At 36.3% G+C, this 72,089-nt stretch overlaps 1 protein-coding gene and 1 long non-coding RNA gene across 2 annotated transcripts; both read left to right on the top strand.

Annotated features, from left to right (window-relative positions):
- The first annotated feature begins 21,781 nt into the window (after window positions 1–21,781).
- On the top strand, window positions 21,782–25,935 carry LOC140144035 (uncharacterized). The gene is made up of 3 exons (XR_011857828.1): window positions 21,782–21,899; window positions 22,972–23,106; window positions 25,815–25,935. It is a non-coding gene; the product is annotated as an uncharacterized lncRNA (long non-coding RNA).
- A 527-nt stretch (window positions 25,936–26,462) lies between these two features.
- Window positions 26,463–50,620, top strand: LOC140144018 (uncharacterized). Its single transcript, XM_072165847.1, has 7 exons — window positions 26,463–26,481; window positions 26,904–27,038; window positions 29,926–30,060; window positions 44,144–44,284; window positions 46,184–46,447; window positions 48,481–48,595; window positions 48,863–50,620. Exons 1-7 carry the CDS (start codon window positions 26,463–26,465, stop codon window positions 49,413–49,415), a joined length of 1,362 nt encoding a protein of 453 aa, XP_072021948.1. The 3' UTR covers window positions 49,416–50,620.
- Window positions 50,621–72,089: the final 21,469 nt, after the last annotated feature.

The raw sequence follows: 72,089 nt of genomic DNA, 5'->3' as shown, positions 1-72,089 counted from the left end.
AAGAATTAAGGTAGCAGTTGTGTTCACCCCTGTATATCCTAAATGAAGACAAATATGTCAAAATTAGAACAAGCAGCCAACGTCTGTACTCCTTAGCTCTGATTTAAGACCTTATTTGTTGAAATTGGTTGAGAATTAAAGAAACGGTGATCCAAAACCTAACGAAGATACGAAATAAAAAGTTGCACTTTTGTGTTCTAAATCAATGAAAGCACGACGCTAGTTTTTCGTGCTAATCAATGTAAGCACGGCACTAATTATCTTGTTCGCGAACGCTTTGTGTACAAATCAATAGGGCATGTAATGTGGCAAACTGCAACTTTGAAATTAGCATCTTCCTTGCGTTTTTGGATCGTCGTGTCTTTATTTCTTGAACAATTTCAACGAATGAGATCTTAAATTCGAGCTAAAAGATGCAGCTATTGGCTGTTGGTTCCATTATATGACATATCTGCCGTTGTTTAGGATAAACAGGAGGTGAACATAACTGGTACCTTAATTTTTTTTGGCTTACTGTATATTATAAACAGTATCCTTGAAGTTACGAAATTATCAAAATATGGGTATTTTCATCAGACACATTTTCCTCGATTTTCATTTAAAAAGGGGCCGAAATGAAAAAAAGTGTCCTTGAAATGGCAAAATAAGAGGGTCATTATTATGTAAATTATCTTTAATTTCCAGTGAAATAGGGGGCATACATTCGAAAAATGTCCTTGATTTGCCGTTAAATTGGGGTCATTTTGAATTTATGGAACAGTCATGCGTTTATGCCTTTGAATACGGGGGTGCAAATTAAGTAATTATTAAGGCGAGTGGGATGAAATGAGCATGTTAATTTCTAGTTTTGGTCATTTAGCTAAAAAACTGCAGTGTATTTCTTAATATTAATCACTTCGAGCAAATTACCTGGTACCGAATAGTGATTGATAACTATACCTAATTTAGACTGCAAGTAGTACTATAACAATTGTATTTTCTTGGCAGAAAGGTGTTTCAAGATTAAAGGCTTAATATGCGATTTCGGTCAAATTTTAATTTGGTTATTCTTTGACAAATATTATCATTATTAGTGATAACGCCAAACCAATAAGGCAAAATGACAGAAATCTCACTTATTATCTTAGTCGATAAACTTTGGTAATCTATGGGGGAGTTAAAGTAATAATTATGACTTAATTTCAAAATTGCTCCGTTGTATAAACATTACAAATATGCCAAAAATCAGGTTAGAAGAAAATGACCAAATTCATTTTAAAAGATCGTACATTGTGGTTTTAATTATACAGAATTTTGTGACAAACTAATCAAAGAAAATTAACACATTGACCTCACGCACATCGACATCGCCCGGTTAATAATTACATTATACAAGACAGAGACACTGAAATGAATACACGGGATCGATACACGTAAATGTGCTATGCACGATTGATATTCAGACGATAAATCTTTGGATACCGGGGTGGAAAGTGATGAATATCTCCCGTAAATGATTTCGTATAAAGAAACCAGATGTGGTTCCTTGCACTTGAATATATATTTTGAACAGATATGATAGTCGTTAGTTTGCGTCTTGAGAGAGTAGCTTGCGTCTTGAGCTGAAAACGTGACCAAAATTCAAGATTTTAAATAGCGCATCGTAGACCCTCGTGGAGGTAGTCTCGGGCCAGACTGTATGTGGCTATCACGAACATACAGAATCGACGAGTGTCAGACGTCCCACAAACTGGTTGTGTATGAGACTATCGTAGAGGCAGTCTATAAGCAGATGACAATGGCGAATGTATGCTCGCTGACCGTACAGAGGTCAGTCACAGGCTAATGGCATTAGCCTTAGTCGGATGTCCTTCAGCCAGTATTCATTTAAAAACTATTAAACAGGTGGGAACACAATGGCCATGCGTGGCTGTGGATTCAACCTGCCATGGCATTTTCTGCCATGAAGATATCGGGGCGATGACACTGTGTCACGGTTAAATGTTTAAACATTACGATAAATTTGTGGCAAATTACATGTACATTGTGAAAACAAAAGGAAAATATTTCCGGACCTCAAATAAATTCACCGGAGGGTAAAATTCAAACATTATTATTATATTTGGTAGTGCTGTACAGTTGCAGTATAGTTCCAGGTGTTGCCGTTCTTGAGTGAAGGCCAATAATATATAAATAGGACATTTTTTGACATTTCCCCTCTCGTGAAAAATCTTGCATATGGTGTGGAATTATTATATAATCATTACATGAAGCACTAGGATCTACTTAATAAATCCCATGTCATTCCTCTTGTGTATCAGCTTTATATGTCTTAGTATATTAGTGCATATTTAACACCGGAAGGTCATGTATGCATCCGACCTGCGATACAAGGCAAGAAAACTATAAAAAGACAAACTCCACTTTAACAGTGTACTAGGAAACGCGGAACTTTGTTATTCTATTGTATATTGGGATACAACAATTACAGTTGATATGCATGAATTCAATAGTTAATTGAGCTATATCGTTCAAAAGAACATTCATATAGGCCTAAATCTAATATAGGTCACGAATAGAGACTGGGTTGGCATTTTTGTATCAAGCAGGAAACAACATAACTGCATATTTGTAACTTAATATTTGGCTGACAAAGTCTAAGGAAGGCGGGATCAAGATGGTCATAGAGTTGCAATTTTCAATCTGCCTTTGGGCATTGTTTGGAGGAATTGCCTTTGGACAGGGTAAGATTTGTAAGATTAAATCTAACCCTAAAAGGTGATTTTAGCACAGTGCTGTTTCCTTCTGGTATACATGCTGTGTGTTGGCGTACATGCCTATTTAACAATTTCAAGTAAACTGCATTTAAGCCATATGTATGATAACAGTCAAATTAACAAAACAAAGGGTGAAAAACAGATCATTATCAGAAATAATGAAAACACACCCATTATTTCTGGTAATGGTCTGTTTTGAACCGTCTGTTTTACATTATACGTGGGCAAAATGAAATTGTTTGCACCGAAAGTGTTAATATGTAAATATAATAATTCAAGAAGAAATAACAAACTTTAACTTTTTGAATTAAGAACAATGACACATCTCAATTGAAATCTGTATTTGAACTGGTTTAGTAGTAAATTCACTTGTGTATAATAGCCTCAGGTTATTGAATTTACTCCTCAGTGACCATTGTTATCGAAATTATTAACGAATGACGTAAATTACAAAGCATTGGCATCATAAATGACGGGTGATGGTTATCTGGTTAAGACACAGGTCTCGTAAACCTGATGTCCTGGGTTCGATTCCCAGGCGGGATTACTTTTTCTACTTATCTCCTTTATTATTTGCGACGGCTAACCTGGTGAAAAATGATGTTTATTTAATTTTTGCACAAATTACTTGGAGACCCTACTGTTGGACTATGTAATTATTATCTATGACTCACTATGAGCATTTAATAGGAATTAAATTAAGGGATCTAAAATGAGCGTTTATTGCGTTTCGACAGTATTTTTTGTGGGACATGAGAGCACCTCAGACCTATCGAATTGCATTCTGAATACGAAGCATGTCTTTCTTATATCAAATAATTTTCATTTTTTGAAAATCACAATATTATACAAATTTTGAGTTATGTAAGCTATCCACCAGTGGAGCTTCTGCGACCCCTACGCAGAACTTCCGATAGTGGATTATCTGCGCACGGTGGACGCAAGGAATCCACAGTCGGATTTTCTGCGCACGTGCACTGAAACTCCCCTCCGTATATAGTTCCGGTGGAGTAATTCTGCGCACGGTCGCAGGGAATCCACGGACGGATTTTCGGCGCACGTGCTCAGAAACTCCCCTCCGTATATAGTTCAGGTGGAGTAATTCTGCGCACGGTCGCAGGGAATCCACGGACGGATTTTCGGCGCACGTGCTCAGAAACTCCCCTCCGTATATAGTTCAGGTGGAGTAATTCTGCGCACGGTCGCAGGGTATCCACGGACGGATTTTCGGCGCACGTGCTCAGAAACTCCCATCCGTATTTAGCTCCGGTGGAATAATTCTGCGCACGGTCGCAGGGAATCCACGGACGGACTTTCGGCGCACGTGCGCAGAAACTCCCCTCCGTATATAGCTCCGGTGGAGTAATTCTGCGCACGGTCGCAGGGAATCCACGGACGGATTTTCGGCGCACGTTTTTAATCATCTCATGAATTGTTATGATTTAATATTATTAAATGGTATAAAGTAAGAAATATTATTTTAGGGCCTATATGTTTAGAGTCAGTTCTGCGCATCAAGTTTCATGTTTAAAAACACGTTTAAAAAAATAACTTAGAAAGTAAGAAATATTATATATATTTTTAGAGTCAGAACGGTGGAGTTTTTCTGCGCACGGTCGCAGGGAATCCACAGACGGACTTTCGGCGCACGTGCGCAGAAACTCCCCTCCGTATATAGCTCCGGTGGATTAATTCTGCGCACGGTCGCAGGGAATCCACTGACGGATTTTCGGCGCACGATTTAATCATTTCAGGAATTGTTATGATTTAATACTATTATGGTAGAAAGTAAGTAATATTTCATGAGATGATTAAAAACGTGCGCCGAAAATCCGTCCGTGGATTCCCTGCGACCGTGCGCAGAATTACTCCACCGGAGTTATATACGGAGAGGAGTTTCTGCGCACGTGCGCCGAAAGTCCGTCCGTGGATTCCCTGCGACCGTGCGCAGAATTACTCCACCTGAACTATATACGGAGGGGAGTTTCTGAGCACGTGCGCCGAAAATCCGTCCGTGGATTCCCTGCGACCGTGCGCAGAATTGCACCTGAACTATATACGGAGGGGAGTTTCTGAGCACGTGCGCCGAAAATCCGTCCGTGGATTCCCTGCGACCGTGCGCAGAATTACTCCACCGGAACTATATACGGAGGGGATTTTCAGTGCACGTGCGCAGAAAATCCGACTGTGGATTCCTTGTGTCCACCGTGCGCGGATAATCCACTATCGGAAGTTCTGCGTAGGGGTCGCAGAAGCTCCACTGGTGGATCATGTACATACATGAAATTTTATGACAAATTATAAAAATTTGATATTTTTCAAATTTTTGATATATAACAGTCCTCGAAGTAAATTATATAAATCTAATGATATATTCTTAAAGTGTATGTAGCAGGGAAGAAAAGCCGACGGTCAATTGAAAATTTTGACCTTTCATATTGAAGATATGGATTTTTTTCCCCAAAAGACCTAATTTTGTTGGGTGTTTTGGGAAAAAAATCCATATCTTCAATACGAAAGGTCAAAATTTTCAATTGATCGTCGGCTTTTCATCCCATCTACATACACTTTAAGTATAAATCATCAGATTTATAAAGTTTACTTCAAATACTGTTAAATATCAATTTTTAATGATTTGCCATAAAATGTGTATTAAATTGCGAATTTCAAAAATCAAAATTATTTGATATCAGAATGACATTCTTCGTATTCAGAATGCAATTCGATATGTCTGATGTGCTCTGATGTCCCAAAATAAATACTGTCCAAACGTTCATACCCCAGCCCTTAAATCACAGACAATATATCTATTGAAATTACTTCCGTGATCCGTGGCTCCATATATAAATATATGTATTAACTAGAAATTTTTAGTTCCAAGTTAAATGTCAAAAAGGTTATCTATTGTAATGACAAAAAACCGCAAACTTACATTACGCATTGATGTCGTTATTTGTGTAGATTTGGCATATGTTTATAATCATGATTTTGTAGACTCCTTTTTCTGGGGTTCATGAAGTACAATAACTTTTCTGTGATATTAGTATTTTTATCAATTATTATTATTATTATTATTGTTATTATTATTATTATTATTATTATTATTATTATTATTATTATTATTATTATTATTATTATTATTATTATTATTAATATTGTTATTATTATTATTATTATTATTATTATTATTATTATTATCACCTTCCCTTCCGGAGATATCGTATATTTCCCGGCTCGGAAATCTGAAATTTGAACTAAATATGAATATAGAATTGTTTTGTTTTAATTTTTTTGATGTATACTACTAGCCTGGAGTGTTCTTTATCTATTACCACCAAAAGGAACTGTTTGAAAAAAAAAGAATTTTAATTAACCAAAGGTGTAGCTTCGGAAATACTCGGAAAATGAGATATTGCAATTTTTCTTTTTGATTTTGAAAGCATTAGTCGAGTTACATAAAGTAGTGCAAACAGATGGGTTCAAATTTGATTGCAAAGGTGGTTTCTAGAAAAGGTGTAAATGCATTTTGTTGCAAAACCCCTTACATCCACAAAAGGTGCCATATAAAGTAAATAATAAAATAAATAGGAAGGCTTAAAAATTGTACCAAACCTATCCTTTTAGTTTCTATTCATCAACACTTTATCCAAACATAAATTTAATCAAATCGAACAAGCAATACTTGCACAATTAAAAAAAGCTGTTTTTCTCAAAAAGTCAAAAGTGGATGTAAAGGGTTTTGCAACAAAGCTCTTCATTTTTTGTGTTTGAGAGATTAATGGTTACAAGTCAGCATTAGTTTTAATTGAGAGCAATGTCTATATATTTTGGTAAATCAGTAAAACCGCAGCATATCTGACGATAATTAATAACAATGAACTGAACTTTGACAATAATTGATAACCTATAACACGAATAGAATTTAGAAGAATGTTTTAACTACTACTTAAAATTTGATCGCTTACCAGGAGCGCTTTCATAGTACCAACTGCGTCCTCAGCCGGATGTTATGACTGTTATGATTTCTGGCTTGACAACATTGGATGACGTCACATTTGTAGATGACGTCAAATGTGTTTTCTTCGCCCCGGTGGTTTTGAGTATGACAAGGTTGTCCCAAACTGGATCTGTTCAGGTTCGTTCCTTTTTTCCCTGATTTGTATGGCTTCTAGGACTCTTCTATAAAATTCTTTAGGTTCTTTTTCCAGCACCTTTCCCAGTTTTCCCAGTCTATTTGATGGGCGGTATTACTCCTCAGTCCCCATGGGCTATTTAATTAAAGGCACTAAATTTAATGCCCACGTGACCCATGGGCGCTGCCACACCAAGACCACCAAGTGATCAGTAGATGTGCTACAATGCTACGAGATAGGAATTTTCAGAAAAATACATGTATCATCAAAATTGCTGAAAATGTATAAAGCAACTTAATTACACATTGAGTGATTCTGCTCATTTAGTATGTTTTAAAGAAGTGAATTTTGTAAGTTTTTAACTGACCGGAAAGAAAAGTTATCGACGGAAACTCCTACAATAATACTACAAATTTGCAACAAAAAAAACCCGACAAATTTGGACATGCATCCCGCGTTTCCAATTGAAATACACAGGAAGACCACCCGCTGTGCCAAATGTCACTTTTCCAGTCTGGAAGCTCTAATGTCATCACCCATCTGGTCACGTGGGTTTTAATTCAGCGCCTTTATTTAAATACCCTAAGACGACTGCTCCTGGAGATATGCTCATGGACAGCAGATTATGAACCGACAGCCTTTGATTTTTGTTCAGATAGCCATTTTTCCAACTTTTGACCTGTTTCACCAATGTACATAGCATAACAATCTAGACAGCAGATTTCATAGACGGTCCCTGATTGCTGAAATTTGTCTATTAAATCTTTCGGTGACACGAGTGTGCGGTGTGATTTAAAAGCTGTGGGGACACGATCTGCGAAGCTGCTCAGAAGTTTCTTACAAATAAGTTATTGTAAACCCCTTGGACGTTTCGCTATCCGGTTCGATCTGTGAAGCCGGGTTTCTACGCTTTTCCTGGGCTCTGTAAAAGTCAAGTTGCGATAACCACAGTTATGTGTTCGATTTCCTCAGCTCTATCATCCGGATCCGTAAAAATTTTACTCCTATATAAGAAGGTCTTGATCACTTAATTTGTGTTCTAGTGGGTGATGTGACGCAAAACTTAGATACTGGTGAGTAGGTTTTCTAAATATTTTGCCATCGCTAGCCTGTACGATCACGGTCTAGGAAAGGAAGTTGTTCATCTTCCTCTTCCTCTCTGGGGAACTTAATGTTGTCTTCTTGCTAATTTATGTTATCAGTGAATTCATCCACATACGAAGTTTTTTCATGCGCACTGGATGAGTATTTTCAAAATACTCCATATACGCGTAAGCCTCCAGGAGATTACAAGGGCTGCCCATTGCGCATCCATCTTTCTGTTGGAAGTATTTCCATCTAGAAACGAAATAAGTGGTACCTAAGCAAAAGTTCACTAGGTTAATGTCGTCATCCACCTCGAGATTTTTTGCTGATCCTGCTTTCGTCACTTTCCAACAAACTGCGAACAACAACGTGGGCTTCTTTCACTGGAATAGAAGTGATCAATGCCGACACATCGAAGGACACTATAGACTCGTCAGTATCAACTTTTAAGTCTTCGATCTTATTAACAAAGGCCTGAGTATCAATGACGCGATGTTCAGTCTTTCCTATCAAAGGTGATATAATGTCCTCAACAATTCTCGCAAGTCATAGCACCGATGCTTGAAACAATGGGTCTTATGAGTGCATCAGCTTTATGTATCCTTATAAGACCATACAATAATGGGAACATCAGCTACGGTAGGATAAGTCCCTATATATCTTGCTAGATATCGTTTAGTAACTTGATAAGTCTGTTTTAAAATTTCTGAGTGGGGTCTTTTTTCAGATTCTCATAGACACTTTCATCTTGCAGTAGAGCTAAAGTTTTCTATTCGTACACTGAATTATATATCACAACAGTTGCTCTTCCCTTATCAGCTTGCGAGTTTTGGATGCTTGTGTCTTTCTTTAACGATTCAACCGCCGATCGCTCCGCCTTATATTGCTTACCGAGGGTTTAGTAATTTTTGTAATGTTCACAACTCTAGCACGTAATTTAGCCGCTACAATCCCAGCAAACACAAAAACGTTTTTAAAACGTTTTAAATAAGTTATATTTTGGGTTTTGGTTCAGGTAAAAACGTTTTAATAACATTAAAATGTCGGGTTATATAAAGGTCATGAAATCGTTTTAAAAACGTTTTGTATGAAAACACGCTACAACAATATTTTTTAATTGTTTTCGAAATGTCATTGTAAACTATTTTTGCAAATATTTTGGCCAAATATTTTGTCAACACTTAAATAACATTATGTTAAAATATTTGCACCCAGAAAACAAAAAAATGTTCTTTAAATGTGTTTTATAAAACGTGTTAATAACATTTAAATGTCGGGTTATATAAAGGTCGTGAAAACATTTTAAAAACGTTATTGTAAATATTTTGGGCAAACATTTTTTGTAAAATATTTTTCAACCCCAAAATAACATTCTGTTTAGAATGCTTTGTACCAAGTTTTCAAAAATGTTTTTGGAATGTTATTAAAACGTTTTTATACCCTTTATATAACCCGACATTTAAATTTTTTCTGTAAAACATTTGTGTTTGCTGTGCAGTAAATTACCAACAAATGTTTTTTAATGTTATGAAAACGTTTTATACCATTAATGTACCCTTTATATAACCCGACATTTAAACGTTTTCTGAAAACCATTAACCATTTATAACCTTTTGCGAATGATGTCGAAAACGTTTTGTGTTTGCTGGGATGTCATTGACAGGCAAACTTTCTGGACTTACCGCATTCTAACACATTCCGGCTGCGTGAGCTTCCTAGATGATAAATTCACCACCAATTTGTCTTATACTTATCTTATACGATGTAATACCGTCTTTACACAAATTATTGGCGTTCTCTTTCTTTGTTTGTAAGCGTCCTAACTTCCGAATTTGGCGATTCTTTACCAGGCCATGTTCTCGCTTCTGCGCATGGGCAATAAACTCCGACACTCTCAACTATGCAGGTTCCGATAACAAACCGCGCAATTTGATTTCCAATTCATTTTGCTTTAAAATGTCCAAAGTAAAATTAGTTTGCAGTGTCCGCTCGCTGAGTAAAGATCTGTGTGCTTTTTGGATGATATTTCGCGGATGAAATCCTTTTACTTCTGGGGTCGGCAATCAAAGATATTTAGGTGTCGAGTATTAAAACACGTCAGGTTAAACCATAAAAGGTTCTTGAACCGATCGAGTTTGAGTGATGTTTTTTTAAACTGTCATCCAAGGTTGTCAAGCCATCAATCATCAGAGCCATTAACATCCAGCTGAAGACGAAGTTAGTACTATGAAAGCGCTCCAGGTAAGCGATCAAACTTTATAACAATGTTTCCTTTTGATAGTCTGATTGATGTTTCTATATGTTCAATGGCGAACCTAAAAAATTTCATGTTCTTTCCTGTCATTTTTTTTAATTTGTAATGCTATGGGGTCTTACAATAATTTTCAGCTCTGGTATACAATTTGCATAAATCCAAGTTCCTTGAAAATTCATTTTGAACCACTTGCCCTAGAATGTGGTGTAATACCTTATTTAAGAGAGTTTTTCGGGTAGACCCCTTTTCTGGGGTTATTTTCTCAATTCAAGGACAATTGTTAAAGTTAAATTTTCCAGATGGCGTCCGGCGGATATCTTGGATTATGCAAACTTGCTATTTTAGCATAGTGTTTATTATCATTATTTTGTTTGTATCTCAATTATTGTTCTAGTTACACCTGAACCACATCAAATCCGTCTTGTAGGTGGAAGCACCACGAAAGGTAGAGTTGAAGTATATCACAATGGTATCTGGGGAACAGTGTGTGATGACTTCTGGGATACGAATGACGCAATGGTAATATGTCGCCAACTAGGTCTCCCACACGCTAATGCCCGAATATTATCGGAGGCTTTCTATGGTCAAGGATCTGGTATTATTTGGCTCGATGATGTGGCTTGTTCAGGACTGGAAAACAACATAGATGAGTGTGGGCATAATGATTGGGGAATACATGACTGCGGACACCACGAAGACGCTGGTGTTACATGTATTGATGGTGAGAGTGCACTATTGTACCAATTAGTTTAGCAGGTTCGCCGTCGACAATTTTAGAACTGTCAAGCTTTCGTCGGGAGTAGCTCTGTCTTCTTCAGGACAAAGTACCTAAGAATGAGACATGTAGGCCGCCCCTTGCCTACTGATGGCTCTGCAAAGAGCCGTTCACTGGAGAATGTCCCTTTTCAACAGAGAACAAGCAGACCTCACCTATCTGCTAATGCAAAAGGTTTGGTGGCTTGAAAAAACCGTTTACTGAAGACTGCCCCTTGTTAACAGAAAAAAGCAGATCTGCTGATGCAAATGCACAACAAGGTAAGTTGCCCCGTACCTCTTTGTGTGATTATTAAATAAATAAATAAATAGGCTGCTCCTTGCCTATGAGATCGGTGATCATTAACAACGAGTGGATGCACGATGAGAGTATATCACTTCATTGCGGAGGTCTGCTTGTTCTCTGTTGACATAGGACAGTCTTCAGTGAACGGCTCTTTTCAGAGCCATCAGTAGGCAAGGGGCGGCCTACATGTCTCATTCTTAGATACTTTGTCCTGAAGAAGTCAAAGCTCTTCCTGACGAAATCTTGACAGTTCTAAACGTGTCCGACGGCGAACCCGTTAAATAATTGCTATGAACACCGGTCGTAATAGCCTATCCCACAATTTATAATATTTTAATTCGATTATTCTAACATGTTTAGTTTGGGGGTGATCACAAAATGACCCATGATTTGGGTTTTCTGTGATTGCTCATTTTCACGGATTGTTTGTATGCAATTTACTACCTCCACGAGCCGGCTAGTTCAAGAAAAAACAAATGAAGACCTGAGCGCAAGAAGACTGTAAGTCCACTTTTTACGAAATTAAGTTACAAGTTACTGGATGAAGACAAAAATTTTGATAATTTTTGTTTACATTTGGCCCCTCTCCATAGGGGTCACGTGAGTGGTCAAGAGGGTCAAAAATGATAAATTGTCCAATGTCGTCAAGAGACATGTCAAATTACTTGTCTCATCACAACGATTACGAAAATATATAATTTATCATGCATTTTGCGCGCGGTTAATGAGTTAGAGGGTCACTTCCGGTTAAAGGTCAACTAAGGTCAAATTTTAAAACAACCTTCAAATTCAACAAACAAGGTGTCAACTTGCTCGTCTTTGCACAAAGATTAGCAATATGTGACCCCTCGGCACAACTGAGCCCTGAAGTCGCCAATCATCATTTTTGAGATATTCAACCAAAATATTCTGCTTGAAATTAGCTTTAAAATGATGTATATCGTGTCTATATTACTTGACATTTAAGTAGTGAAAAATCAATAAAACAGTCAATAAATCCTTTGTTTCCTATTGTTTATTGTTAAGTTCGATGGAGCATATCTCAATAGTGGCACTGGCGACATCCGGGCTCAGTTGTGCCGAGGGTCACATATGGTTAAATATTTCAGTTTTGAGTTATAAGCTTGTGTTTCAATCCGAGCGCAAGAAGTCCGTAAGTCCAAAAATGATAAATCGATCAATATCGATCAATATTACAGATATTTACTTGGTAGATATACAAAATGATTCTTCTTGCCTATGCCCATGTACCTAAGAAGTATCAATATTATGGTTTTTTTTGGTTTCCAAATTATCTTATTTAAAAAAGTTTAAACGATCATATCTCAAAATGCCAAATATGGACTTACGGTCTTCTTGAAAAGCATGCCAAGCGTTAAATTGATTATTAGTATGGGTCCAATAGGAATCCCGGTCACCTACAAACTAGAGGGCCAATGTAATTATATTAAAAATGATTAAAATATATTATCTTCTCTGCTGGATAAAGATAAATGTTTTTTCAAACTTGACATGTACATGTACGAAAACGTGTAACCCCTTGGAGAAACCCAGAGGGAAGAAACAGTTCAATAATTACTATTAATAAGAACCACGTTAATGGTTTATTCTAGATTAGATTCCAATAGTTAGTTCAGTTTGAAACTGAATTCCACTATGGCACAAAAATTTATTTAAAATGATGCTTCAGCTACAAATTAAATAACACAGTAATGTCACTTGCACACATGCATTGCCTATAGCCATTGTATATGCTGTAAACAGATTTAATGTCAAATACAATTAACATGGTACAGACAGCAGAATGCGTTCGTGCTATGTGAGCACAGATTTCCATCTAGTTGTGATCATGGTCATGAAGGTTGGTTATTCTTAAGTTACATAATTTCGAAATGCACATAAGATATTAAACTAAGTCAGGCAAAAAATTGGGTTTTTTTAAGTATGTTATTATGTTATTACGCGAAATCTGCACCTTCGCAACGACAATAATATTGTGCCTTTTTGTAAGAAATACATTATGGGAAACCTTGATTTGATATCATTCGAGTATCTTCATGAAAAACATATGTCCATGGTCATTGACCAACTCCAGGTCATCTGCCATTTTGTATTTGTTGGCGGATTCACATGAAACTTTGTTTAGTTTGCTCATTGCTCGACAATTTGCTGTTACCTGTACTTTCACATAAACTCATAAATTAAACTTGATGAACGCCACGGCTGTACTCATGGTTTTATCCACAGGAATAGTATATTTGTTTTGAATTGTTTTTGTTTTTATCTTTTGTTTGTTCAGAACCATGCCAAGTGAATGAGTTCTATTGTCAACTGGACGGCGTTTGTATTTCAATTGAACATAGATGCGACACAATCATTGACTGTCATCAGGGAGATGATGAGTTCAACTGCCCAGGTCAGCACGGCATTACACATAAATTAAGGAAAACAGTTTCACTGTAAACAATAAACACCAACCCTAATTTTTGAAATTGCAGACAACTTTAGTTTTTCTTTCAAAATGTTGATACACCATTCACAAATTTAAAAACATGAATGAGAGTTGATTAGATTTTAATTCTTAAAGATTGTACAGGTTAATGTCATGTCTTGGACTGGTAGTGTAAAAACAGCTTTGTTTATAAACATTAATATCTTACTTAGTGGCATAGCCCACTGAATGATGTAATTATGCTAATCTATGCACAAACATAATGCGAACTTTTCTGATGATGAATATTTCAATTTATGAGAATTTGATCAATTGTACAGATATATACTGTTTATCTTTCCCTATTCATTTGTGGTAATGTATTGAGCGATATGGATATATTTTAATACATTTCTCTCCACAGGTATCATGGTTTACCATAATTTTCTCGTCATATACGTCTAACCCTATTTATTTTTACTTTCTTCTTGTTCAATTTTTAACATTTAGGGATTCAATCATGTTTCACCATTGTTCATTACCGATTAACAACGATGCGTCCGCGTCGTCTGAGTGGTTTACTTCGCGAGGGCAGCTTTAGCTGCCCGAGCGTTCCAGACATGACGAGGGCAGCTTTAGCTGCCCGAGCGAAGTAAACCACGCAGACGCGCCGGACGCAGTTGTTAATCGTGATGAATAACGGTGGCATGATTGAATCCTTTCAACTAACGAAACAAGCTAAAGATGTCTAATTCACATGATTCTTTCACTCGGAATGTCCGTTTGTCATTGCCACTCAACCTTACAAGAAGATCGCAGTATTTCTGTTGATATCAGCAATAAAACCGTACAATAAAGCGGTAATATTTAGCTGCTACCGCCAACATAAGAGAGTTCGTGTTTACGCATACGTTCATTGCGTTCCAGACATGACGAATTTTACGCGCGTTTATGCGTTCGCGTATACGCTCAGGAAAAGTGTGTATTCATCACCGTTTAACAACGCTTGGCTCCTGTTCGAGCGTCCATGCGAATAACCAAGGTTTGAGTGCAGTTGAATGTGCTCAACTAGTCTTAAAGAATTAAACCCATAATGTACAATCTTATAATATGAAATTGGTTGATTTTTTTCAAACCTGATTTTTTGGCATAATGTTTACACATGTCCAGTGACCCGTTACAGCGAAATGTACCTTTCTAGCCCAGAAATATCCTAATACATGTGAACCGTTTATCCGTGATTTCCATTCTTACATGCAGGATCAGCTGACTTTACATGTCCACCAAATCTGCATACATGTAATAATGATATGTGTGTCCCTGTTTCCTGGTTATGTGATGGGTTCAATGACTGCCAGGATGGAACTGATGAATATCCTATACATCCCACCTGTGGTAAGTCGATACAAATTGTCGTTTCTTTGAGCAAGCTCTTCAGTTTTTACTAGCCCTAGTTTCCAGTAGAGCATTTTTAAAAGCAAGTGTATCCTACTTTAATGTGCCATGGCTCTAAACGTGGGATATTCTTGTAAACATGAAATTTGTTTCTTTTTAATAAACGTAAAACAAAAAAATCACACAGAATGATTTTGTAAAATACCTAAGTGGGGCCTGAAATGCTCGTGCTATTTACTTCAAATCATACAGTGCCGAAATGGCTGTTTTGGGTCTGCATTTCAGAATATGAAATAAACCATGAATTTCTGCATCAATAGCCGCCATTGTTCGCAAGTCGTCAATTCTTCAAGTTTACAACTCATTTGTCCAAAATTTTACAAGGAAATACATATATCTCGGGTCAGGAAATCCATTATCGTCCATGTTAAAATGTTCACATCGTGAATCTTTCAATGGATATCATACAACGCAGGAAATGTGTGTTTATGCATGAGTGCAATAATATGTGCCTATTATTGCCTATGTACTTAGTTTGGTATCTCTAGATAGTGAAAGCCCATAGCTGTACACTGTTATCAAATATAAAAGAATATAATGTTTGCTATAGAAAAAAATGTCTAGCGGTTGTAACAACATTCACCCCTTCTCCTTTCGTAGTTCGTGGTACAAAAATGGTCCGTTTTAATAACAATGGTTAAAGTATGACGGTTATAATTTTCTTCCAATTTTTGATCCGTTATTTTTTCTGGCAATTTAATTTGTTTCATATACCTTTATTAGACCTTGTTGTGCTAAAAACCCACAGCCGCATACACAAACACAAGCTTAAGACTTGTCCTGAGCGGATATGATCTAGTGGTATTTGCACTCAAATATTGAGACAAATAAAGCTGACACATAAGAGGAATATAAAATGGTATGGGTTCTATAAAGAAGATCCCAGGACTTGATATAAGGGGTGGCATTTTCGCCGCATGTGCATGATTTTTCTTAGGAGGGGAAAACAGGAAAAAGTTTCGTTTCTTTGGATATATGATTGGCATTATCCATACTGCAGTTACTGTCCGTTTTCCTATACACATTGTGTATTGTCTATTACACAATACACAGTGCTCTCACAATTGAGGTGTGACCTTTACAAATAGTGTATGTTAGAAGTATAGGCAATTGCCTAGTTAACGTCACTGTGTGAAAAATAATCGGCCAATATTTAAAGTATTCTCCAAACTTCTAGCAAATATATTTCTCTAACATGACCTAAAATTACAGCTAGGTTAGATGTTCAGAAATATTCGCACTTTGGTAAAAATATGAGTGAGGGCAAGGCATAGCTAGCCAACTCCCGTGTTAATTGAATGGAGATTTGACCGAAAATATTGGTAAACGGACCGCTCACTTCTGAAGGATGCCACAAGAAAACGGTACAAGCTGCATTTACAGTATTCTCTGTCAATCATTATGATGCGTTTGTTCTATAGTATGCCGAAATTGGGTACCGTAGGTGATTGACAAAATGTCGCACTTTGCTGATGAGTAAGTGACAGTGAACATGAAATTCAGCGCCCATAACCCAAGGTAGTAGCTAGTTAGTGGAGGCCGTCGCGGGACAAATTATTGATTGAGAGCAGCTAGATCACCTTGATCACCTAGGGACGGACCGTAATTAATAGATACGCACGATTTAGGGCAAGAAAAAACTTTTGGAGACATCATCATCATCATCATCATCATCACTTTCTACATTTTTTCTAAACAACATACTGTTTTAATAAGATTTGTTTCTTAAAATGCATGTAACAACTATAATTATCGTTTAGAGTGATGAAAAAAAAACATCACGATTTTTATCACAGAACAAATATAATGCATAAGAAATCGTTTGTTTTAGAGAGTGATGATGAAATAAAACATCACGGTTTTCATCACGAAACAAAGTAATACATAAGAAATCAATTTTTCGTGAATGATGAAATAAAACATCACGATTTTCATCACGAAACAAAGTAATACATAAGAAATTGTTTGTTTTAGAGCGTGATGAAATAAAACATCACGATTTTCATCCCAAAAAAAAGTAATAGGCCTACAAAAGAAATAAATTTGTCGAGAGTGATTAAATAAAACATCACGAATTTCATCACGGAACAAAGTAATACATAAGACATCGTTTGTTTGATTGCAATCAACCGCGACAGTGCGTCCCACACACATAACAACGCACTGCGAGAAAGTCCGCAGTCATAACCCGTCCTACACCAAAACCTGATCTTGTTATGACAGTTTGAGTGAAAAGGTGGTGTGCAAAATCTTGTTAGCTGCACTTTGATACCAAATTTGCTACCAAAAACTCTAAATTCACAGAGATTGATAGCAGTTTATGAAATTTGGTGCATTTTCAAAAGTTGCAAATTAAAAACGGACCACGCGGACCTGTAGAGGTTAATGGCAGAGCGCAACCATTGACATACCCCGAAACAACCGCTTGGTCATATCGATCGCGTCGTGCCCTAGTATTCATCAGTAAAGCACTGTAGTAATCCATGCGTTTTAAATCAACAATTGAATAAAGCGCGCACTTGGGATAGTGGACAGGGGCCATCGTGGGCAAGCAAGCTTGACCACATTGCCACGCTAAGCAATTTCGACCGCGTGCTTCTTTTTGATTTGCAACTTTTGAAAATGCACCAAATTGCATAAACTGGTATCAATCTTTGTCACTTTTGAGTGTTTGGTAGCAATTGTGGTGGCAAATTGGAGCTAATAAGATTCTGCATACGACCGTATCAATCAAATTGTCATAACAAGATCAGGTTTTGGTGTAGGACGGGCTACATGACTGCGGACTTTCTTTATTTTAGCAGTTTAGGTTGATGACAACATTTGATTGAGTGGACTGATCTGCGCCATGATTACGGTGAAGGACACCGGTTCAAATCCTTTGTTTGGAGCCAATCATTAATTTCACGCACAGTCTCTATGCAAATTAGAGTTTACACAAGCTGCAGCTGGGGTGATCGATCGAAGCTGGTTACCGTTAGTGATCGAATGCATGAGCTTATTTGCTTTACTGAATCGATTTACTGGATTAATTTCTTGATAACTGGGATTAATGCCACAAAGGTCGAATCGGGTTTGAATAGGACCGTGCTCTGTGTGCACAAATTTCCATCGACAATCTTGGAAAAAAGTACTTGGAACACTTAGTACACGTTGTCGTAATTCCGTGCAGAATTTGCAATGAGCATGGGAATGACGTGTATGTTGTTTTTGAACAAAAATGCCATCTACAGCAATGATTTACCATTCCCCTCTCCCCATCAATCAATGTTGGAACACTTTTGGAAAACTGCTGGCATTGGCATTTCCGAACATTGCACAGGGGAGAGGGGGTGTCAGTTTTCAATTCAATTGTAGTTGTATATAATTACGAAGGATGGTTATTCTGAAGTTACATAATACCAAAATGCACATAAGATGACAAAGTCAGGCAGAAAAAGACATCACAAAGTCATTATGGGAAACCTTGATTTGACATCTTAATGAAAAACAAATGCCCATGGTCAACTCCAGGCCATTGTATGTTGTTGACCAGTGGACTTCGGGTATATATATAAATGCGCTTTTATAAATGCGCACGTGACATCTACAAGTCGTCATACCGTGATCAACGATGTAAGGTACCCGGATGTGCACAAATTCCACACGCAAAAGTATAGGCGAAAATGACAGGTTACAAGGAAAATTAGTTTTGCAAAATAGTGGCATTGATTGCAAAGGGCAAAATAATTTGACCCGAAACATAAACTCTTTATTTGGAATTTCCATTACGGAAAAAAAAAAATGACTGAAAAGCTAGATATAGCTGATTTAAAAAGTTATATTTCATTATTTCCGTGCTAAATGGGCGTGGCAATTGGCCATATTTATGACGAAATGTGATTCTTACTGGCATTAAGGTCAGAACTGGGTAGCTGCCGATGATGTTATTTGATAATGTTTGCACGTAGGGAACTTAGGGGGCTGTAATTTTCTTCGGAAGGAAGGGGTCATGGATTTATTTATTTGGGAGTCAAGATAAGTATCCCCCCCGTAGTGCCGCCAATGAACATAACTCTGACCCTAATTTTAACTCTAATTATAACGTAAATTGAGGAAACTATAACTTTAGCCCTTTTCGGTATAATGACCCTCACAAACTAATAGGCTAGATGTCCCCACCCGACCTCCTCAACTCTAACTTACTCATTCGCTCGCAAATGGACACAAAAACAAATTCAAAATGTGTTTTTAAGCACCTTTTTGTGTCCCCCATGCTAAATCGGTAATCTGCACACCCTTTGTCACCCTTTGACGTACAATTTAGAGTATAAACACGTAGATAACTGTACATGATCTAATCATCCCGGCTGGAAGATGTTGAGGAAGACTCGTATACTATACATCACGCTCATACGTTATATGACAATTTGACGTACAATCACGTATGTGATGCATGGTTTGAGGTTTATTCAGCTAGTAAGTTAGATTTCGTCATACACATTATTGTCATGTCATTATATTGTAATTGTAGACAAAAAAAAATTGTCCTGAAATTTCCGAAATTTGGGGTCGGCATTCATTTGTACAGGAAAAATTTCCCAATTGTTTCCCAATTTGTTCAAAATAGAACAGGGTTTTCGTTTTTCGTTAAATAAATAAATAAATAAATAAATAAATAAATAAATAAATAAATTAATTAATTAATTAATTAATTAATTAATTAATTAATTAATTTAAAAAAAAACATAAATAAATAAATAAATAAAAATAAATAAATAAACATTAGTTATGTTTGTACATGGGGGTGCTGTGCAATAATCATGATCCTTTGATATCCATGATTTATCCTTGCAAATTTATAGCATCGAACCTCCAGCCAATGTTCCTTGCCAGTGCTAGCCACGAAACAAGGTCACAACTGTAGCCACTCCTTCAATGGTCGCCATTTCAGTGATTGACAGTGATGTAGTGCGCATTTATAAAAGCGCATTTATATATACAACCGAAGTCTACTGTTGACGGAATATCATGAAACTTTGTTTAGTTAGTTCATTGCATGACAATTTTCACATTACCTTATAAATTAAACTTGCTGGACTCGTGGTTCTTAACCACAGGAATATTTGTTTTGTTTTATTTATTTTTATTCAGAACCGTGCCAAGTGAATGATTTCTATTGTCAACTGGACGGCGTTTGTATTCCAATTGAACATAGATGCGACACAATCATTGACTGTCATCATGAAGAAACTATAACTTTAGCCCTTTTCGGTATAATGACCCTCTCAAACTAATAGGCTAGATGTCCCCACCCGACCTCCTCAACTCTAACTTACTCATTCGCTCGCAAATGGACACAAAAACAAATTCAAAATGTGTTTTTAAGCACCTTTTTGTGTCCCCCATGCTAAATCGGTAATCTGTACACCCTTTGTCACCCTTTGACGTACGATTTAGAGTATAAACACGTAGATAACTGTACATGATCTAATCATCCCGGCTGGAAGATGTTGAGGAAGACTCGTATACTATACATCACGCTCATACGTTATATGACAATTTGACGTACAATCACGTATGTGATGCATAGTTTGAGGTTTATTCAGCTAGTAAGTTAGATTTCGTCATACACATTATTGTCATGTCATTATATTGTAATTGTATACGTCAATTTTGTTCAGTTTGATTCAACCGGCTTATAAAGTTTTACTTTACACGGAAGGAAAGTTAGCAAAAAACCAATTAATTTATGAGTGTAAAAGGGGGAGGGGTGGTTTTGGGGGAAGGGGGGGGGGACAAATAATATTTATAAAATTATAAGTAAGGCGAGAAAGAGAAAAACCCTGTTCTACGGGCGAACGGACCTTTCAAGTAGGGTCGGTCGGTCGGTTGGTATTTTAAAAAAATTAAATAACCCAAAAAATCACAAAAATCTGTAAATAAATTTCAATTTGAGAAAATACAAAAAAAAAATTGTCCTGAAATTTCCGAAATTTGGGGTCGGCATTCATTTGTACAGGAAAAATTTCCCAATTGTTTCCCAATTTGTTCAAAATAGAACAGGGTTTTCGTTTTCGTTAAATAAATAAATAAATAAATAAATAAATAAATTAATTAATTAATTAATTAATTAATTAATTAATTAATTAATTAATTAATTAATTAATTAATTAATTTAAAAAAAATAAATAAATAAATAAATAAATAAATAAATAAATAAATAAATAAATAAATAGATAAAAATAAATAAATAAACATTAGTTATGTTTGTACATGGGGTGCTGTGCAATAATCATGATCCTTTGATATCCATGCTTTATCCTTGCAAATTTATAGCATCGAACCTCCAGCCAATGTTCCTTGCCAGTGCTAGCCACGAAACAAGGTCACAACTGTAGCCACTCCTTCAATGGTCGCCATTTCAGTGATTGACAGTGATGTAGTGCGCATTTATAAAAGCGCATTTATATATACAACCGAAGTCTACTGTTGACGGAATATCATGAAACTTTGTTTAGTTAGTTCATTGCATGACAATTTTCACATTGCCTTATAAATTAAACTTGCTGGACTCGTGGTTCTTAACCACAGGAATATTTGTTTTGTTTTATTTATTTTTATTCAGAACCGTGCCAAGTGAATGATTTCTATTGTCAACTGGACGGCGTTTGTATTCCAATTGAACATAGATGCGACACAATCATTGACTGTCATCAGGGAGATGATGAGTTCAACTGCCCAGGTCAGCGCCGCATTACACGAATCAAGGAAAACAGTTTTACTTTAAAAATAATCACCAAACAATATTTTTTTTAATTCCAAAAAAGTTTAGTTTTTTTTTCTTTCAAAATGTTGATACACCCTTCAAATATTTTTAAAATGAATAGAGTTGATTAGATTTTGATTATTAAAGATTGTACAAGTTTATGTTATATTTTGTGACTGGTAGTGTAAAAAGTAGCTTTGATTCTAAGCATTATCATCTTACTTAGTGGTATAGCCAACGGAATTGTGTAATTATGCTAATTTATGCACAAACATAATATACGTCTAACCCTAATTATTTTTACTTTCTTCTTGTTCCGTTTTTTAACATTTGGTAATCGACACAGAATTAATAAATGTTCGAGCGTTTATGCGAATAACCAATGTTTGACTGCAGTTGAATGTGCTTCAATAGTCTTAAAGCCTTAAAGCCATAATTTACGATCTTATAATATGAAGTTGTTGTTTTTTTCAAACCTGATTTTTTGGCATATTGGTAATCTTTACAAATGTCCCAACTTGCACCTATATGGAATCAGCCAGATATGTTGTGTTTGTAGGCCAAATGAACGAAGTTCGACATAAAAGTCATAAATTCAAGAAATTATGACTTTACGTCCTCCTATAGAACTGGATGTTTTTGTTTTGTTTTCAAAAGAATCACAATTATGTCTTGTAGTTGGTAATTATTGGGCTAGATGATGTGTGCACTCATCCTGTGCATTATTATACCTTAATAACAGTGGCGTAGCCGGCACTTTTTCAGAGGGTGGGGAAGGGTATGGGGGGGCAAGACAAAATTTAAGGGGGGCAAACAAGTACAAAAAAGGCCTAAAAATCTAAATAACTTGGCGGACACCATCCCGCAGGGGAAATAATTTTAACAGGGGGAGGGGCAGCTTGGGGGAGGGGGGGCTTCGTAGTTCTAGAGTTAATAGTAGCAATATTTTGTATTTTTTCACTCCTTTTTTGTTCTTTTATGTGAGACGTTTTGATCGCTTCCATAATTCTTGTGGAATTTAAACGTTTGATTTCCTTTTTTGAAGCAGAACCGTTTGTCGATTGTCCCATCGATCTTGAAAGATGTCCAGGAGAAAGCAATGCAGCGTGTATCTACCCAGAATGGAGATGTAACGGTGTCAATGATTGTGGTGATGAGTCAGATGAGGACCAAAACTGGTGTCGTAAGTTAAAAACAATTCATCTAATGCATAAAATGTTTGTGTGGGGAGGGGTTGGTTCGGGGAATTGCTGTGGGTGTATACCTGTATACGAGGTGGAAGCTGTATATAGCCAATATTGTGACAAATCCAAAGGATAATATAAACAATTTCGAGATGAGTTTGTGGGTGGACAAAAGAGATTTTTTAATATGTTATTCCCGACGCGATATCTGTACCTTCGCAAGGATTACAGATTGTAACAACAGTTTTTGGTTCAAGCTAAGCTTGCTTGTGTTTTTCCACTTAGTGAAAGATATCCTTCGAGTTAGTTGGCCATCCAATGGCATCGTAGTATGTAGTGCACGTACCACCCTTTACGTATACAACTCAATTTAAAGATTAAGGTTCCCTATTATATACAGGGCGCCCCATTGAATTTGCTTTTTTTTTTTTAATTGTTTTTTTAATTGAAATTTTTTTGGGCAAAATGTGTTTTATTTTTTAAATGTCGCCCAACTGCCTACAAATATGTAATGATGAAGAAATATGATTTGTTGACTTTGGCCACGATCAGGGAAATTACCATAAAAGCAGTTTTAAACGTAAAAAGATCGAAGATTCGTTTGCGCAAATTATGTTCATAATGGTTATTAGAGACATTGTAATAATATTAACCCCGAAGAAGAGTAAAATAGAGGGAATGAAAATTGTGAAAACCAAAAGAGGAGAGTAAGCAGTTTTGGCAGCTTAAAAGTGTGGGGGGGGGGGGGGTGAAAAAAAAAAACGTTAATTGAGCATCTTTCAAATATATGCTCTAAAATGGCGAATAAAACAGTACCAAAACAGCAATTTGTTAGGCCATTTCGGGAGTGATTATTGCTTTCCTAAACTTTGACATGTGAGAGAACAAGGATTTCTATAGTACATGGCGCAATGTGGTATAATATTGTTACATTAGTGGAGCCAACGTTTTTTGATATTCTTAAACCTCAAAGAACTGAAAGAATAAAACTAGAATTGGACCATTATTCTCTATGTCCCTTAGCTCTACTTTTTTGCGTTAGTATACTATCCAGAGATGATTCGACCTTTGCAGTACTTAAACCTGGTTAACAGGAAATTACTCCAACAAAATCAATCGATAAAGTCTAGCCCATCCTCCACATTAAATGGTGGACTGTACTTATGCCCAAATATGGCACTTGCCAATCAATAATCACCAACTTGAAATCCCCTGGCTCGCTCCACTGACCAAAGTTATGGAAAGATATGGGGGTTGTTTTTGCTGTTATTTGTCACTTACATATCAGGGAGGTACAAACATTTGCAGATGCTCCACATACTCAGTGTTTAGCCTACATGTAATATATACATTATTCTTGATTGACATCAAGTACAAAAAATATCCGCCAAGTGGTTTAGCTTTAATGCCCTTCGGAAGAGAGCGGTCCACAAGTGAGTGATAGTCACCAAAACTTGCATTCCATTTACACACGGAATTATACAGGCCATGCGTGCCCTTCCTCACTAAATCGAATATTTTTAAACATCTAAATTAGCTTAAAATTTAGGACATGTTATAAAATTATTTTTTCTAGAATTTCTGAGAGTACAAAACATATTGGCCGGTTATTTTTCACACAGTGACGTTAACTAGGCAATGCCCTATATATATAACATACACTGTTTGTAGAGGTCAAGCGTCAATGGTGAGAGCACTGTGTATTGTGTATAGGAAAATGAACAGTAACTGCAGTATGCCTCTCGTCGATAAGAATAAAAAAAGTCAATTGTCATATTGTTCTACGATAACGTCAAATAGGGCATGTCAAAAGTTTCATTCATAGTGGTCAAGTTTTTTTTTTAAATGGTCTCAAATTACTCGCCTTAACATAAGAAATCTCAAACGTATAGTACATTCACAATTTTGGTGCAATTTGCATGGTCGTGTCTTTCTTTAGAGTTAATGTAGCCAATGTCCAATAGATATATCTACATGCAAAACCTTTGACCCCGGATTTCATCCGAGTCTGAGGTTATCTAAAGTCTGCACAAAAAGTAACTCAGCTGTTATAAATACGCCTATAGATTCAGAACTAACAATTGTTTTCACAATATTTCAACATAAAAAGAAGGATGGTTTATTTACGCGCATTTTGATACCCCATTGGTACAATACAGCAGTATTTTGAAAGAAATTTAAAAGTTGCAGTTATTTGTATTGATTTGAAGTAAGCGCGAAGATAATGGAGATTACGTGTTTACAGTGCTGGCATTATAACCATTGATCGCTGTAAACTGCAACTTTTAAATTCTGGTATTTTTCTATAAAAGCACTACTGTGTTGTTAATATTGAACGACATTTGACGAATGGGATATCATAATGCGTGTAAATAAATCATCCTTCTCTCTATGTTGAATTATTGTGAAAACAATTAGTAGTTCTGAATCTATAGGCGTATTTATAACAGCTGAGTTACTTTTTGTGCAGACTTTATTTCGTGTGCCAAGAGGAGGAAGTTGCGGGTAAATCGGTGCATTTTGAAAATATGACCCATGTGAGTGAGATATTTGACATTTAACCTAATTTACTCATAACCCCAGTCCAATATGATAATTAACTGTTTTATTCCTAGCAATGAGAGGACAATTTTGAGGTACATTACAACATGATAAAACAAATTTTAAATCTCCGCATTGGGACCTTTGAATTTTGATTATTCTACAGTAAGCACTATATGTCCAGAATATTGGTATCGTTGTGCTGACAATATTCAGTGTATACCAGGCCACTACTATTGTGATGGTGTTCCGGAATGCCGTGATGAATCCGATGAACCAATAAACTATTGTGGTGAGTACAAAATGTTCAAAGGGGAAGGAGGAAATAAGGAGGGGCGACAAGGGTATTGATGCCGAAATGTTCCGTACATTCTGAGCACGGGGATACCTAACCCTGGCCATTTATCATGGTATGATGTTGCCAAAACCAGCCTTGTTTGGAAACAGTGACCAAATCTGCGAATTTTCAGTGAAAAATCTACCCTGATGTCCAGATATTTCAAGAGAAAAACAGACCCACTTGGGCGGCACATACCTATAATACTTCAACAATGAAGTATCCCACAACATGAAATTATCCTCTACACGCCACACACCCCGCATACATACAACCACTACATGGACCTACGACTAAGAGTTAAGCGTGATAAACGATAAAGAATTTATGTAGGAATGTGCAACAAAATGTGCAAAATCCACAACTTTGAACCTGGTGCAATGGATTTTAGTCCGTTGAGGAAGGAAGGAATGACAACATGGGATGAGGACATAAATACCTAGGTAATACTTTTTATAACGCTGAGAAAAGTATGATATGTCCACAGTACTAATCAGTAAGTCACAATAAATGGCAAGAAACATATACCTAGCAATACTCGATAGTGACCATTGCAGCATTCTAGACAAAATTAATAAAGATGCCATTGTGAAATGTTCTAACAGATCGAACCAAAAAGTTCACACGAGATTCGGTAAGTCAAAATCCTCTAGAGTGGGGTTATACTTGAGGGATTTATTAAGCAGTGGCGTAGCCAAGAGGGGGATGGCAAATGGGGGCAGCTGCACCCTCTCCCTGTTAAAAGTCGGAATGGTGTCCGCCCCGATATTTAAGATTTTTAGGCCTTTTTTGTACTTGTTTGCCCCCCCCCCCCTTAAAATTTGTCTTGCCCCCTCCCCCTTGCCCACCCTCTGAAAAAGTGCCGGATACGCCACTGTTATTGCACTGTTTGTCCGTGATTTCTTTTCTTACATGCAGGCTCAGCTGACTTTACATGTCCACCAAATCTACATACATGTAATAATAATAATTGTGTCCCTGTTTCCTGGTTATGTGATGGGTTCAATAACTGCGGAGATGGAAGTGATGAATATCCTATATATCCCACCTGTGGTAAGTCGATACAAATTGTCGTTTCCTTGAGCAAGCTCTTCAGTTTTTACCAGCCCTAGTTTCCAGTAGAGCATTTTTAAAAGCAAGTGTATCCTACTTTAATGTGCCATGGCTCTAAACGTGGGATATTCTTGTAAACATGAAATTTGTTTCTTTTTAATAAACGTAAAACAAAAGAATCACACAGAATGATTTTGTAAAATAACTAAGTGGGGCCTGAAATGCTCGTGCTATTTACTTCAAATCATACAGTGCCGAAATGGCTGTTTTGGGTCTGCATTTCAGAATATGAAATAAACCATGAATTTCTGCATCAATAGCCGCCATTGTTCGCAAGTCGTTCAATTCTTCAAGTTTACAACTCATTTGTGCAAAAGTTTACAAGGATTGTCGGCTTTTCATCCCAGCTAAAGTGTGCTTTTGTAAATATCACGAATTTCAAAATTATTTGATATCAGAAGGACATTCCTAGTATTCAGAACGCAATTCGATATGTCTGGTGCACTCTCAGCTCCAACAAAAAATATTCGATTCATTAAGACGGGTCAGAGTGAAGATTTTCCTTGACACATTTCCTATATTATTAATGTATTATTATTAGGAGGTACACTGCTCCTAACCCTAAATGTTGTGTATAATTGTTGTTTTTAGTTTTGTTTTTAGTTTTTAGTTTAAACGTTTAAACATTGCATGTAACGTTGTCTGTAAAACGTTCTTTGTTTGCTGGGTGTGGTTAAATATGATCAGTCGCAGCATTAAAATCATACTATTAAATCTGAAAACACTGCAAAAACTCCGACGTCAAAAGTAATACCAAGGGTGTTAATTTTAACACAGAGAAAGTCTTCTGGGAGTCTTTTCGACACTGTGAGGTATTTTAATACCTCAATATGAATTTGCTGGTGTTAATCTAATATTTTCAAGGTTTACACTGTTGGGTGTTAACTGCAAATTTGACTCTTGTTTGGTGTTAATTTAACACTTTCCCAGATTCACTTTCCAATTTTAACACTGCTGGATGTTACTTTGGCTCTGCTGGTGTTCATTTGACACTTTCCTTGTGTTCTGAGAGGAAAACCAGACTTTTGGTGTTAACAATAATTGGTGTAACCATGGTAACATTGTAATATTGTAACAACATGTATTTTCAGATTATAAATAACTTTGACCAGGAAGCAGTCCGGCCAAGTACAGTGTATATTTTTAACATAACAGTTTTTTGCAGTGACACCTTGTGGTGTTAACATGGTTAATACAACACCGTGATTAACACCAGAACCCGTAACACCATCTCAGTGTTGCAAATTTAACACCTAAGTAGAATTTGTTTAGGTAAACATTTCTTGCGTGTTTGCCATTTTTTATATACACCCTCCAAATTGGTATTTAAAAGGGATTGTATTAGAAAGTTGAAAACAATCGAAAGAATATATGTGACACGATTTGGTCCATGGGGGCCAAAGGAGGCATTTTTGAAAATTGAGTTACTGTAATTATTACATTATACATACAATAGGCTATCATTTACTGAAAACACCAAAGGTCTAGCATGCTTGGTTCTAAAGTTATGAAGTTTTTGATGTCTATTTTCTTATGTATTTTATTGTTTTTTAACTCCATGTTTTTACCTTTATCTCAGTTTCAAATTTGCCGCCTTTGGCCCCATTGACCAGATCATGTCACATATGTCCCTCACTGCAGGCATAGAACAGACATTAGAGAGATTGCGATGTTCCAAACGCAGCACATGGACCGTATGTTTTCACGTACGTTTTTACGTACGTTAATACGGTGTTAAATATTGCTAGTTTCGGTTCCAAACTGGATTGTGCTCATTCGTCACGAAGGAGAACAAGTCAGCTGGAATAAAGACTATAAATCTGATCTAGGTCGATAGAGGGCATTGATTGAAGAATTAACAGTAAGCAAGGTCTCTGCCTAATTCAAACAGTCCGCTTTTGATTTTGACTAAAATTTGACTTAACATGCTGCTTAAACTTAATTGTATTTTTGTGCTCCCCAAATATTATAGTTGCCCAAAAACATAATAGTATGGTAGATTAAAGATTACTATATCCATATATTATGACTTTAATTTCAAAATGAGACTTTTTCGTCCTGAAAATTGGGCGCGTTGCATGTGCTTCGACATGAGGTAACATCAGCATATTCAACGTAGCATCTGCGTTTTATACTACGTTGGAATCCAAAATGGGAAATCGCAATGTCATTTTTGTACGCAAAGTATCACCCACATTTCAATGGGCAATCTCTGCGTATGGACATCGTGTATAAATTTAGTCGATTTTTTCAACACATCCCTGCACCTTTATTATAATGATTTGTTACAACAAAGAAGATCAAAATAGTAATTAGATTTTCCTTCGTATGTTCATTATCATTTACTGTCTTTAACATATTGTAAAATGGACAAATTGTGTGCATTTTTAACGATGTATCTACGTTTATTTCGGACGTGGAAAATCTTCAAAACTGGCTAAATATGTGACCTCGCTTCGATACTAGAGAGTGGTTGTGAATAGATCAACGTACGTCCGATACCTACGTTTGGAAATCGCAATCTCTCTATTGTCATCATATGCGTGAAACAGATTGTTTCACTATTTTCTTTGGTCCAATCTTTTTTGTGCAATTTGTTAGGGGTGTGTGAGCAATATTTTTCTCTACACTTTTCTAACCTGCATGTATTCAATTAATGTAGTAATGTATTATATTGCTATGTTGGTATAATCTATTTTCCTGTTCCATTTATATGCACCTTTTATGTGAATTGTATTTTAACCAGTTTTGAACGATAAAACAACTTTTTGCTCACTTCCCTAATTCAAATGGAATTTGAACCCTTTATTTTGCTTTTATGATGCAGAACCGTTTGTTGACTGTCCCAATGGTTTGGAGAGATGTCCCGGAGTAGACAATGTAGTTTGTATATACCCAGAATGGAGATGTGATGGTTCCAATGATTGTGGTGATTGGTCAGATGAGAATCAAGACTGGTGTGGTAAGCTTGTCACCATTCTTCTAATAGGGGTGGGTATGTTGGGGTGGGTCGCAGCATTAACATCATACTATTAAATCTGAAAACACTGCAAAAACTCCGACGTCAAAAGTAATACCAAGGGTGTTAATTTTAACACCGAGAAAGTCTTCTGGGAGTCTCTTCGACACTGTGAGGTATTTTAATACCTCAATATGAATTTGCTGGTGTTAATCTAATATTTTCAAGGTTTACACTGTTGGGTGTTAACTGCAAATTTGACTCTTGTTTGGCGTTAATTTAACACTTTCCCGGATTCACTTTCCAAGTTAACACTGCTGGATGTTACTTTGGCTCTGCTGGTGTTCATTTGACACTTTCCCTGTGTTCTGAGAGGAAAACCAGACTTTTTGTGTTAACAATAATTGGTGTAACCATGGTAACATTGTAATATTGTAACAGCATGTATTTTCAGATTATAAATAACTTTGACCTGGAAGCAATCCGGCCAAGTACAATGTATATTTTTAACAAAATCAAAATAGTAATTAGATTTTCCTTCGTATGTTCATTATCATTGACTGTCTTTAACATATTGTGAAATGGACAAATTTTGTGCATTTTTAACGATGTATCTACGTTTATTTCGGACGTGGAAAATCTTCAAAACTGGCTAAATATGTGACCTCGCTTCGATACTGGAGAGTGGTTGTGAATAGATCAACGTACGTCCGATACCTACGTTTGGAAATCGCAATCTCTCTATTGTCATCACATGCGTGAATCAGATTGTTTCACTATTTTCTTTGGTCCAATCTTTTTTGTGCAATTTGTTAGGGGTGTGTGAGCAATATTTTTCTCTAAAAGTATATTTACAGCTTCTGTTTTTGAATTATAGTAGACTTGCTAAGAGGTTGAACACTGCATTTTTTAGAACAAAGGTCCCACTTGGCATGGATGTTCCTTGGGGCAAGAGAAAAAGATTCATCCAAAGAGACACTCTGTCTCTATGCATAAAACCCCCTAATTAGCATAAATTATGCTAATTAGTACCCAAAATAAGGTATTTTCTAACTTTTGGACCATTTCGCATAAAAAACTATAAATAGTTGAATTTGGTTTACTTTAGGATGAGGAATTCATTTTTGGGGGTGTTTTGGGAATCCGTGCCCATTTTGACCCATCTTTAAAATAAGCGTTTTTACAACTTTTGAACCTTTTGAGCTACAAACTTGTGTGACATATCAATTTGTACTAATTTGGGGCTGGAAAACTCATTTCTGGCACTGTTTATGTGATACGAGGTATTTTGAAAAGGGTACCAGGGTTTTTAAATGTGGATTCCGAGGTACCTGTCATTGGCTATATGGTAGAAGGATGAACATCAAACAAATATGTATACCTTAATTTTAAGCAGCTTTGAGGACACACTTTATAATGTATATTTTTACACAGTTTTACTATTATTTTCAAGTCATTCTATTGATAGCAATAGCAACAAGCGTTATTTGATTTTAAATGATCAGTATGGATACATGAGAGTGAAATTTGTGTTTTATTTGTCAGTTTGTCAGAGATGAGCCAATTACAGATCCCGCATCGGTAAACTTATGTGGCCAACCTAAAAAAAATAGAAGCGTGTTACACAAAACGGCAGAAAAATATCTCAAATCTCAGTGAGTATAGCGATTTGCCAAGCTTTGTAGTAGTATATGGTATCTCTGGTTGTGGCGGTGGTGCGAGTAGTGTAGTAGTAGAGCCATTGCAGAGGCGCTGTCAACCAACAGAAGGTGGGTCAGACAAAGCTGATAAAGGCTGAGAGGAGTACATACCGAAACAGCCCGGTGAAAACAAGGTGGCATGGTTTATGAATCCCACATTGCATACCTTTAGCAGTCTTTATAGAAAGGCAGATATAGTTCGTGAAACCCATAGTGCCAAAATTATAAAAGCCGAAGGTTTCAAGAAACTTGAACCTGATCATCCGGCACTGCTTTCATCACGGGTAAATTCCTCTTCGACAGGATATTGTCAATTTGATCCCTGACATCAAGGAAATGCAAAGGTCATCTGGTTGTTGGGATCTGGTGTTTCATGAAGATCTCAGTCAAACAGATGTTTTCAGGCTCTTTCTCAAATACCTCAGAAGCAGACTCTCTTGTTCCAACATTGAGATCTTTACTATTATGTTGTTAGATGGCCCTTGCATCAATGTCAATATACATCCTGCTTCAGATAAGCTTATGTTATCACTGGCTTAAACTACCCGATGTTCAACAGTGTATACAAAAGATCAGCAAATGCCCAGAGTGTGCCACACTATCTGCGTGAAATAGATGCCACATTATCCCTTATGATGGTAATAAAGGTATATTATGATGACGGTTATAAATCTTGTTGGCATGCCGGCAGAATGAGGCTGAGCATTGATATTGCCAACTCATTACTCATTGGAAATGGGAAGGTGTTGTAGTTCTTGAAGCCACCAAAGGAGTCTTCACGACTGGCGGAAGTGACAGCATTGATTATAATCCCTCATCAACAACTGCGTCATTTCAGTCTGTTTTTCATTGGACTGGCATCAGCATGTACCAAAAGACTGCGATCACTCCCAGTGGATGTATCTTTGCCTAAGAATGACATATTTCATGTTCCATCACTGCATGACATTAACAGCCATCCAATACCTGCATCTAGATCACTGCAGCAGGTCCTCCAAGATGGCTATCAGTGGTTGAATTATGTAGATGATCACTTGGAAGCGCAGCTAACTAGTGACGACTGGGGTTCTTGGGCTCCCTACCACGCAGAGCGTTCATCCAGGTCCCCCCTTATTCATTTCAAAGCCCTCTATGCTCCCACTGCTGACAGAGTCAGCAAACAGTCCTATTACAATATGCTTCACTGTATGAGTACCTCAATCCAGGACAGACACTCGTTGTGGTAGCTGATCAGCTACTGTACACACTTTCAAAGCGTTTGCAGTGGAAGTTTTCAGATACAGACATCACTGAAGTTAAGTACCTTGTCTTGTTTGAGGCCATGCATACTTTAAAAGATGTTGTGGTAAGTTTTAGGTGACAGGTTGGATGGCAGCGGGGGAATCACACCTATGAATAAACAGTAGGAGAGCATAGTCTGCAGGACTAGATATGTGCACCAAGTATCAGGCACAGCTGTTCATTCTGATGAAGAAAACCTATACCCAATATGATGAGTTGAGGCAACCTACTGCTACAGGCCTTGCTCCTGACTTGCCATTTGCTGCCGCTCGTCAACCCTTGAAAGAGTGGGGTCAAGCCTTTCCCATCCCGAAGCAGACTTCTGGTTTAAGTCTTCGTTCTGCCAGCATGTCAACAAGATTCTCCTTTATAACCGTTTCACATGCACCTTCATAACCATTATAAGAGATAATGGAGCCTGTCGTTGACGCAGATGACGTGGCACACTCTGGGATTCGATGATTTTTTGCATACGGAGGTGTACATATTGGCTTGTGCCAGTGATAACACTTCTGTGAAGAAGCAGGACGTATAGCGACATCGATGCAAGTTCCATCTAACAGCATGTATAGATTTCAATGTTGGAACAACAAAGTCTGCTTCTGAGGAATTTGAGAAAGAGTCTAAAAACATCTGTTTTTTATCAAGAATATCCCTTCACAGAATCTTGACTGCTTGTGCCAAATAAGAAGATTTTCTAAAGTTCTTCTTGTCTCCAGACTCCCAACAATAGAAGCACCTTGTTTCAGAAGAGTCCTTATTTGCAGTTGTTGTCCCTTGGGATTCACAAACCATACCAGAGCTCATTCGCCTGATATCATTGTGTATGCTCATTTGGTTGGCAGATTAACAAGCAAAGTAGATTTAAACTGTCATTCAACACAAATTATATTCAGATATTTACCTCAATATTTCGATGTGTACAACACACATCTTCATCAGGAGGGATCTGATGATGAATTGATGGAGTTGAATGTCCTGCTCTCGACCTTTGATGTCCTTTCTGTTGATCGGATTAGGGCATTATATAATGAAGGAAGCTCATTCAGCTTGTTTTCACCGGGCTGTTTTGGTATGTAGTCCTCTCAGCCTTTCTCCTTGCTTGCCCGATTCACCTTCTGTTGGTTGACAGCGCTTCTGCAGTTTTTTTTTATGTCATACGGTATGCTTAGTTTTCCTTGGCTCTATCTACTACTGCATTGCTCGGGCTCGCACCACCACCACAACCAGGAATAGCATCTACTAGTACAAAGCTGGGCAAATGTCATACTCACAGATATCCGATATATATTTCAGCAGTTCTGTGTAACAAGCTTCTATTTTTTTTTAGGTTGCCCACATAATTTTACAGATGATGCTGGATCCTTAATTGGTTCATCTCTGAACAACTGAGAATTAAAACAAATTCCAGTCATTATGTATCCATACTGGTCATTTTAAATCAAATAACGCTTGCTACTATCAATAGAGTGGACTGAAAATTCAAAAAACCAAACATGCATTATAAAGTGTGTCCCCAATGGTGCTAAAAATTAAGGTATATTAAAACATAAGTTTGATGTCCATCCTTCTACAATGACAGGTACCATGGAATTCACATTTAAAAACCCTTGTACCTTTTTCAAATTACCTCCCATCACATAAACAGTGCCAGAAGTGAGTTTCCCAGCCAAAATTAGTACAAATTGATATGTCACTAAAGTTTGTAGCTCAAATGGTTCAAAAGTTGTAAAAACGCAAATTTTAAAGATGGCGGACATCTTGGATTTGAGGGTCAAAATGGCTACGGATTCCCAAAACAATCCCACAAATTAATTTCTTACCCTAAATTAAGGTGGTACGAAAGGCAAAATCAAGTTGCTCTGATTGAGATTAAAATAGACTTGTTGCAGAGAGATATGCAAAATAATCTTAATTCCAAAATTTGAGCCAAATCGGACAAACGGTTTTTGAGATATTGCTGTTGAAAGATTCTTTGTATTCTATTATTTTTGCCAATGTATTGATGAAGTTAATGAGGAAAATTGGCAAAATGTGCTCATTAATATTAATTTTTGCCAATATTTTCCCAATATTTTATGAATAAACCTTCATACTACTTTTACCTTTAAAATTTTGACCTGAAACTTTGCCAATGTGTCTCTATGACCTAAACCTTTAACATGTGATTTTCCAGACCATCTAATTTGCATATTTGCATAATTAATTAGCTTTAAGTATAATGCTAATTAATTATGCAAATATGCAAATTAGATGGGCGGAAAAAATCACATGTTAATGTTTTAGGCCATAGAAACACATTGGCAAAGTTTCATGTCAAAATCATATAAAATAAAAGTAGTATGAAGGTTTATTCATAAGATATTGGTATAATATTGGCAAACATGAATATTCATGAGCACATTATGCCAATTTTCCTCATTAACTTCATCAATATATTGACAAAAACAATAGAATACAAAGAAACTAAAAACATGTATATCTTGACAACCGTATGTCCGATTTCCTTCAAACAAAAACTATTTTGCTCAGTGTATTTAGCTTAACTTATTCAATCTATTCAAATGGTTCTAAATTCAGTTTCTGTTTTCCAGAAACATCGTTTCGAACCCCCTTAAGCCAATTTCAAATGTTTACACATGTCTATAGGTGAAATGGTCCAACAGGTAGAGAATACCATATTTTGGGTACTAATTAGCATAATTTATGCTAGTTAGGGGGTTTTATGCATAGATACAGAGTGTCTCTTTGGATGAATCTTTTCCTCTTACCCCAAGGAACATCCATACCAAGTGGGACCTTTTGTTCTAAAAAAAAATGCAGCGTTCACCCTATTTTCACCCCTTAAGGTTATTAATTAGTTTAAACTGTTGTGATTTGGTAGTTAACAGCATCTTACGAATGGTAGTGAGCTTTGGCAAAAACTGCATTGCTCAATTCATAGCGAGCGTGTAGAAGAATTAGAATATCACAGATATAGTTTTATAGGTGCTGCGGTTCTTGAGTTACATTGTAAAGAGGGCTGAAACAACAACACTTTTGTAAAACGTACATAACTCATTAACAACAATAAATTAAGCAAGTTTGCAAAGTATACGATTTGTAGAACTAACTTTTGCAAAACATCAAGGAGTTAATTTTCAATAATATATTGATCTAGATAATAAAAATCGATTTTTAGGTTGCTTCGACCAACAATACCTCGTCTACCCTTAACAAGTCTACTATTAAGGACTATTAATGATTTTCATACTAGTAAAATTGTATGATGATTCTAGTTTATTTGGATTTCAAGTAGGTGTTAATTGCTGCCAAATCTATATGAATACAGCGCTGATTTAAAACCTGAAATTACAGGGCTTCAACCTCAAAACAAATGTTTGGCTATACTTTTGTACATAGCCAGAGTTTCCAAAATTTGCAAGGGCGTCCTCAAATTATGACGTCATAGCGACATTGTGTGGGGAATGCTTGTAATTTGTAACCTTCAAAATGCCCCTTCTGCCAGAAATAACATGGCATAGTGATGCCACGTGCAAATGTGCATTGACATTAGCCAATGTCTATGGGGCTTTCATATATTTTTGGGTCAAAGGTCATTAAGGGGTCACAACACGGCTGTGTTCGTGGTCTTAGACCACAGCTAAGTCTAGTTCTTTCTTCTTTCTTTCTCACAATTTGCTTCTTCTGCCACATCCTTGATCGGATTTCGACCAAACTCAAACACAAGCAGTATTGGGTGCCTGGCTACAAAAGTTATGGGTTCTTTAACGTCAAAGGTCATCCAGGGGTCACTGGGGTCAAAAAAGGTCATTTGAACCGAACATGCTCCAATTGAGCTGAAATTTAAATGCAATGATCCTTATGACATTCTAAACATGTTTCAAATATTTAAAAATTGATTTAAGGTCATTAAGGGGCCCATAAAGGGGTCAAAGGTCAAGTTTTTCAAAATGCTCCAATTGAGCTGAAATTTAAATACAATGATCCTTATGACATTTGAAACATTTACAAAATATTTTAAAATTAATGTAAGGTCATTAAGGGGTCAGAAAGGGGTCAAAGGTCAAGTTTTTAAAAATGCTCCAATTGAGCTGCAATTTCAATGCAATGATCCTTATGACATTCTAAACATTTTAAAAACATTTTAAAATTCATTTAAGGTCATTAAGGGGTCAAAGGTCAAGTGTTCCAAAATGTTCCAATTGAGCTGAAAATTGAATGCAATGATCCTTATGCCATTCTAAACATGTTGAAAATATTTTAAAATTTATTTAAGGTCATTAATGGGGTCATAAAGGAGTCAAAGGTCAAGTTTTTCAAAATGTTCCAATTGAGCTGAAATTTAAACGCAATGATCCTTATGACATTTTAAACATTTAAAAAATATTCTTAAATTCATTTAAGGCCATTAAGGGGATCATAAAGGGGTCAAAGGTCAAGTTTTCCCAAATGCTCCGATTGAGCTGAAATTAAAATGCAATGATCCTTATGATATTCTAAACATGTTGAATATATTTTAAAATTCATTTAAGGTCATTAAGGGGTCATACAGAGGTCAAAGGTCAAGTTTTCAAAATGCCAGCTTTCCACGATCAAAGTAGGCCTATATTAAAACGGCAATTGATGAAACAGTCTTATTAAAATTAATACTATCTAGCACTTAATCAGATCAGATCGTCACAGTCATCCGCCTAACTTACCTCGTGCCCTTGCAAAGGGCACAGTTGCTCTAGTTGTTTGTTATTTTGTACATGTATGTTTGTTTATGCACGGCCCCAAGGAAGAACAACTTTGGTTGAATTGGGCTTTCCGTGTTGAAATAAAGTCTAATATATGTATGTATGTATCACTGGATAGAAGAGACCCATAGCTACACATTGGTACCACGTATAATAGTTTTTCAACAACTCTTCCTATACCTTTATACAGGAGCCAACCGTTGTTAATCCGTGATGAACCCACACTTTTACTGTAGCGTAGCGAGAATACGCGTTACGCGAGAGCGCGTAAAATTCGTCATGTCTGGAACCTTTGTGCGTATGCAAGCTTACAAGTTGAATTCAGTATTTGTCAGGTAGCGGCTAAACATTTTATTCTGTAGTTTTATCCCAGTTTTGTTGCTAATTTTAACAGAGCAATCGTCGAAGTTTTTGTAAGGCAATGTTTAATTGACATTCCTCGTGAAATAATCCGTGAATTATACGATCTTTAGCTTCTTTTCGTTGTTGCTTCTTTTCGTTGTTGCTCGGGCAGCTAAAGCTGCCCTCGCGAAGTAAACCACGCAGACGACGCGGCCGCATCGTTGTTAAACGGTGATGAACAACGGTGAAACATGATTGAATCCCTAAATAATTGAATAGGCGTACAGTAAGAAAATGGTACAAATAGTAGTAAAAGTGCAGGACATTGTGGCGTATCGTGCATCGTGGCACTATACGCCACTATGCGAATAACTTTTTACGAAGAAAAGTGCATAACATACGATACGCCATTATGTGATGAACTTTTTTCGTAATAAGTGTAGCACATAGTGGCGTTTAGTGCCACAATGCACGATACGCCACTATGTGCTGCACTTTTTCACATTCCGTTCCTTATTTCGTCAAACTGACGTATAACTTTGGCACAATTTTTTACCCATTTAAAAGTTGAAATAAACTAAATAAATTTTAAATAAATTTGTTATAAATCTGTCAATGACAATCCCGGCCCCTGAGTACCCGGAGATGATCCGGGACTTGACATCATGTGACTGGGATTTGACTAAAAACTTGTCCCCGGGGGAGCCGTGTGTTGGCCAAAACCCCGGGAATTTGGGTCGTAACTTACCCGGGGGTTTCCAACATTGCCGAGCATATTAATTGGTAATTGCTCCTCTTTAGCAAAGTCAAAACAGGCGAAAATAGGAACCTTTTGCACAAGATTTGCAATTTACAGAGAATTGGCCAATTCTCATCCTAATGAGGCTAGTATATGGACAATATAAATGTGCTTTTTCATTTAATGACATAAAATATTGTAAGGAACACTTGAAGTTTTGACTTTTAAAACCTACATTTTGGTCAATAATTATGCTGGGATAATTATGTCGTTTCAACAGATTTACAACACATTCGCCTTGATATAAACATTGAATTGCGTTATCTGCTGACCTAATGAGAAAAGACGTTTTTAGCGGGAAGTGTTAGCTTTCGTTCGATATAAAAAAATCTGATTGGATGAGGGGAACACTTGACAAACACCAATCACAGAGGCCCATTTTCCAACTAGAAGGGGGCACACCACTAAATAATCGTCCCATTGAAATACGCGTGAAAACACAAGAAAGTAAATGCGTTTTTCTACACTTTTGCCGCAAGTTGAGACAACGTCGTATAGATTTTCTAAAAGTATAAAGTCTGAAATTTAATAAAAATTTATTTTTGGGGGTCCATCTAGTCGAACTTTTGAACTACGGGCACTTGAAAAATGGCAAATGACGCTTTTGTCAAATTAGAGATAAAAAAGCACGTTAATCTTGTATAAGGCATATACCCAAAACACGTGATGTAGGCCTATCTAGTTTTACCTCTAAATGCTCAATTTGTCTTTAAATAAATGAAAGTCACGTTACTAATTAATTGCAAGGGTCCAGTAGCTAAACATTTGTAATAATTACCCCCCCCTCTTCTCTCATAAAAACAAGTTTGGGAGGGTTTAAGGACCCGGGCAGATTTATAACCTTCAAACCAAATCAATTAAAATCATAGAAATCTTATTTGTTCACATATCTCGACACTTTGTTTAGCTTTGAAGCCCCCTGGCGGAATTATGTAAAGCATGATTTGCATCTAATTTAGACTCGCTTGCCAGTCCTATATACGCCGTACCTATGTATATTTAGGACTGGCTTACGCCAATTTGGATGTCAATGGGAAATACACACCTAACGATTTGCGCAGGTCAGAAATTTGAAAAAAAAATCTTTAAAATGTCATCAATGTATAAAAATGGTACCAACCTTAATGTGCTTGCTAATTTAAGACTCGGTTGAAACAAAATTAAGGATCGAATGCATTTTAGTGTCCAAAAAGGCAAAATTATCGTCAAAGTTCTGCACCCTTGCGAAGGTTTCAGAATTCGAATCGGGAATAAAAATATCCGATCTTTGCGATCAAAAACACAAAATTACAACTTTAAACATATTATTGGCAAAAGACATTATTACCAAACAATATAGAATAGAAGATTCGACGTCAACTTCTTAAAATGTTGAAGAAATATGCTCACCAAACATTTAGAAAGTACGCAATCCAATTCCCATTCAAACGTGTGGGAAACTGAAAGTGCATAATCCCCACTAATCGAATTCGACTTATAATTATATATTAACATCTAAACTATCAATATAAATCGAAATTAACATAATTCAAGCAAAGGCCGACTTTAATTTTGGCTGAATTTATCAAAAAGCTGATTATAGCCCTGGTTGAAAAAAAACGCCTTCGAAGGGGGCACACCACTAAATAATCGTCCCATTGAAATACACGTGAAAACACAAGAAAGTAAAATAGTTTTTTTATTACAACCAACACAAGGTCTGGAAACTTTCCATTTGCCAACATTCGTGTTACGGGTTACGACACCGCCTGATGCTCGCAAAAAAATGGAGAGTGAGAGACGGGGTCAAAAATGTACAATTCGTAGGGTGCATCACATACTGTTCTATCTTCAATTTTTGACCTTTCTGAGAAAATTGGTATTATAGTTCTAGTTTTAATGGAGCTCTTCCAATTTAACAAATTACACACCTTAATGTTTCCTAAATAATTATGATATTTACAAAATACGTGTTTCACATACTGATCTGTCTTTAAAAAACACGCATTTCTAGAAAAGTATGAAAGACCAGTATGAAATACACTTTAAGTACGATATCGGAAAATTAACTATTTCACATACAGAACTACAACTAAGTGTAGTTTTAAGCAATATTGCATACCTAAATATAATTCAAGATTCCACTTAAATCAATATGTTAAGTATATGCTTTAATTAAAAACTATTTCATTAAAATCCATAGGCTAATTAGATTATAGAAAGGTAAGCTTAATACACGGAGTTTCAATTGCGATTTTCTCGAAATGCGTGTTTTTCGAGACAGACCAGTTTATGATGCGTCCGACGAATTGAACCCCATTAGGTCATTCATATAAATTGGGCCTCATTGTAACTGGGACCGTGCTTGGAAGAGTATGCTGTATGCTATCATACGTATGGTCACGGTGTATCCCGTTGTCAAAATACCACGTACTTTAGTACAGTAATAGCGCCCTCTGTTGGTCATAATTCACTTTAAAACGTATTTTCAACGTAGTGAAGAAATATTTTAGGTAATATAACACTATAGAATATAAAAACTAGTATGTTTAGAAGTTGCATTTCAAGGTCGTTACATTAAGATTACTCAAGGTTTTAACATTAAGGTTAAATTTTTAGAGACAGCCCGTCACCCTTAAGGTTACTCATTGTTGTTTGTTGATGAGACTCCCATACGACGACTAAACACTCCAAGTGGGACCCCAATATAAGGGCCCCGCAGGGCAAGAAAGCAAGAGTAACCTTAACGATGACGAACTGATAACGAAAATTCTGTTATATTTACGGACAGCTCGTCACTCATTTCATAGGCCTACTGTTACTTTTTTTTTTTACTATTTACCCCATAATTTCCCTCATTCTTCAGGCCATACCCTCTATCGGGGGCTAATTTATAGTTTAAGCTTGTTTGCTATTGTTTTTGGAGCAACATTGTTTCTTTATAAGCCTGCGGCGCAACCTTGAACAATATTGTTTTAGCAATATTGTCTTTTGAGATAACGCCCCGTAGCCACCCCCAGCCAGTCCCATACCTCATTTTGATTTCTAACATACCAATATCCTGCTTTTTATATTCTATGGGGTCGCATATTACCTCAAATATTTCTTCACTATGTTGAAAATACGTAATTATGACCAACAGAGGGCGTTATTCACCGTGACAATACACTACGTATTGTCACAGTGTTTTCCATGTACATACGTGAGGATCAGGTGGAATGTACGCACATTTGCGATTAGCATTGATTTTGGTCTGTTTTGGACCTGAAATAATCCCATTTGGGGCCCATTTTAGCATTAAACTACAATCTACCGGTACAGCCTCATAGAGCTGGACAAAAATTCAAAAATCAGATTCCATCCTTTCTTAAAGTTATACTCATAAATGTGAGTGACGGGAAAGCTCTCCAGATATCTTTAAAAGACCTAAGTTTGTGGGCTAACCCCTAGACCTGAACTGGCACGCTAATCATATGTAGCTTCTTTTAATAGCAATGTCCATGAATGTAAAGTTCACAGAAAATAATGGGAAAAGATGAATTGCTATACACTAACATCACGTGGCCAGTGATATTTTATTCAATTACACGCATGACAACGGTAACCAACACTAGTGTCACTCCCAACCCGCACATCAATTAGTGATTGTCAGTAAGGCCCCTGCACTGTCACCTTGCTTGGTCACTAGGTACTGTCTGGTCAGTTAATTGCTCATTGCCTCAAGGACGATTATTAATGAATTAGTGGTCCACTTCCAAGTCCTTCTTGACAGCTGATCAGTAGGGATCAGCAGGGGTACAATTAATGACCTTTTTCGTAGAGCAATTGCGCAATGTTTAATGACAAATATCATAGGTCCTAAAAACTTTTTTGTGAAGATTTTCATCGTTTCCATCCATAAATAATCACAGAGTATATATTATCAGTTTACAAAATAAGTGTTTAAGTTCAGATTCAATTTAATACTCATGTTATCAGTAGCTATCAGCACATTCGTACTTTGCTCATATGTGACCGTCCACGGCGAATGAGCCGTAAATTCCTCCCCGGTCAATTTTGTTTTATTTCGTGTTTAAAAATAAACATCATAAACTTAAAAATGGTATATCATTTGACTTCAAACGATATCCAGAAGCGAGGTTATGGTTTGTTAAACTTTGCTCCTTCAACAAAATTATAGGTTTTTACGTTTTTACATGTGTCTCTTTTTCCACATTGCTGGCAATATATATCAAACAGTCATTGGTCATTTCAAATCATCCCCAAGTCAACGAGGTTTAAGAAAGTTCTCTCATTGTTAATTGTTGGTTATGCATACCTGTACAAAATACAATGCCTGGTAACCCACCACTTGAACAGGATTTAGCAAAAGCAAACAAAGACCAGAGCTATTAAAAGTTCTATGGCCGGCCATCTAAGGTAGAAGCTTATTATCCACTTCAACAATAGGATTATTGATTAGTTTTTGACTATCAAAATAAGACGGAAGTCGGGCCAGCTTAAGTTATCGATGAATACGACATTCGTACACATTTTACACCGTAACACAGAATACAATTTAGGGAATTTACGGCTCGTTTGTGCTGCCGGGTCACATATTGGCGGCCCTGTCTGCATGTGGCTCAGTCGCAAACATACACGACAGAAACCGGATGTGAAGGAGATTATGTGCACTAGATGACTTTCTTATAATAAAATCCATTTTTGATTACAATTTAAAAAAATCATGCATATTGAAAATGAAGAAAATTCATATTGACAACTTGGTACAATTTATACTCGTAGCCCAATCTTGTGCTTCATATCACCCAGTTTTGGTTTGTGGTTTCAATTGCAATTAAACAATGGTTCTTTCGAATATGAGATGCAAAAACCCAAATCTTGTACAAACAACCAAACTTTCCATGGTAGAGATTGGACCCAAGACAGAGTACACATAAATTAAGTGTAAATTCAATGTTGGACCGCTGTGGCGGAAGAATAGAACAAATTCTAGTTTATCATTTGAGGTGTAAGGAGACAAAAAATTTGGTTCCACTATAAATCATATAGCAAGACAAAATGCTAACTGAAATATCACTACAGATTATACTAATAATTTGTGACATCGAAAGGTGTGTAATTCAAATTTTGGGTTTCCTTTCAGGGATTTACCCTTCTCCAGGGCTCCTACTTATTAACATCACATATTAAATATGTATGTGCTCATGCTGTGACTATTTTGTGTTTTGACTATTCTACAGTTAGCATTACATGTCCAGAATATTGGTATCGTTGTGCTGACAATATGCAGTGTATACAAAGCCACTACTTTTGTGATGGTTTTCCGGAGTGCCGTGATGAATCCGATGAATCAATAAACTATTGCACAGCGTCTTCCCCAGGTAAATAAATATAATTATTTGCACAGACGAAAAGTAACAAATAGAATCTTAAAATAGATCTTAAAGATCTAAGCCTGAATAGGAGTCAATCGGTCCATGGTCTTAAAACTATTAAACATGTCTGAAAAATTGCCATTTAGTCGCTGTTAAAGAACTAGTGGATTCGACCTACCATCATGGGGATTTCTACCATTAAGATATCGGGGCGATAAGACTGTGTATTGCGGTGAGTACAAAATGTTCAAAGAGGAAAGAAGAAAGATGGAGGGTGGCGACAAGGGTATTGATGCGGACAATATATCATGTTAAGATTTTGCCAAAACCGGCCTCCTTTTTTTCGAAACATGGACCAGGATTTAAGGTTACTCATTGTTGTTTGTTGATGCTGGGGCCCAGTATCAACCAAAAACATCAAGACCGCAGGGCCGGCATGCCCGAGTCCGGTGACTCCCATACGATGACTAAGCACTCCAAGTGGACCCCAATATAAGGACATTAACCTTTCTCATTACATCACTTCCTTAGGGGAATTCCATTACATCATTTTCCCTTTACAATCTCAGGGGACTTTCCAATTGTGCAACACACTGAAAAGGGGAAGTCCCAGCTATCCATTCAATTTGCTGAGAGGGGAATCCCTCAAATGTCTCATGACATAGATTTTTATTGTAAACAAAGATAATCAAATTAAATTAATCAGGGCACATCACACCCTCCCCCTTAAAAGAAGAAAGTTTGAATGTAATGAAAACTTTCTCAAATGTTTTCTTCTTTTACATCAACTTCAACATAATATTAACTTTGAGTGCTTAACTCAATATACACAGTGACTACTTGTCACACAAGTTCCTTTTTAAAAGAATTTTTTGTTTGTCAGTTTTTATGCAATTCTGGATCAGTCATTACATTGTCTTTTCCCTTAATATGTTTGATGTCCAGATTGTACTCTTGCAAGGTCAAACTCCACCTCACCAGTCTTTGGTTTTTGTTCTTCATCCTGTTGATGAAGGTGAGGGGAGTGTGATCTGTGAAAACAAGCACAGGGTATACTGTGGTACCCAAATACACATCAAAATGTAGCAATGCTAATAGCAGGTGCTGACGAACCTCTCACCTATCAAAAGTCTATCAAACACCTCCATTGGATAACAATCCTCTCCCCTATCAAAAGTCTATCAAACACTTTCAATCTTCTATAATATCAAAAGTCTATCAAATTTGTATCTGGCTGACGACCCGGGGGGGGGGGCACTCCAACTTTGGAGGTGACGCGTATGTAGGGCTGTTAAGACCCCCTTTTTCAGCATCGCTGTCACCCAAAGACCCCATATTTTTTTACGAACACATGCCCTGTCACCCGAAGACCCCATATTTTTCCATTTGATCTGTCACCCAAAGACCCTTACAAGTTCAATTTGAACAGCAACTTTCATTTATCACTGATTTTGTTACTTATTTTAAAAAAAAGAAAGAAGAAATTTGAAGCCATTTAGAACTAGAAATTCGATTTTCGAGGTTTTTGCGGCGCTGTTTCGGTTCTCACCCAAAGATCCATTTAAAAAAAAGGTCATGTTCTCACCCAATGACCCCATATTTTTTACATTTTGCTCTCACCGAATGCGAAAATCATGCTCTCACCCAATGACCCCATATTTTTTACATTTTGCTCTCACCGAATGCCCCTTAGTGCGAAAGTGCCAGCCCTACACCTATATCCATTTCAAATTGAAGTGTCCTTCCCCCGGGCTGACGAACCTCTCACCTATCAATAGTCTATCAAACACCTCCATTGGATAACAATCCTCTCCCCTATCAATATATATATGCACCACTTAATTATCGTAGCATTTCCAACATTACCTATATTCAAGTTTTCATTTGTCTCTATTTTGTTAGCAGTGGTACCTGATACGACACCTCCAAAGGTGACTTTCTGTCCGCAAGATAATACAGTCGATGTCCCACAAGGCACTACTTCAGCTACAGCGCTTTGGATTGAACCAACCGCTCTAGACGATGTTACACCATCTTCCCTCTTAACTGTAAACAGGTCGCACACTTCCGGAGACATGTTCAATCTCGGTACAACCAATGTTGTATATAACATTGCAGATGCAGCAGGGAACATAGCGTCATGCACTTTTATTATCGTTGTGCTAACAGGTGTGTTTTTAAGTACCTGAAAATGTAAAATTTTGTTTCTATTTCGCAGATATTCAATCAATTTTCTAGTCTTGTTCAGGACTATGCTGCCCCACCACGACAAAAGGAAATATGGGATAAATTGATGTTGTTGAGATATGGTGCAAAAACATGATATTGTTTTATTGATTTAAGGTCTTAAATAATACGCATACCTTATCAGATACTACCTGTTGCCTTAAAACAATGCCTAACTGTTTACTCAAAATCATCACAATTAATAAAATTGTATGTACCATACTTTCTTTTGTGGTGGTTTGTTCTCAGATGCCCTTTATTTTATGTGTACAAAATCATGTTTTCTTCATGCGATGTACTTACTATTTAAAGACAAAATTTAATTAAAAGAAGATGTATACACAGTTAATATAAACCAAATTTAAACATCTTTTTCGGAAGTAAAAGTCCGATTATTGAAGACCCGTCCACTCGTCTTTCGGACGGGCAGTTTAGAAAGTAGACGGGTGGAAAAAGTCGGTCGTTCGTAGTTTTTTTTAGCAAAACATAGACTTTTCCATGTTATGTATATACATGTAGAGAAGTAGCTGAAGATATAATCTATTGAAATACGTAACTGCCATGTCAGAGGCCAAAATACGATAATTATTGTCCAAGTAGGAAAAGGCATTAAGATGTTATGTGGCATGTTTGCATGGCCCATTAAAAACGTGTTAAACCAGTTGCGTGTCATTTATGCGACACAAACGAAATTGGTACTTCGTAATAGTTTCACTTTAAATTTATCGCATATCTTTACGTATGTGACACAACAATATTGGTATTTTTCTGAATGCTTGCAATGAGAGGAATAATTTGGTGTGCTTGTTAACAAGATTTGAGCAACTTTGAAATTTAACCAATACGTTGACCTTTAAGGTTGTATTGGATGCATTTTCTAGAAATTAGAAAATGCTTTGAGCATGTTTTAAACAGATTAATTGAGTAGGGTAAAGTACACTGATTAATATGCCTTTTGTTTGGAGCAAATCGGACACACGGTTTCCAAAATACATCAATTTATATTTTCTTTGTATCTTATTGTTTTTGTCAATAATCAATATAGTTAATGAGCTAAAAGGACTGGAAAGGCTCATTAATATGTAATTTTTGCCAATATTTTGCTAAAAACCAATGCATAAATGTTCAGGGTACTTTTATTTTGCATACTTTTGCCCTGAAACTTTGTCAAAGTGTTTCTAATATGTTCTAATGTATTATATAGTGAAGCCGCCCTCTAATTTGCATATCTGCATAATTAATGAGCCAATTTGCATAAATGCTAATTAATTATGCAAATATGCAAATTAGGGGGCGGCTTCACTATATAATACATTACAACTTATTAGAAACACTTTGACCAAGTTTCAGGGCAAAATAATGCAAAATAAAAGTACCCTGAACATTTATGCATGGATTTTTAGCAAAATATTGGCAACAATTATATGTAAATGAGCTTCTCCAGTCATTTTAGCTCATTAACTTGATTGATTATTGATAAAAACAATAAGATACAAAGAAAATATAAATTGATATATTTTGATAACCGTATGTCCGATTGGCTCCAAACAAAAGGCATATTGATCAGTGTACTTTGCTCTACTCAATTAATCTGTTTAAAACATGTTTCGAGCACTTTTATAATGCCTCCATAACCACCTTAACCGTGAATATGGCCGGAGTGCCGGGAATTAATTTTTGTTAACATCTGGAATGTGTTATTGGACCATACAAGGAAGCTAAAAAGGTTAGTTTGGTAGAGTCCTGAGGGTAGTGGGTCATCAATAAATTCCCGTATATACCGGACTATAATTAATGAATAACGCATTTGCATTCGCATTTGCTCCTTATTTTTCAAGACTCTTATTATTTACATTTTGTTTATTGACCCTTATCCTATATGTACCTTGTTGCTTGTGCTTGAGTCGCTATGAGCTTTAAGCATTTACTATTCAATTGCTCAAATGTTGTTGTTGTTTTTTTGGTTTTTTTTTAAGATACGGAAATTGGATCAGAGCGTTTATTGTCTCCAACCATTATCATTGCCTTGGCAGCAAGCATAGGGCTACTAATCATTATCATCATTGCCGTAGTATGCATCTGCATCAAAAGGTATGTCAGCTCTACAATACTCAGAACGCTACTGACTACATCATCTAAATGTTTCAGTGAGAACGCGGCTGCGCCTCAATAAATATAATAGAGTTAGGGCAAATGTAACGATTTTGGAATTTTGTTTTTTGTTGGGTCGAACACACAGGGTTAGAGGTAGATTTGTGTTTTGGTTAGGGTTAGTGGAACCATATTCCCCTATTTCGACTCCCTGATCTAATTTAGTTAATTCAAATACAATTTCATATTCTTTTATGAATCACTTAGGTCTTACTTGGATCCACGACGAGAGCAACGAATGCATGATATCCGAGGTGGCCAGATACCAACTAATACTGGATATATGACTACTGCAAATAAGACTGACAGGGATTCGGCTATGGAAATGACATCACCAAATTCTTACTTAACTTTATATCCACCACGAGAGCAACAACCGCATGATATCCGAGGTGACCAGATACCAATCGCTGGATATATGACTACTGTAAATAGGGCTGACAGGGATTCGGCTATGGAAATGACATCACTTAATAGGGGTTACTTGAATCCACGACGAGAGCAACAGCCGCATGATATCCGAGGTGGCCAGATACCAACTGTCGCTGGGTATAGGGCTACCAGGGATTCGGCTATGGAAATGACATCACTTAATGGGGGTTACTTGAATCCACGACGAGAGCAACAGCCGCATGATATCCGAGGTGGCCAGATACCAACTATCGCAGGATATATGACTACTGTAAATGGGGCTGGCAGGGATTCGGCTATGGAAATGACATACCAATGTTCGTCCCATGTGTACGATGAAATTGAATAGCTACCTGAGGCTTCTATTCATTATGTTTGATGCAGAGATACCTTAAATTAATCAAACTTGGTGATGCCGGGAAATCGAGAGCGCAGACAGCAACATTATAAATCCAAATACTGTACATGTCAGCTGATCCAATAGTGCATACTCTTGTGTTGAGTTGACAATTTTTGTACAATCTTGCAAACCACATTTTTTCCACTTAGCACATCACAAATTTTAAAATTATTAAAAAATATGGTTTTAATTTTTATTGCGGCCATCTTGGTACAGTGGCTGCCTTCTTGATACATTATAAGATATCCCAAATCATATTTGTGTACATCCAAAGTGGCTGGCACTTCAGATAATCCCCAAGTGACATGATTTAAGGAATACAGAGAACACAGTTGAAGCGCATTTTAATATATACCAGATGCACACTGTTCGGTGGCAAACTATTATTCACCCGATCCAAACTTCTATACCACCCCAGAAAACTTAATGGTGAGCCCTTCACAAAAATCGCCAAAAGTGAACACTTTTCTGGATCCAAATCCAAAAGTAATTTTTTACCGTTAGGGGTGGATCATTAGATTTCCGTGGGGCATGAAAGTTCTGTGAAAGAACAAAAATTGCCCAGTAGTTAGACGGGAAAAAAGAAATTGCCACATTCATGCTCATGAGTAAATACAAAGATCCTCAACCAAAATATGTGGCAACAATATTATTTCCCCGACCCAAAACCCCAGAAAATCTAACGGTGGGCCCTTTACATGAGAGATTGTCACGATGATCAGTGTGATTCTTGGGTAGGCCCGTAGCCAGGGGGTGCGGTTTGCGACGTACCCTTCCAACAAAATCGCCAAAAGGGTACAATTTTCTGGATAAAAATCAAGATTCACCATCCACCTGTTACTAATACAGGGAATAAAAAAGCAAAGACCAAGTTGTCATGGTTAACTGTTTAAACTAGCCCAAAAGAGTCCACTTATGTGGCGTGAAATCTAATTTATGGAAGCAATCGATTTTTTGGGAAAGGTCCACATTTTGGAAGCTTGACAGACAACAAGAAAGGTCTTGATTATAATTTTAATACAACTCCGAAGCAAACACAAAACGTTTAAATGTCGGGTTATATAAGGGTCTAAAACATTTTAATAACAGTCAGGAAACGTGTTTGAAAACTTAATGCAAAACGTTCTAACATAATGTTATTTGCACAAAATGTAAGGGTGGACAAAATATTTTGCAAAAAAAAAAAAAAAAAATATTTTGACAACATTATTAACATGTTGTTTCGCTTTTTTTCATATAAAATTTTAGCATGACCTCTATATAACCCGACAATTAAATGTTATTAAAACGTCGTGATGACCAACATCAAAACGCGATTATAACGTTTAAAAAAACATTGCTTGTGTTTGCTAGGTACTAATAACACCAAGGCAATAACCAAAATAAATTGATATATAAAAGAATATTAAAGTATGAATATATTTAGCTGGAAATATTATTGGTTAAATAATATTTTTACCCAGACTTGACAGATGTATATATAAATAAGATGCAAATGTAATGAAAATGTTTAATGCATAAGATCTCGACTGATAAAATATTACCATTTTTTACCATTATGGGCAGATCATTCCGGGGGCATGGAAGTTTTGAGAAAGAACAATAATTGACGAGTAGTTAGGCTGGAAAAATAGAAATTGCCACACTCATGCTCATGAGTAAAAACAAAGATCCTCAACCAAAAATATGTGGCAACAATATTATTCCCCTACCCAAACTTCCATACCACCCCAGAAAATCTAAAGGTGAGCCCTTCACATTAGAGATTGTCACGATGGTCAGTGTGATTCTTGGGTAGGCCCGTAGCCAGGGGTGCGGGTTGCGACGTACCCTTCCAACAAAATCGCCATTAGGGTACACTTTTCTGGATAAAAATCAAGATTCACCCTCCACCTGTTACTAGTACAGGGAATAAAAAAGCAAAGACCAAGTTTTCATGGTTAACTGTTTAAAATAGCCCAAAAGAGTCCACTTATGTGGCGTGAAATCTAATTTATGGAAGCAATCGATTTTTTGGGAAATGTCCACATTTTGGAAGCATGGACCCGCGCAAAGAAAATCTGGCTACAGGCCTGATCTTGACAGACAACAAGAAAGGTCTTGATTATAATTTTAATACAACTCCGAAGCAAACACAAAACGTTTAAATGTCGGGTTATATAAGGGTCTAAAACATTTTAATAACAGTCAGGAAACGTGTTTGAAAACTTAATGCAAAACGTTCTAACATAATGTTATTTGCACAAAATGTAAGGGTGGACAAAATATTTTGCAACCATGTTTGCTAAAAATATTTTGACAACATTATTAAGATGTTGTTTCGCTTTTTTTCATATAAAATTTTAGCATGATAAGATGCAAATGTAATGAAAATGTTTAATGCATAAGATCTCGACTGATAAAATATTACCATTTTTTAACATTATGGGCAGATCATTCCGGGGGGCATGGAAGTTTTGTGAAAGAACAATAATTGACCAGTAGTTAGGCTGGAAAAATAGAAATTGCCACACTCATGCTCATGAGTAAAAACAAAGATCCTCAACCAAAAATATGTGGCAACAATATTATTCCCCCTACCCAAACTTCCATACCCCCAGAAAATCTTAAGGTGAGCCCTTCACATTAGAGATGTCACGATGGTCAGTGTGATTCTTGGGTAGGTCCGTAGCCAGGGGGTGCGGAGTGCGACGTACCCTTCCAACAAAATCGCCAAAAGGGTACACTTTTCTGGATAAAAATCAGGATTCACCATCCACATGTTACTAGTACAGGGCAGGGAATAAAATAGCCCAAAAGAGTCCACTTATGTGGCGTGAAATCTATTTTATGGAAGCAATCGATTTTTTTTGGAACGGTTCACATTTTGGAAGCCTGGACCCGCGCAAAGAAAATCTGGCTACAGGCCTGATCTTGACAGACAACAAGAAAGGTCTTATAATTTTAATTCAACTCTGAAGCAAACACAAAACGTTTAAATGTCGCGTTATATAGGGTCTAAAACATTTTACAAACAGTCAGAAAACGTGTTTGAAAACTTGATGCAAAACGTTCTAACATAATGTTATTTGCACAAAATGAAAGGGTGGCAAAATATTTTGACAACATTTTTAAACTGTTGTTTCGTTTCTTTCATATAAAATGTTTGCATGACCTCCATATAACCCGACATATAAATGTTATTAAAACGTCGTGATGACCAAAATCAAAACGTGATTATAACGTTTTAAAAACATTGTTTGTATGTTTGCTAGGTACTAATAACACCAAGGCAATAACCAAAATAAATTGATATATAAAAGAATATTAAAGCATGAATATATTTAGCTGGAAATATTATTGGTTAAATAATATGGTTAAATAATATTTTTACCCAGACTTGACAGATGTATATATAAATAAGATGCAAATGTAATGAAAATGTTTAATCCATAAGATCTCGACTGATAAAATATTACCATTTTTACCGTTAGGGGCGGATCATTAGATTTCCAGGGGGCATGGAAGTTTTGTGAAAGAACAAAAATTGCCCAGTAGTTAAAGGGAAAAAAAGAAATTGCCACACTCATGCTCATTAGTGAAAACAAAGATTCTCAGCCAAAAAACATGTGGCAACAATATTATGCTCGCGCCCCAAACTTCCATACTACCCCTACAAAATTTAATGGTGGGCCCTTTACATGAGAGATTGTCACGATGATCAGTGTGATTCGTGGGTAGGCCAGTAGCCAGGGGGTGCGGTTTGCGACGTACCCTTCCAACAAAATCGCCGAAAGGGTACACTTTTGATCACTCCTGATAAAAATCAAGATTCACCCTCCACCTGTTACTAGTACAGGGAATAAAAAAGCAAAGACCAAGTTTTCATGGTTAACTGTTTAAAATAGCCCAAAAGAGTCCACTTAAGTGGCGTGAAATCTAATTTATGGAAGCAATCGAATTTTTTGGGAAAGGTCCACATTTTGGAAGCCTGGACCCGCGCAAAGAAAATCTGGCTACAGGCCTGATCTTGACAGACAACAATAAAGGTCTTGATTTTATTTTTAATACAACTCCGAAGCAAACACAAAACGTTTAAATGTCGAGTTATATAGGGTCTAAAACATTTTAATAACAGTCAGAAAACGTGTTTTAAAACTTGATGCAAAATGTTCTAACATAATGTTATTTGCACAAAATGTAAGAGTGGACAAAATATTTTGCAACCATGTTTGCAAAAAATATTTTGACAACATTTTTAAGATGTTGTTTCGGTTTTTTTCATATAAAATTTTAGCATGACCTCTATATAACCCGACAATTAAATGTTATTAAAACGTCGTAATGACCAAAATCAAAACGCGATTATAACGTTAAAAAAAACATTGCTTGTATGTTTGCTAGGTACTAATAACACCAAGGCAATAACCAAAATAAATTGATATATAAAAGAATATTAAAGTATGAATATATTTAGCTGAAAATATTATTGGTAAAAAAATATTTTTACCCAGACTTGCCATATGTATATATAAATAAGATGCAAATGTAATGAAAATGTTTAATGCATAAGATCTCGACTGATAAAATATTACCATTTCTTACCGTTATGGGCAGATCATTCCGGGGGGCATGGAAGTTTTGTGAAAGAACAATAATTGACCAGTAGTTAGGCTGGAAAAATAGAAATTGCCACACTCATGCTCATGAGTAAAAACAAAGATCCTCAACCAAAAATATGTGGCAACAATATTATTCCCCTACCCAAACTTCCATACCACCCCAGAAAATCTAAAGGTGAGCCCTTCACATTAGAGATTGTCACGATGGTCAGTGTGATTCTTGGGTAGGTCCGTAGCCAGGGGGTTCGGAGTGCGACGTACCCTTCCAACAAAATCGGCAAAAGGGTATACTTTTCTGGATAAAAATCAGGATTCACCATCCACCTGTTACTAGTACAGGGAATAAAAAAAGTTTTCATGGTTAACTTTTTAAAATAGCCCAAAAGAGTCCACTTATGTGGCGTGAAATCTATTTTATGGAAGCAATCGATTTTTTTTGGAACGGTCCACATTTTGGAAGCCGGGACCCGCGCAAAGAAAATCTGGCTACAGGCCTGATCTTGACAGACAACAAGAAAGGTCTTATAATTTTAATTCAACTCTGAAGCAAACACAAAACGTTTAAATGTCGCGTTATATAGGGTCTAAAACATTTTAATAACAGTCAGAAAACGTGTTTGAAAACTTGATGCAAAACGTTCTAACATAATGTTATTTGCACAAAATGAAAGGGTGGCAAAATATTTTTAAACTGTTGTTTCGTTTCTTTCATATAAAATGTTTGCATGACCTCTATATAACCCGACACTTAAATGTTATTAAAACGTCGTGATGACCAAAATCAAAACGTGATTATAACGTTTTAAAAACATTGTTTGTATGTTTGCTAGGTACTAATAACACCAAGGCAATAACCAAAATAAATTGATATATAAAAGAATATTAAAGCATGAATATATTTAGCTGGAAATATTATTGGTTAAATAATATGGTTAAATAATATTTTTACCCAGACTTGACAGATGTATATATAAATAAGATGCAAATGTAATGAAAATGTTTAATGCATAAGATCTCGACTGATGGAATATAACCATTTGTTACCGTTAGGGGCGGATCATTAGATTTCCGGGAGGCACGGAAGTTTTGTGAAAGAACAAAAATTGCCCAGTAGTTAGACGGGAAAAAAATTGCCACACTCATGGTCATGAATAAAAACAAAGATCCTCAACCAAAAATATTTGGCAACACTATTATTACCCCGACCAAAACTTCCATACTACCCCTAGGAAATCTAATGGTGAGCCCTTCACATGAGAGATAGTCACGATGTCGGGTTATATAAGGGTCTAACAAATTTTAAAACAGTCAGAAAACGTGTTTGAAAACTTGATGCAAAACGTTCTAGCATAATGTTATTTGCACAAAATGTAAGTGTGGACAAAATATTTTGCAAATATGTTTGCAAAAAATATTTTGACAACATTTGTTAAATATTGTATTTTTTTTTAAATTGTTATTATTATTATATAATTTTTGTTTCAATGTTTTCATGACCTCTATATAACCCGACACTTAAATGCTATTAAAACGTTTGACCAAAAATTTAAAACGCGTTTATAACATTTTAAAAACATTTTTGTGTGTTTGCGGTACTTATGCACGAATGTAATACCAAGGCAGTAACAAAACGAAATAAATATATAAATAAATGTTTGATGGGAATTCATACTATCAAATCCAATTTTTGGTGACATCCCTTGTTACAGTTTCATGCTGCTACGCAGCACATCATCAGACTGGCAACCTTAATGCTGCTTCTTCTTTCCTGAAATTTCTGCCGGTGGCGGCGCCAGAAGCTGGTCATAAATATTCGGTACGAAATAGTTCCCTTCGTCTCTGTTCATGGTGTTTCGCCCTCGTCGCCTGATACAAATTGCCTCTCTAATCTGTCTTTTGTTCCTGTTGGTCTCCATTAGTCTAATATTAGCCATGAACAGAGATGAAGGGAACTATTTGTTAGCAACTTTGATAGTATGAATTCCCATCAAACCGTTATAATTGACAATCCAGATGAACATAATACAACATATATAAATAAATATTTAAAACAAGATAAATATATTTAGATGAAAATAACTGAACATTTTCATCAGGACTGCTGTTAATAAATAAATAAATGAATTATTGCTGTATATTTTAGATTTTCTCGGGAATTAAAGTATGGAGAATGCTGCCTTTTGGAACAGTAATACAACCAACACCTCCAGTTCATTACACTATGTGTGTTGGGCTTTAAAGGTTTTAGTTTATTTAAAATGCGTGGTCAAATATGTTTTATTTTTGACAAAAACAAGGCTTTTCTTTCTGTAAACATTTTGATATTGCCAGCAATAGCAAACAGGCAAATTTAAGATTTGTTGCCAGTTCTGTTGACTAATCCCCAAACATTAAAACGGGAGTCTCCCTAAGAAAATATTTCAAACCGTGATTAAAATATAACTATTGTTCTACTATTGTTACATTTATACAAAAAGTAGTGGTGCAGAGAGAGGCCATCGTTTGAATGAGAAATTTATTTTAAAAATTTTCTGTTCATTTGAGGTTGAGATCATCCATAAAAATTCATATGAATATCTAATTAAAAATTTTCAGAACATTTTGTAATATTTTAGGCCCTATTTACATGGAACATACGCATGTTGTTTAATTTGCACCAGTTATCATCGTACTGAGTACCAGCTCTCTCACGTGACCAGTCATTTTATTTTAATTTGTTTCATTTTGGAGATAATTAATGCCATTTGTAATAACTGGGTTTTTTTTACAGTTTCGCCATTTTTGTAGAATAATGTTGCTTCCATTCAGGCCCTAAAGTTGTTGAACTTCCCAGACGTCCCATTTCCACCCAAGTCTGATGGCAAGTCTCGTATTTTACCAAAATCAAATTCGGTTCAAAAACGTGTTTACGGTCTTTATATTAAATGTATGCCCCCTACAAAAATCACACCGAATGATTGTTTTCTCTCGAGATGTGTAAATCAGACATTCATCATATTTTGTAAATGATGTGAAATTTCTGTAGTAAACAAAAATTGTAATATTATATATTTTTTTAAAGAAATAAAATACATAACATTGCTGGCACACTGAAAACAATAAGTACAAAACTATACGTCACTGTGGAAAACACCCAAAACGCCTAATAGGCCTACCCTAAACCTAACGTTAACCTTACGCCACCTCGTATAATCCCTATGGCGGTGCATTTCGCCGGCTTCATTCCATAGTGGCGTATAGGTCTGATACGTCACTATAACATGTAGCGATGTGTACGCCACTACACCGATATTTCTTAAATATAAAATCTGTAAAAAAAAAATGGTGTATTGTCGATACGCCACTATGGGAAACACAAAATTTCACTTTGTAACTATACGCCACATTCAATTAATTAATTAATAATTAATAAACTAATTTTAACTGATGAGATGATGATTTTAAATGAAAGAGAACATCATTAAAAACATATGTGCCAATTTTCAAAAAAAAAATCCAAAATCACTATACGTCACTATGGAATGCAGCCGACGAATTGTTTTGTTATACTATCGATGTCTTGATTGTAGCACATTGTTACATTATTTCGCTATCCCACTTCACTCCTAGTTATAGCTACTATTCCTTTCTTACTTTTTATTTGATTGATTATCTGACTGCGGGTGATCGTTTGTTTTGTTTCATTATAATGGTAATTCAAAAATTGTATAATGGATATTTTCCCCAAATTCGACTTATGTATGTTGTTGTTGTTGTTACTATTGTTGTTGTAGCCATTGTTGTATATTATTGCGTAAGCAGGGTAACAGGTCTAACAGCATTGATTTATTTCATTAAAGATACCAAGGATTAAAATCGACAAATGTTCCAAATTCATAGATTCGTGGTTTAGTGGTTTGATATACTTATTACGCTTCGAGTTCTTCATACTTTTCTGCATACTGTTAATGTTATTAACAACCCCACTTTGGAATCAAGCACACGAAAAACCAATTAAAACCAAACTAAGTGCAGTAGGCCTGCTCAATATCACATTATCTATACTGTTGTCTCCGTGTCTGAAATGTATTGACTATTAGGAATATGCAATTGTAGTTTGACCAATCCAACGTTCTGGATTATTTAATACAGTATAAACATTTTGAAGATTGTTGTGTAAATGGATAAAATGCAAAATTTTTACAATGGGATTTGATATTGCTTTCATTTTGGCTATCATCGTCACAGGTAAGTTTTTTTTTTAAAAATTAAGCGGAAAGATGTAGAAATCAAAACGTTATACCTGATAAACATTGACATCAACCCTACAGTTTCCCGAATTCTTCTCTTTTCAGAGATGTTGCAACATTTTGGCCAGCGCTCACAATCTAACAGTAGTTCTAACTGTAGTGTTCAACAACCCATCGCAAACATGAATGTGTCTTTACATAGAAAAAACTCGTGCAATTATTTTGAAACCAAAGTTGACAAACCTACACATATAATAAACTACGGTGAAACAGTTGGGCATATAACACACAAAACTATACGATAAATTTCCAACACATCTCCGGATCTCAAGTATCTACTACCTCCTCTCAATTCCTCCCTCACCATTCAATTCAATAGCAATATTTCAAAGTTCTCATAATAGACTAAGAGGATAGAATACCAACATTTGTGCTTCTGATTTTATTCAGAAATCAATCCAGTAAAGGCTATCTTCGGTCTGAAGTTGTATAATATTCCATCCTTCAATTATGTGCTCTGTCATAAGACTCCTCCACCTGGACATAATTTTCTATAATTCGCAGTGGACGAGGAAAGATGGGAGAGTCAATAACTGTTGCTCATCTTATTGTAACTGAAACAAGCAGTTGTCTTGAATTAAAAGTGTTCCAAAGTCTAGGAATATTCTAAAGATTAGATGTCAAATTTGATTTTTAGTTAGTGCTTCATCATTAGTATGACCATGGCCAGTGGTGAACCCCATTGTTAGATTGGAAATTATTCGATGGAATCTATCCTCATCAGCCATGTTATAACAGAATAAGATGGTTTTTCGTCGAAATGTCACTAGTAAAGAAACTGAAGAGCGAAGTTTCAAATTCAAATGTCACAATTCTCAAACAGAAACATCTGAGGTATTTTGATGGGTCTTGTATGTCGTATTAGGGAAGGATAATGTATCATGTTTGATATCCAAATAATTCATGAATTTACTCTTTCAAAATATTTTACAATCCTTGTGAAAGTTATGACGGCTCAAAATGGTAAAGAGACTTTTGGGCCACTGTACTCTCATTTCGTTATAAAAGTAATACGACTGTTGCGAAGTGGTACGTGTAATCCGATTATCACTATGTCAACTGGATCACGCTTTGGAGTCCTACGCCACGATCGAAATGATCGCAACACAAAGTCTATGGCATATACTGCCAATTCCAAAAGGTGTGTGATCCAGTTACCACTGAGTTATGTAACCACTTCGCTGGCGAATAACAACCGCAATAACAATTATAACCGGAATTCTCCGTAAAGATATTGAGGTAACGGGATTAATTACCATGGTGACGGGTGAAAACTATTTTTGAATGTACTGCCCTACACTATAAGTAGGCTGCACTCATGACCTGGGTATGTGAACATTCATAAATCTAACACAATACCGCTCTTACATAGACGCTAATCGTACAGGTGCGAATGAAACATACATACTGTCGTTCCATCTTTTCTGTTTCGGGAGGTCTATTGTTCAGAAACGAAAACGCAAAGGATTAAGTAGGATGGTGTGTAAGTTGACTTCATTGTTACGTTTGGGGCATCATGCTTCTGATTTGAAGAGGTAATAATAGGTGCTGTCAATCACACTTATGTCTGTCAATAAAGGTTGGCTAGGTCAATTATATGCAACACTGGCGTCTCAAGTGGGCAATCTTACTCATGTCAGTCATTTAACTAGGCAGGATAGGCCTACATCAGGTCCGAACGCAAATTTGGTGTCATTATAGTCCATATTACTATGACATTTAAAAAAGGACCCCTGCCTCTTCTCCTCTCGCTTTCTTCTCTTTCTAGTCTGTCTGTCTCTCCCCCTCCCCAACTCTCACCTATGCCATCTTTTGAATTATGTGGATATCTGAATTATATTGGATGTTGTATTTCCTTTACCCTTCTTCCCCTCTCACTGTTTTAGCAGTAGGCCTATGATCAACGTGGAAAAAATCAAACTAAACGGAATAAACTCCTCCCTGCTCTGTTCGCCCCCTCTCTTCTCTCGATCTCCTCTCCTTTCCACTCCTCTCCTCTCCTCCTCTCCTCTCCTCTCCTCCTCCTCTCTCTCCTCTCCTCCTCCTCTCCTCTCCCTCCTCTCCTCTCCTCTCCTCTCCTCTCCTCTCCTCTCCTCTCCTCTCTCCTCTCCTCTCCTCTCCTCTCATCTCATCTCATCTCATCTCATCTCATCTCATCTCCTCTCCTCTCATCTCATCTCATCTCATCTCTTCTCAATTATCAGATTACCAATTCCGATGAAAGAAATCCTATTAGTTTCACTTCAACGCACTTCTCTGGTGTTGCATATTCCCAAGTTTTTTGGTGTATTTGTGACGAAAATAATTCCCCGTTTAATCGCTACATAATCATAATATGACCGATTTTTGCACGATTGCACGAACAAGTATACGTAATTCTTGGCAACACTGATTACTATTGATTAATTTATATTAATCATGTTACTGTATATTTCTACGCTGGGCAATGTTCACGATCTACTCCCGCTTAAGCTGGAGTACCTATACACCCAACGCAAGTCAATTGAAGCCGTACAATTTATCGCGAATTTACGACCTTAAAATATAGACACTTCTTTTGTCTAGATTAGCATCAACCCCCTCATCTCACTTTTTTCATGTCAGAAATTAACATAACTCCCGAAACCGAAACAGAAGGTATCTTGGTTCAACTTTTCTGTAGTCAACAAAAGACTAGAATAAAAGGATTGTTCACACGTACCATGCTAACACTTCAAAATAACAATGAGATCCGAAACCGAAACCGGAAACCGAAACAGAAACAGAAAAGATAAAACGAGGGATAGGCTCAGCATCAACGCACTGCAGGGTTTGTTGTTCTATTGTGTCCGATTAGTGCGCTGACATATTGGAAAATTTTGCCAATCAATATTCACGAGAGCGTACATTCAAAGTCTAGCTTTTGAAATTGGGTGACTTGTGTTTGGCAGGTGTGAAATACATCTACAGGTTTTGGTATCATTGAATGGCTGCTAGTGCTGTTATGTGTTTAGTTTCTATAATAATGTTTATTATTTTTTATTCATTCCTTTCTTTTCCTTCTCTGCACTTTTTCTTTTTTATGCCTACACTTTAGGGGCCTATCACCCCCAGCTATCCTTCTCTCTCGCTCTTCACTTCCCCCCCCCTCTTCCTTTCTTTTTCTTTTTGTCTTCCTTCCCTCCCCTCCCTCCAATCTCGCCCATCCGCTTCTTCTGAGGTGAGATATTGAAGAGCATGTATGCAATAACCAGTAAACCTATTCATCTTGTGTTGTGTAAGTAAAAGCATGTTTACTTAGATCTTCGTTTAAGGATACGATACATGATTTACCGAAAAGTGACTCATTTCGGAATGCGATCATGAATTTTGAAGAAAATAAAGTTTCCACAGGCTTCGTTGGGATTCGAACCAGCGATTCGGAACTTCCTTTGATTACGCGTCTAGCGCTTTACCGCTCGGCCACGGTGGCAGTTGAATGGAGGAGTGTAATGATAAATGATAAATCTCATAATGCCATCTTTAGCCTTTTGTTTACTAAAAAAGACGCGTTTTGTAAAGATAGATTAGCCGTTTTATGCATAAATAGCACGAACGTTTGGGAAAGGTTTCAAACAAATAATAAAGACACTGATGTGATGATGAAATGCTTAAGTCGGGAAATATCTGCGTCGCAATGTTTTGTTTTGGTTTTAGGAATTTGACCTTAAAATTTACAACTTCATGACATTATCTTTCGAAATCAACAAAAGATATTTCAACAGTATATGGCCTCATTCTTTCTCTAGTATGTTTTGTACATGTATGAGAAATAGCTTCAACAATGGTTCGCTGCATAATGGTAAAAACAGCATTGACCTAAAAAAGGGCGAGAGGTACCATATTTACCGATTCAGGCTAAATTTAAAATTGATGTAAAACGTTTGTTTTTGATCGATTACAAAATTAATTTTATCATATATAAAGAAATTGTGTCTGGCGTGAATTACACTACAGTTTGTTATTCTTAGGGCTCTTTAACTTCTTCAAATAATTTTTTAAATGATAGAGTGAATCCCCTGGCCCTCTATAATTACGCACAAAAGATCGAGTCCCCTTAAATGACAATAGCTCCCAGATGCATCAACCTATCATCTTCAGATTATTAGATCAATAAGTTAACATATGGCCCTTTCTATCTATAGTACAAAAACTATATTAATTAGCCATTTTATATCTTGGTGTAGATTATTCATCCAGAAGTTCAAAACATTATTTTTGTAAATTAAATCAAATACTGGAACTAAAATTTGCAACTCCCTTTGCTACGTTGCGTCCGAAAGCATCGGACTTTGTCAGGCATCTGATTGAAGATGTTATGATGACGTCAGATGTTGTGACGCAATTTTATATTTTTGATATATTTTTGAAAATGTCACATAACCCGGTACCAATCATGTTGATACACCCTGTATGATTACTTTGAGTTGGTTTTCAAAGCAAATTCGTTTTAGTACCAATACACTTTTATCTTCCGATATAGAAATCCTTAACCAATCTTAACCAATCATTGTTTACATGGCCCTCTCTTCTAATAATTGGTTAAAAGCCTTAAACTTTGCCTTGTTTAACATCTTATACAATTATTGCTTAAACCTTAACCCAATAAATAAATAAATACATAAATAGATAAATAAACAAAGAATAAATAAACTATTAACCCAAACACACTAAAAAACAAAACAAAAAAAGTTTTGCCATCTGAATTATGAATAAAGCTCATGTTTATCTCACAATAACGGTGAATTTATAAATCTGAAATATATTCCATTTATGGTCGCATGTCTCTAATAGGTCACTAATGGGGGAGCCGTTAAATCAAAATGCTTTCTTCACATCTCAAGTTTGGTTTATTCTAAAAGTATAATACCTATTGTAGAAAGTTTGGTGTCACTTAGTAGATAATTTTGTTCTTTGTCAATGCAAAAAACCTCAAGTCAATCGAACTACTTTGTGATGCCCCATAGGGTTGTACACAAAATTGTGAAAATATGGCAAACTTCAAACTTTCGTATCTTACAAAGTACAACTAGCATGGACCACAAATTGCACATATCATCCTGGATTGTAGATCTACATAATACTAGATCAATTATAGCAAACGATGAATTAATTAATTGCTTAATTAAATGCTAATTAAGACAGTTTTCCCAATATGTTACTGTACAAAGTGTGCACGTAATGCTCTAACATTTCTAAATGCCCTATCTCTTGCCTGAGTCACCCGGCTTATTATTAAAAAGTTTCGATTGATAATGTCATAAAAATCGTAAAAATTATTTGATAATTCTTGACCACCCTGTATGTTTAACACAGGGTATACCAAGCTCTTTCTTCCTAATTTTTTTAAAGGGCCCATGCAATGTCTTTCTGAATCCATATTTATTTTGAGCTACATAGCTTTCAGAAAAAGAAAATATGGGATTCACCATGACAACAAAGATGCTAATTTTGTGGATGTTTCACCCTGTATATTTCTTACCCACACTGTATTATGATGTTATACTTTGTTGATTTGGCATCCTAGTAATATAAGCTTTCCAGAAATATAACCTTATAATTGTCTAAAATGTACTCATTACTTATTGGTGATATTTTTATCATTTTCATTATGTGACACAAAAGATGACCAATTCACGACTTGCGTTATGCGTTGTTATGTTATGAACCAGAAATAATACCCTCATCTCCACACATACAACTCTGTAAAAAAAAAATTTAAAAATTACTCCAATATCAAAACGGCTGGTGCATTTTACCGCATAGCTTGGGAATTGGATTATTTTCATAATTTCACATCAGACATCTCATTTGATGGTAAATGCTTAAAACGCATAAAAATCTTTTAAACACTTTTTGTGCACCATCTATCAGCTCAGGCCATCACAGCCAAGATAGCTCACAGCTGAAAAATAAGTGAATTATTTTGAATGACTAGTGGTAGTCTTAAACATTGTTCAAGATTTTAAGATTGGCATATTTCATCTTCCAAAATGATTCTATTTCATCACGACATCAGTTTGGTAACATTAATCACTACTCATTTTGAGAAATTTGCTCCAACTTCAAGGTCAAATTTACTACAATGACCAATAGACTGTGTGTGCATGCTACAGCATGGAAGCCACGATGGGTATCATATCTGAAATGGTGGTCAGAGATGCATAATTTCAGACGGGTTTTGGTAGGCGTAAACATTCTTCAACTTGATCCCTTGATAAAGGACGGTCCTTTCTATTATTACTTATTAATCAGGAAAGATTTTGGTTAATCTTCTCTGGTGGGATAAGGGATTTTTGAAACTAAATTGGGCCACAGCATGTACTGTGCGTGAGTACAGTATCCCTTCATATACTTCTAGTGCCCGTTTCTATTCATCGTTATGTATTCTTCTCCCGTGCATTATTTTCGCGAACTACTTCGCGTGCAGGTTTATATAAACCTGCACGCTAAACAATACATTATCTAAAACCCGCACGCTAAACAATAGATTTTAGATAATACGTGCACGCTCAAATACTAGAAATACTACTTTCACATTACTATATAATTTATATAACGATGTTCGTATATACCACCAAAAAAGTACGAATATACATTCTGTGGTGTTAAAATAGTTATAGGGTATGGTATTTTTTCATGCGCACTTTGTTAATCATAGGTTACAAACTGTTCTATTTTGCAACTATCATTGCCATAAATTATGATTAATGAACTCAAATAAATCAAACATCAAAGGAGAATAATCGAGCTTCTATTAATTTAAAAGGGCTAAAAACAGGTGGACCATAATTATACAAGATGACACCATTACAAAATATTCAGCATTTTACAAATGAATTACATGTAGGCCTATATCTAAGATAACATAAACACGCCCGGGAAACACACACTACCGCATAATATCATGATCACCCTAGTCGAAATTTGATAGAGATTTGATACATATCAAAACTCTATCAAACGGAATTCTACAGAATTGGGACATCATTTGATAGACTGTTTGATAGAGTATTTGATAGGTATTTGATAGGATCTATCAAAACTCTAGCAAAAACAAGGAAAGTCCATATTTGATAGAAATTTGATATAAATCTATCAAACTCTATCAAATGTGTCCAAATTTGATAGAATTTGATAGAATATAATAACTTGATGCATGTGATTTTCAGCTGATCTCTATCAAAAGTCTATGAAATGTTTAGGTGGATTGTCACACTCCTATCAAAACCATATCAAATATAATATATTTCTGTCATGCATCTCTATCAAATGTCTATCAATTTTTCAGCAAACACTCCCACTCTTTTATATATCAAAAGTATATCAAACTTTTAGCTGGCTGACGAACCTCTCACCTATCAAAAGTCTATCAAACACCTACTGGATAACGATCCTCTCCCCTATCAAAAGTCTATCAAACACTTGCAATCTTCTATATATCAAAAGTGTATCAAATTTTTAGTTTAGCTGGCTGACAAACCTCTCACCTATCAAAAGTCTATCAAACACCTCCACTGGATAACGATCCTCTCCCCTATCAAAAGTCTATCAAAAACCTGCAATCTTCTATATATCAAAATCTATCAAATTTTTAGCTGGCTGACGAACCTCTCCCCTATCAAAAGTCTATCAAACACCTCCACTGGATAACGATCCTCTCCCCTATCAAAAGTCTATCAAACACTTGCAATCTTCTATATCAAAAGTCTATCAAATTTTTAGCTGGCTGACGAAACTCTCACCTATCAAAAGTCTATCAAACACCTCCACTGGATAACGATCCTCTCCCCTATCAAAAGTCTATCAAACACTTGCAATCTTCTATATCAAAAGTCTATCAAATTTTTAGCTTGCTGACGAAACTCTCACCTATCAAAAGTCTATCAAACACCTCCACTGGATAACGATCCTCTCCCCTATCAAAAGTCTATCAAACACTTGCAATCTTCTATATATCAAAAGTCTATCAAATTTTTAGCTGGCTGACAAACCTCTCACCTATCAAAAGTCTATCAAACACCTCCACTGAATAACGATCCTCTCCCCTATCAAAAGTCTATCAAACACTTGCAATCTTCTATATCAAAAGTCTATCAAATTTTTAGCTGGCTATCGAGCCTCGCCTGTATCATAGAAAAGATTTGGGGTATTCGGGTTTTGCTTTGAATGCATCCAAAACTTCAGTTGGGTGATATAGGCTTGCTATATAGACACGCTTTATTGCGCGACGCCAGCACTGCGTACAGGTAACAATGCCAAAGCGTATTATCACACAGGCTGTTTCGATCCACGAACGGTCTGCAAGGACCCAAATACCCCAAATTTCTCCCCATGGCTAACGATGCCATTGTACGTGGCAATCTCCCCTTTCCTTTTCTATGGAATTAGTCTAGGCTATATCTGATGTGTCAACACAGTCTAAAATTTAATGTAAATTATTTTAATGTTAATTTGGCTCGTACAGATTGTCATTGCATTGGCAACTTTAATATTAGCTATAAATGTGCTCTTCAGAGGTAAACCAGACCAACCCACAGACCAAATGTTACTTAATATAGTCATGTGTGTGTTAAAGCATCAAAGCATAAACAAATTGAGTAATAAGTAGGCCTGTGGATTGGCAAGCTTTACCTCTAAAGCGGGCCAACCCATAGGTTTAATTCAGTCATGTAGTTGTGGGGTTACTCATCATATTACCCATTTACCCTTATGAAAATAGCAAGCATTTTGGAAGCTTAAAAAGGGTAGTTTTTCGTGGGTAAAAAAAGGTAGCAAAATTGCAATTGCTAATACGCGGAAATGAAATTAAGGGTATGAAATTTGATGCAAAAAATAAAATCCCTGTTTAGGGTGTGAAAACAGGCGCGTGTTACCTGTTTAGGGTATTGTTTTAGCCAAGGGTTAGGCCTAAATCCTTGTTTAGGGTGTTTTTCGATTATCGCGGATGGTGTACAAGCCACAATGGTAGTGACCCCCCCCCCCGGAAAATCACTCCACGATTTATGTACCAGTGAAATTCGGTTAAAATAGTCCACCGCTTATTTGAGCTTGTTGCGGCTTTATTTACTAAAGATATTGTCAAAATTCGCACGTTTTCAGCTCATTTGCTTCCGTTTAAGACATGAAGGAATCTGAGAAAAAATCTCAATATTTTATTTCAGAGGTGAAGTTTTGGCACGAATTTGAACAACGTCCGGTTTCAAAAATTGAGTGTTTTAGGTTAAATTTGCACCTTTTTTCTTTACAGCAAAATAGCAAAAAAAGTAGATGGTCACCAATATAAAAGAATAATATTCTACACGTGATAAGCTTTAATTTGATACCAAACTTTTTTATCTATAGTATGTTTTTGCAGTGACAAAACGCCATCCAAACGTGTGTATTTTCCTGTGTATTTCAATGGCGCAATCAATGGTGGTGCGCTCTCACAAGCCCATCTTTCACAAGCATTAGCAAGCTTGCAATACGCATACGTATGCCAAGTGTGCGCATGGTGCGATATAGACATCTGTTCCAATTTGCAATTGCAAACTCATGATCATGAACTGTGCAATGTGCATCTTGTGAGTATGGTACATCATGTACATGTAGTATATGTACCAAATTAATGTGTGCAGTAGTATCATGCAAACACTTTTTAGTATGAATCAGATATAGTAGGTAAGCTTATCAATCTTATTTTAAAACTTAAATCAAAATGTTGACTGTATATGGCCTACTTACAGTTTAGTACACACCCCAGGTACACACACCTCGAGCTGCCAATAAAATTCCTTTTCTGTAACACAAAATTTGCCCCCAAATTTTGAAAAAACCTGCAACTCCAACTGTCATGACCGTTTTAAATGTGAAAGCTGCCATGGTATTGACGGTTGCAGATCCCCCTTTTCTAGGAGCACCATGCAGTCATATTTGATAGGAATTTGATAGTGTCTAAAAGTCTAAAATCAGCTAAGTCATATTTGATAGGAATTTGATAGTGTCTAAAGTCTAAAATCAGCAAAGTCATATTTGATATACATTTGATAGAATTATTTTTGATTAAGTCATATTTGATAGGAATTTGATAGTGTCTAAAAAGTCTAAAATCAGCCAAGTCATATTTGATAGACATTTGATAGAATTATTTTGATTATGTCAAATTTGATAGGAATTTGATAGTGTCTAAAAAGTCTAAAGTCATATTTGATAGACATTTGATAGAATTATTTTGGATTGAGTCATATTTGATAGGATTTTGATAGATTATTTTTGATTAAGTCATATTTGATAGGAATTTGATAGGAAAAAATAAATTTGATAGAGATTTGATACTATCAAATCTATATCAAAATATGATTTGATAGGGTTTTGATACATCAAAACCCTATCAAATGCTCATTTAATAGACATTTGATATACATTTGATATATATTTGATAGTTAAATTTCTGCAAGGGCATCCTTTATAATACTGAACAAATTGAAAAATTCCACTGTCGTGTGTTTTAACAATATTAGTAGATTTGAAAGTCAAATTGTAGAACTGTAAAGTCCAGTTGATATTGATATATAAGTTTATTCTCTCATCTCCATTCACCGTAGTACTACATGTAGTGGGACGTCAAAATCGATTGTTTCCACAATCCACAATCGAACTGCTTCAGTGATCTCTGTGTTCGGAACCACGATATTAAATGATCACAACATAAAGTCAATTGGTTACAAATCATGCGTGAATAAGTTACTAAAGTATGACGTATGGCGCAATCGATACCATTGATTAGGGATTCAATCATGTTTCACCGTTGTTCATCACCGTTTAACAACGATGCGGCCGCGTCGTCTGCGTGGTTTACTTCGCGAGGGCAGCTTTAGCTGCCCGAGCGGAGTAAACCACGCAGACGCGCCGGACGCGAGTTGTTAAACGGTGATGAACAACGGTGAAACATGATTGAATCCTTTCAACAACGAAAAGAAGCTAAAGATCGTATAATTCACATGATTATTTCATGAGGAATGTCAGTTAATCATTGCCACTCAGCCTTCCAAAAACTTCGATGATTTTTCTGCTAAAATCAGCAGCGATAAAACTGGGATAAAACTACAGAATAAAACTGCAATGTTTAGCCGCTGAAAAATACTGAATTTAATTAGTAAAGCTTGCATACGCACACAGGTTCCAAACATGACGAATTTTACGCGCACTCGCGTAACGCGTAGTCTCGCTCGCGTTCGCGTATACGCTATAGTAAAAGTGTGGATTCATCACGGATTAACAACGGTTGGCTCCTGTACAAAGGTATAGGAGGAGTTGTTGAAACAGTGATAACTTCTACAGTGATTGATTTTCTTGACCAGTTACTAGTAAATGCTACCTGGTCAATGACCTGACGGTGTTTTTAAAATTTAAGATATTTTACCTAATATTCAAACTAATATAATGAATGCAGCCATTAATATTGCCTATTGTTTTAATACACTCAAAGTATATGACGGATAATGTACTCGTGCAAATGCATTCGTCAAGATAATCGCACTTGCCATGGAGTTATTGCATTTAGCTCTCGAGCCTATCGGCTCTCGAGCTAAATGCAATAACTCCACGGCGCGTGCGATTATCTTGACTAATGCATTGCACTCAGTTCAGTATCCTTATCATAAAGGACGGCCTTTTCTACTAACATAATTAATCAGGAAAGATGTTGGTTAATGTTCTCTGGTGTGGAATGAGGGTTTGCTTGAAACTCCTGTTTTAGGCCTAAATTGGGCCACAGCATGTACTGTGCGTGGGTACTCGCACAAAGTGAGTGGGAAACTACTTTAGCAGCAAATGTGTTGACAGTGGACATCCCCATTTATATTTATAATGATATCCATGTTCATGTTTGACAGTGGACATCCCTATTTATATTATTTTATAATGATATCCATGTTCATGTTTGACAGTGGACATCCCTATTTATATTTATAATGATATCATGTCCATGTTTGACAGTGGACATCCCTATTTATATTTATAATGATATCCATGTTCATGTTTGACAGGGGACATCCCTATTTATATTATTTTATAATGATATCCATGTTCATGTTTGACTGTGGACATCCCTATTTATATTTATAATGATATCCATGTTCATGTTGGACAGTGGACATCGCTATTTATATTATTTTATAATGATATCCATGTTCATGTTTGACAGTGGACATCCCTATTTATATTATTTTATAATGATATCCATGTTCATGTTTGACAGTGGACATCCCTATTTATATTTATAATGATATCCATGTTCATGTTGGACAGTGGACATCGCTATTTATATTATTTTATAATGATATCCATGTTCATGTTTGACAGTGGACATCCGTATTTATATTATTTTATAATGATATCCATGTTCATGTTTGACATTGTTATCGGATGGGAACCCTATTTTTCTCGTTGGGGTTTCCGGATGTTGCTTCTTGGGGTACCGGTTAGGAACATCTAACTTCGGTGCGTTGGTGGGAGATGTGCGATCTTGCACTCAATTCACTAATTTCAATTTTGGTCTGATAAATTGGGGGATGAGACTGTCAGTCGGACCTTCCACTTTTCATAATACACATTCATGCCTATTATAGGACAATAGCTAATTTTCTTTTTCTTTTCTACAGATAATGTCATGCCGAAACGCAAACAAGGAAGTTCAGCAAAGAAAGACGCAAACAAGGAAGTTCAGCAAAGAAAGACGCAAACAAGGAAGTTCAGCAAAGAAAGACGCAAACAAGGAAGTTCAGCAAAGAAAGACAGCAGCAAGCGGCCCCTCTAATGGCGTTAGCGGCGCAAATAATAACACACCACCAAATGCTATAACACAAATCCACCAGAAATCACAGGGCAGGCGTCGTCCTTGCCTGGTGAGCTAGGGGTGGTAGTACTGGGGGAAGTACTTGGACTGAAAGCGGCCCGCAACTGCCCGGGTTTAGGGCTGATCAGGCACTTCTCCCACAGAAGGCTGATCTCCCATAGGGGAGAATGCAGCAAGGCGGATCCTATGCCATTTTTGACACATTTATCAAACATGCACGAAATCAGGATATACCCCACTCATGATATCAGGAACCATTGTATGCGCCAAGAGTGAGTCAATGAACCAAATATTCTTTATGATACTTTTCAACTTTTTAGAGACATTTCAGAGAAAATACTTTTATTTAACGGGAAGACACTTGTATTTGGACCTAGTTTAAATAAAGAAATAGAGCTCATAATATTTAGCTCATAAAAAGCATTTTAAGTGTCCATTACTTCCTTATGTCATGGTAGGGCAATGTGGTATATTAGTATACCATATTGCTCCAAAGAATTGAGGCAATACAGCGCAGGGCAGCTCGGTTTGTATCCAACAATTACCGGAGAACAGAGAGCAGCGAATAAGACAACATAGATTAACAACAATGTATAAAATTCAAAATGGTGAAATTGCAATACCCATTCCTGAATATGTTCAAACACAGACAGTTAAAACTCGTCAATACCATCCCCAAAGGTTTAGAGTTATGACACCGCACATAAACAGAATATAGTTTCTTCCACCGGACAATCATAGAATGGAACGCCCTACCTCCTTCCGTGTATATTGCCAAATCAGCTGACTGCTTGAAGAGTTGTATTAATAATATGTAATTTCATGTCGGTTTTTCCCCTCAGTTTTGTATAGCCATGTTGTTTTCAACTGGCGCCTT

Source organism: Amphiura filiformis, unplaced genomic scaffold (genome assembly GCF_039555335.1).
Source record: "Amphiura filiformis unplaced genomic scaffold, Afil_fr2py scaffold_37, whole genome shotgun sequence".
Taxonomy (NCBI): domain Eukaryota; kingdom Metazoa; phylum Echinodermata; class Ophiuroidea; order Amphilepidida; family Amphiuridae; genus Amphiura; species Amphiura filiformis.
This window is presented reverse-complemented; position numbering and strand designations above follow the sequence as displayed.

Bases quoted from the DNA above. Each gene is read 5' to 3' on its own strand.
- LOC140144018 (XM_072165847.1), top strand. The intron at 30,061-44,143 runs GTAAGCTTGTCA...ACTATTCTACAG, and splicing joins TGAGAATCAAGACTGGTGTG to TTAGCATTACATGTCCAGAA. The intron at 44,285-46,183 runs GTAAATAAATAT...TTTTGTTAGCAG, and splicing joins TTGCACAGCGTCTTCCCCAG to TGGTACCTGATACGACACCT.